This window comes from Giraffa tippelskirchi, chromosome 4 (genome assembly GCF_054371585.1).
Source record: "Giraffa tippelskirchi isolate mGirTip1 chromosome 4, T2T-mGirTip1v1.2.pri, whole genome shotgun sequence".
Lineage (NCBI taxonomy): Eukaryota > Metazoa > Chordata > Mammalia > Artiodactyla > Giraffidae > Giraffa > Giraffa tippelskirchi.
Genome location: NC_137278.1, coordinates 107552602 through 107615853, shown reverse-complemented (window position 1 = coordinate 107615853; position 63252 = coordinate 107552602). Strand labels below are relative to the sequence as shown.

The following is a 63252-nucleotide window of genomic DNA, read 5'->3' as shown; positions in this document are numbered from 1 at the left end:
CTTGCTGAACAATACACGGCGTATTGTGATTACACCCGACCATGGGGATTATATATACTTGCTACTCAACATTCACCCACGGGAGTACTATATCAGGATAAGCCATTAAAATGGATTTATTTGGCAGCTTCTCCTGTGCGGGCCCTTGATTCCTACCATGTTCAGGTTGCTAGGGTAATTGCTAGAGGTCGAAAGGATTCTATTATGTATTTAGGCAGGGATCCCTCCTTTATATGTGTCCCTTTTTCATCTGAACAACAGAACTGGCTTTTCCAGTTCTCTGATGACTGGGTGCTTGCCTTAGCTGACTTCCCTGGACAATTAACTCAACACTACCCAGCTGATAAGCTGTTGCAATTTGCTTTACAACATCCATTTGTTTTCCCTTCTATTGTAAAAGAGCATCCTATTCCTAATGCTGTAACTATTTTTACCGATGGCTCTTCTAATGGAATAGCCAGTCTTGTTGTCGGTCAACAAACATTTTTCACTCAAACTACTTATGAATCAGCACAAGAAGTTGAATTGTATGCGGTGCTGAGAGCTCTTCATACAGTTTCTTCTGCCTTTAATTTATACTCAGATAGTCATTATGTAGTCAGAGCCATGTCTGTCATAGAAACAGTCCCGCTGATTGGCTCGATTAAAACTTCAATATTTGATTTATTTTTTCGTATCCAAAAGGCTGTACAAACTCGTGTCAATCCCTGTTTCTTTGGCTATATACGAGCTCATTCGGCCCTGCCTGGACCCCTTGCTCAGGGTAATAAGATAGCAGATGCCCTGACAAAAAGCATTTATTTTCAAGATGCAGCCTTGGCTGCCAAAGCTTCTCATGCCATACATCATCAAAACAGTCATTCTTTACGCTTGCAGTTTCAGATTCCTAGGGAAACAGCACAACAAATTGTTAAAAGCTGTTCAACATGTCCTCAGTTTTTTGTTGTTCCTTCTTTTGGTGTCAACCCTCGTGGCCTACGTCCTAATGATCCTTGGCAAATGGACGTTACCCATGTAGCTGAGTTTGGAAAGCTAAAATATCTTCATGTTACTATTGATACCTATTCTGGCTTCCTTATGGCCACAGCACTTTCTGGAGAGGCTAGTAAAAATTGTATTCAACGTTGCCTCCGCTGTTTTGCTGCCATGGGAATACCCCATGTGTTAAAAACTGATAATGGTCCTGGCTACACTGGACAAAAATTCCGTTCCTTTTGTACCACCTTTTCTATACTGCATAAAACTGGTATCCCTTATAATCCTCAAGGGCAAGGAATTGTTGAACGAGCTCACTTAACCCTAAAACATCAACTGAAAAAATTAAAAAGGGGGAATTGGGTGCAGGGCAGTATCCCTTCTCTATTGAGCCATGCTTTATATGTTTTGAATTTTTTGACCTTCGATAATAAAGGCAATACTGCTGCCCAGCGCTTCTGGATGCAGGATCCACCACGGAAGTACCCACTTGTACGATGGAAGGATCCTATGAACGGATCTTGGAATGGTCCTGATCCTGTGTTAATATGGGGGAGAGGCCATGTTTGTGTGTTTCCACAGAATGCCGAAGCGCCGCGCTGGCTCCCGGAGAGGCTGGTACGCACGTCAGAGGCAGCCCTTGACAGCCCAGATGAGGCGATTAATGGTCAACGATGATTCGTCTCTTCCATCACTACAGCAAGTACAAGCCCTTTTGAGGCTGGCCCAACAAGGGTCTGATCAACACACCTCTCCTTTAAGAGTGATGATTCAACTATTACTGCTTTTGCAAAATCTTTCTGATGCTCAGGGAAAGGTATATTGGGCCTATGTCCCTGACCCTCTCTTGTTACAGCCAGTCACCTGGGAGATGGCATTTATTCCTGTATATGTTAATGACACTATAACACTGGGAGGATCCTCGGATAAACATATTATTCCACAGAATGCTTCTCTAAATTATACAGGGTTCTCTGCAAAACTTCCCATATGTATGTATAAAAACTATAATGCTTCTAGCTGTCTTTTGCTTACAGAAACTTTCTACAGAACCAAGAATACTCAGAATACATGGATTCTATGTTTTCCATCAATAACAAAAGAGGCTGGACAGACCCAACAGCGGAATGGAGTAGGGCCTAAAGATATTCCTTTTTGTGGGCTTGGACTAAGGGAACAGCAGATTTATGTGCCTTGGACATCATGTAGGAACGAAACTGCTACCACGTATACCATCTATAATGAGACACAACGGCTTTGGGACTGGGGTCCTGATTTGATGACTGCACAAGGGTACTATCATCGAGACCTTCATCCTCCCATTTGGAATCTCGGCGGTGATAAGATCTTCCAGACAGACCTGTGGAAGCTTGCTGCCGCTACAAGCAAGGAAGTGATGTTGTCGTGGACAGGCGCAGAGAATCCTAAAAATATTATAATGAATGAGACTTGGAGATATCCTCGTGCTTGTGTACCTTTTCCCTTCATGATAATAATGGGGTCTGTTGCTATTCGTAAACAATCTGGTATGTACAATATTACCTGTTTAAACTGTACACTGACAAATTGTATTCGAGGAATTGCTGACAAGTCAGGCTTGCTTATAGTAAAGCAACCTCCTTTTGTTGTTATCCCTGTAAATGTGTCTGAATCCTGGTATGAAGATACAGGAATAGAATTGTGGAAACGCCTGAATGATGCACTCTCCAGGCCTCGGAGAGGAATAGGTTTAGTTATACTAGGGATAATTTCTCTGATAACGTTAATAGCATCCACTATTTCTGCTTCCATTGCTCTTAGTCAGTCTGTTCATACTGCTGCCTTTGTAGATGGGCTTGCCAAAAATGCATCCAATGCTTTAGGAATACAAGAAGATATTGATAAACGTTTAGAAGATCGCTTAAATGCTCTGTATGATTCTGTAGTATATTTAGGAGAACAAATGCAAGAGCTGAAGCTTAGGAGTAAATTGAGATGTCATGCTAATTATTATTGGATATGCGTCACTCAAAAAGAGTATAATGAATCAGACACACCGTGGCAACATATTAAAGCTCATCTTGCTGGAATATGGAGTCACGATAACCTTTCTATAGATTTGGTAAAGTTACATCAAGAAATTCTAAACATTGAAAATTCGCTCTCTCCAAACACTGATATTGGCTCCACTGTTAATGGATTTCTAGAAGGGCTATTTTCCCATTTTCCTACCCTGAGTACATTTTGGCATTATATTCTCGGTCTTATGGTTGTACTGGCCGTTTTACTGCTGTTGATGTGTCTCATTCCATGCTGCATCAAGCGTTTAGCTTCAGAGCTGCTTAACATTAAAGCAGCTATTCATACTGATCATTTAAAGCACAAAATCAGTGCTTTAGTAAATAAATAAGGGGGAGACTGTGGGGGGCAACCTGACAAGCAGGACGTGCTTTGGGAAATTGCCTTGTTAACTCAAGGGTTAAGTCCAGGGCAACCTGCAAGCAGGATTGCTTTGGGAGCTGCCTTGTTAACTCAAGGGTCAAATCCAGACATAGCTCTCTGTCCCGCCACCTCTTATTGTTTACTGGGGAAACTCCTTGCAGCCTTCTGGAGCACATCTGACGCAGGACAAATGGCTTTTATGACCTGAATCCTGAGATACAGAATCATGGGAAAGTCATGGGAGCTTGATTAATAGACTTATATTATTTAGGTGATTTCTGATGCATGTTATTTAGGTGATTTTTGATGATAGTATTGTATAAGAATTTCCTGGTATAAGGGTATAAAATTCTGTGTGTAAAAATAAACAGGCATCACTGGCATTACAGGTTGCAGTGATCCTCTCAACCCCCGCTGTGTCTGTGTCTGTGTCTCTCTGTGTCCGTGTCTGTTTCTTTTCTCAGCCGAGGAATCCCGCGTCCGTGCCTACGTTGACTCATCGGCTGGTCCCGACACCAGACCACCTGACCTGCCTCTTGAGAAACCTGTATGCAGGTCAGGAACAACAGTAGAACTGGACATGGAACAACAGACTCGTTCCAAATAGGAAAATAAGTATGTCAAGGCTGTATATTGTCACCTTGCTTATTTAACTTATATGCAGAGTACATCATGAGAAATGCTGGGCTGGAGGAAGCACAAACTGGAATCAAGATTGCCGGGAGAAATGTCAATAACCTCAGATATGCAGCTGACACCACCCTAATGGCAGAAAGTGAAGAAGAACTAAAGAGCCTCTTGATGAAAGTGAAAGAGGAGAGTGAAAAAGTTGGCTTATAGCTCAACATTCAGAAAACTAAGATCATGGCATCCCGTCCCATCACTTCATGGCAGATAGATGGGAAAACAGTGGAAACAGTAGCTGACTTATTTTTCTGGGCTCCAAAATCACTGCAGATGGTGATTGCAGCCATGAAATTAAAAGACGTTTACTCCTTGGAAGGAAATTTATGACCAACCTAGATAGCATATTAAAAAGCAGAGACATTACTTTGTCCACAAAGATCTGTCTAGTCAAGGCTATGGTTTTTCCAGTGGTCATGTATGGATGTGAGAGTTGGACTATAAAGAAAACTGAGCGCCGAAGAATTGACGGTGTTGGAGAAGACTCTTGAGAGTCCCTTGGACTGCAAGGAGATCCAACCAGTCCGTCCTAAAGCAGATCAGTCCTGCGTGTTCCTTGGAAGGATTGATGTTGAAGCTGAAATTCCAATACTTTGGCCACCTCATGCGAAGAGCTGACTCATTTGAACAGACCCTGATGCTGGGCAAGATTGAAGGAAGGAGAAGGGGATGACAGAGGGTCAGATGGCTGGATGGCATCACCGACTCAATGGACATGTGTTTGGGTGGACTCCTGGAGTTGGTGATGGGCAGCGAGACCTGGCATGCTGTGGTTCATGGGGTCGCAAAGAGTTGGACATGACCGAGTGACTGAACTGAACTAAACTGAATCATAAATAGGTGCTGCATTTTGTGAAAGGCTTTTTCTGCATCTATTGAGATTATCATATAGTTTTTATCTTTCAATTTGTTAATATGGTATATCACATTGATTGATTTGTGTAACGACCATATAGTATCTTAAACATCACACCTATGTGTTATAGGTACCTGTTTGTGCATATTGTCAAAGAGAACCAGAGCCAGACACTCGTTAAGGCAGTAAGGATAGATTTAATTCAGAAACTATTGCAATAGGGGAAGAAAAACTACTTTTTTCTGTTGTTTTAATTTACTCTTTCTTATTGGAGATTGAATTATTTTTTACATATTCATGTATCTATCATTTTCTTGTCTTCTTTTCCCATTTAGGTTGCTGCTTAACATTGAGCAGAGTTTCCTGTGCTTGACAGTAGGTCCTTGTTGGTTATTCATTTTAAATATAGCAGTGTGTACATGTCAATTCCAAACTCTCTAACTATCCCTTCTTCCCACCTTTCTACCCTGGTAACCATAAATCCATTCTCTAAGTCTGTGAATCTGTTTCTTTTTGTAAATAAGTTCATTTGTATCATTTTTTAAAGGTTCCCCATATAAGCAATATAATATAATACTTGTCTTTCTCTTACTTCACTCAGTATGACAATATCTAGTTCCACCCACTTTGCTGCAAAGTCGTTATTTCATTCTTTTTAATGGCTCAGTAATTTTCCATTGTGTATATGTACCACATCTCTTTATACATTCCTCTGTTGATGGACATTTAGTTTGCATTCATGAAGAGACTTCAGTTTAGCAGTGGGTTCAGTTCAGAACAAGACAGCCAAAATTTATAGCTAAAGAACAGAGTTGGCGCGGTGGGGAGAGATTTGGAGGATGGAAAATTACTAGTAGCAGGCCAGAGTGATCAAGTATCAGGGGTGGGAGAGGAGATATTTTATGAGCTATTAAGAGCAATCAGATCTAAAGAGTGGCAGAAATTTTCTCTAAACTGATTTGGTAGGATTTTTCCTGAAATTGGGCTAAGCACATCTGACAAAGATGGAGAAAAGTGCGCAAAGTCAAGGCCCGCCATCAGGAACAGGGTTTAGAGAAGTCTGACTCAGAGTTTGGTCAGGAAGAGTGTCTTATCAATATGCATATTTGACTACTTCCTGTTTTGTCTTCCTCTCTACACTAGATTTTAGCTTATCATCTCAACTTTAGCTGACTTTGATGCATATTTTGCTCAAAAAGAAGGCCAGAGTGGAATTTCTAAATTTCGCCTTTGATTGTATTATATGACAAGAGAGACAGAACACCAACAGTTATTAGCACTGGGATCAATTCTGCTCATACTTAAACAGAGTGGCCACGTTTAAAAGTATGAATTCAAAGATGATGTTACGATAAGAACTGAGTAAGCTGGGTAACATACATTTTTAAACTCTCATAGCTGAGGGGCGTCTCAGGTGGTGCTAGTGGTAAAGAACTCGCCTCCTAATGCAGGAGATGTAAGCGACGTGGGTTTGATTCCTGGGTTGGGAAGATCCCTGGGAATAGGGCATGACAACCCACTCCAGTATTTTTGCCTGGAGAATTCTATGGACAGAGGAGCCTGGCAGTCTACAACCCATAACGTCACAAAGAGTCGTTCTCGATTGAGGTGACTTACAGCACAAACAAAGCTGCACTTGTCTATCTATAAATATTTCTAAACACTTTCCTTAGCATACATGTTTCAGAGAAGAAACACTTATGGAAGGTTCACGTCCGCTTGTGCTTCTTAATTTGGTAAATAGTCCAAATATGAGTTAACTCAGTTTCAGCATAAAAAGCTGCCTGGCACTTCCTTTTCTGTTTCTCTATGGAGTAATGCTGTCCTGATTTCATAAGGCAAGAGAGAAGTTCTTAACTGTGTACTCCAGTAAGTTCCTTCAGGGCCTCTCTGCTGGGGTGACCTCAGAGAATGACTCATATGCCTCAGTGGTTATACTACTAGTTTCTTACTAGTTGAGCAAAGATCTCTGTACACACTGCAGATTGTGTGCAGGAAAATCAGATGTTATGTGGAGAGGCTGAGAGAGCTGGTGTGCAGTTATTATGGCAGTGTCTTTATTTTCTGCCTTTAGCCTCTGTACCACCCAAGACTGGGAAAGCCTAATAATTGCATGCTGGACTATTCCTCTTAGTCTAAGAGGGATCTATCTTCTGTCAGTTCACTCTGGTCCATTGACAAGACAGAGATCCATGACCCTTCACCTTATACTTTTTGCAGTATGGCGTAGTGTGACCTGGCATGTTTTCAGTTAATGTTTAGTTCATTGTGGTCGTGGAAACTATGGATTGTTAGCTACATTTGGGGGCCAGCATTAAGTAAGTTGCTCAAGTTCACACAGTTAGTAAATGAAAGAAGTGAATTAAACTCAGATTTATCTCTCTTCTTTACACGGATGACTCACACACCTTGGTATGCATTAGAATGTCCACATCATAACAACTCATCACTGCTTTTAATCAACTCTTCCCAGTGTTTTAATCAACAGAATTTTATTTCTCACAGTTTTGGAGACTGAGATGTCCCACCATCTGGGTGCCAGCTGATTCAGCTCCTGGTGAGGCCCTCTTCCTGGCTTGAAGAGGGTCACCTTCTCAAAGTGTCCTCACATACTGGAGAGGGAGAAAAAGAGAGAGAGAGGACACTGATCCCATCCTGGGGGCCCTATCTTCATGACCTCATCTAAACCGAATTACTTCCCCAAAGTAATTACCTCCTAATACCATCAAATTGGGGATTAGGGCTTCAGCATGTGAATTTGGAGGGTTCACATTCAGTCAATACACCCTCTAATTCAAAATCTCCACTTCAAATTATACTAAGTAAACAGAAGCCTACTTGGCTATTGGAAAAGATGAGCTCTGGAGCTATAGCACTTGTAAGAGCTGAGTCTTTAAATCTGTGCTGTATAGAGTTAGAACCACTAGCCAAATGGGGCTAATGAGCACTTGAAATGTGGCTAATCTAAACTGAATTGTATTTGAAGTGTAAAACACACATCCAGTTTTAAAGACTTGGTATGAAACGAAAGATGAAAAACATCTCCTTAATACTTTTAATACTGATTATGTGTTGAAACGACAATATTTTGAATATGTTGAATTAAATATGGTTTATTATTAAAATTAATCTCACCTGTTTCTTTTTACTTTTTTTTTTATGTAGCTATAAGAAAATTCAAAATAACATGTGTGGCTTGCTTTTTATTTCTTTAGACAGTGATGTTTTAAGTAAATAATCTCATTAAGTAAGTAATGTAACATTAAGTAAGTAACATCATTAAGTAAGTAATGATGTTCAGTATGAATATACTAACACAGAAGTATGCACTGATAGAGTTAAGGAATATTATTACCTAGGAACTCTGTGTATAAAACTGTAATTACAAAAATATTTTATTTTTTATAATTCTCCAAATATATAATAAATTCTGTTTTTTTTATCAACATGAGATTAAAATTAGAACTTCGTGACAATGCTAGTTCTCTTCAAGTCAGAAGGGTTCATAGATTCTGTCCTAACATATTCTTGCATAACAGTTAAAATATAGCATCCTTATTATTCAAGTGTTCATAGTCAAGTCACTGCAGTTACCGGGTGACATAGGCCTGCAGCAGTCATAACACACACAAATTTGTTAATAAACTTATATATATTACTTCCAATTCGAACATTCCTATTTCCTTATCGCTAACACCTAATCCTTACACTTTCATTTTTCAAAAGAAAATTCCATTTAAATAATCTCCCACATTATATTTTGAATTCTTGGTCCTCATTTAACATGTTTTCCTTCAACACTCTTTTCTGATACAGTACCAGTTATCCTAAAATAATTGACATGGCTACATTTTCAAAATCACTATAAATTCTAACAGGATATAAATGTAATTTCTAAATCAATAAACATCCAGAAATGAATAAATATTAATAGATTAGTGCTTGTGTTTATGAAGTGCTTACATTATACTGAGTAATGCTGCTAGATTTAGTCATTCATGAGGGCTTCCCCGGTGGCTTAGAGGGTAAAGCATCTGCCTGCAATGCCAGAGACCCAGGTTCAATCCCTGAGTTGGGAAGATCCCCTGGAGAAGGAAATGGCAACCCACTCCAGTACTCTTGCTTGGAAAACCCCATAGACAGAGGAGCCTGGGAGGCTGCAGTCCATGGGTTTGGAAAGAGTCAGACACGACTGAGCGACTTCACTCAGTCATTCATGAGTTAAATTTGTTAGGCATCTAAATATGACCTGAGTGTTTTCATGTAGGAATACAAGGTATAAATGGTCAAAGAGATAATGGAGCCAACATAATCTTATAGCATTGAGACTTATCCAAAGTTTGCACTATTCACATAGCTACACATTTCAGCCTAGGTAATTTCTCACTTCTGAGAAGGAAATTATCTTGAACTTGCTGTACCCTAAGGAAATGGTGGTTTCAACAGCAATTTAGCTTCTTCCTTTGAATTTTTTTTTCCTGGCTTTTTTTTTTTGTGGCAATTTCATTGCTAAAGCATCTTCTAAAACACTTTTTGTTAGGTGTGGTTTTGGGTAACTATGTTATGCTTTTATTACAGGCATTATAGGATGATTTGATTTCTTAAAGTATGCATATGTATATCTTTCATATAAATAAAATTTAAGAAACAAAGTTGTTTTTAAATGCTTTATTATCATTGTTGTGAGTAAAGTACTGTCCTTTGTCTCTGACCCACAACAACACAAGTATTACATTTTCTCTAAGTATCCTTGACTAAGTTGTTAACTTGATAGCAGGATACAGTCTCAGACCTTTCATAATTTTTGACAGGAGTCCATTTCAAATTTTTTTCTTTATTCTTTTGTTGGTTTTGGAAGTGGATTCATTCAAGAATTTGATCATTTCATCTAAATTGTTGAATCTAGTGACCAAAAGTTACTCACGTTCATGTATCATTCTTTTAATTTCTCTAAATCACTAGCAGTGTCCCTTGTTTATTCCTGATATTGGTGATTTTAGTTTTCTCTCTCTTTTTTTTGATCAGCCTTGCTCAGTGCAGGCAAGCTCAGCCAGGATGTCACAGGGTTAAAAGCCTCGGCCAACGTCTGGTTTGGAAAGCTGAACCAGGCATAAGGAAAGGATGGAGAAATTTAACCTGTCAAATCAGAAACCAAACAGGGAATTTGTCAGTGGGCAGTGTCTGAGGTCATTTGACATCTAGAATCAAAGTCAGCAAAGCTGAAGTCAGACACGTGAATAAGTGAGTTGCTACTGAAGAGTTCTTCTGTGAGGAGGATATGGTCACCGCAAGATTGTCACTGTCAACTTCAAGAATAGGTATGGATATGGGAGGGGGGTTCAGGATGGGGAGCACATGTAAACCCATGGCTGATTCATGTCAATGTATGGCAAAAACTATTACAATATTGTAAAGTAATTAGCCCCCAACTAAAATAAATAAATTTATTAAAAAAAAAAAAGAATAGGTATGGAAATAGAGGAGGTCACATTTTGATTTAAAATAGAAAGAAAACAAAAAAACAGAACTAAAACACATACTATTTGTTATTTAAATTAAGATGCCAGCTGCTTGTGTTGAGTTGCAAAAATGTGCCAATACTAAATCACTGATAAACATGATTTACTTCATTAAGCTTGCATGAGCAGTTAGCCCGGGGGAAGCAGTCCCCACTAACACAGCTGTTTTGTTTTGAGGTTGTTTTTGAAAAGAGGGAGGGTTGCACAAAAACTCATCTACAGTGACTTAACTACAATGGGCTATACTTTTTCTAACATAATAATAAGCCCAAAGGTGGGGAGACCAGAGCTGGTGCAGTAGCAACAGAATTCCAGCTCTTCTGTTTTTCTGCTCAATCATCTTTAGCATGTGGCCTTTCTACTCATGCTTCTTATGTCATGGTCACAAGATAGCTGCTCCATCTATAGTTTCACATTCACATTCCAAGTATGAAGAAAAAGACGGCAGGGAGGGATGGTGCCTCTATCAGACTGGGGATGCGAGGAAACTAGTTAGTTTCTGCTTTGTGTAGGAGGCTGAAAGATAAAAGCTACTTTAACAGCAGTTATTCAGAGAGATTTCAGCAGCACCAGTCAAGGCACTTGTTATGGATTGCGCTGAGCTCCTTCAAAAGATATGTGGGAGCCCTAACCCCATGAGCCTCAGAATGACATTTGGGAATGGGGTGCTTGCAGATCATCAAGTTAAGATGAGGTTGTTCAGAGGGACCCTAATCCAATATGACTAGTGTCCTTATTAGAAATGGGGAAGAGATACAGTCAGGGGGATGCCATGTGAAGACACAGAGGCAAAGAGAGACAAGGCCACGTGAAGACTGAGGCGGAGACTGGAATCATGCTGCCCCAAGGCAAGGAGTGACGCCGCTACTAGACCCTTGGAGAGAAGGGGGAAGCTTACTCTCCTTGAGGCTTCAATGGGACGAGGCCCAACCTGTACTTTGACTTTGAACTTCTAGTCTCCAAAAATGTGAGAGAATAAACTCTTGTTTTAAGACACCCACTTTGTGGTATTTTGTTACAGTAGCCCAAGGGAAACTAATACAGTATCCAACTTGGATTTGAGGGATGTTAATTCTTGAGTTCCAGAACTTGAGAGGACAATAATAAAATAGAACCTGCTTAGAGTCTATGCGGTCGCACAGAGTCGGACACGACTAAAGCGACTTAGCAGCAGCAGGAGCAGCAGCAGGAGCAGCAGCAGCAGAGGAAAGTTTTCCTGGGTATCATGATGGTAGGGTGGCAACGTAAACATTATTATACCCCTGTAGAGGCATCAGAAGTACAAATAGGAAAGACATAATTAAACTTAAAGTACTGAGATTTTAGAATAGGACATAGTTTTTAAGTTATTATATTTACAAAAATACTGTTTTTTCTTGCTTTTAAGTTATATAAATAGTTCAACAGAACACCTAAGGCCGCAATTATAATCTATTGTTTAAGGAGATGTAAATATTTAATACATGTTTATTAAAACTGAGGTTCATAATTTTATTAGAGTATAAATAATAAATTTAGCATTAAAATAGGTACAGAATAACTTTTACTCAAAAGTCCCTTTGATATTAAATAAGCTATTAGTTGAGAACATTAACTTTTATTGACGTCCTAATTATGCAAAAATTATAAGACTATTAAGCTGGAATCAAATGTATACATATGCTTATATTACCTGGTTATAATACAGGAATGTATAATATCAAGACAGCAGGCATATAGAGGAAAACGCAAGAAATGTGGGGAAGATGGCCTCAAGGAAGAAATAGAAAACATAGAGGAATAGAAGCTGAGAGGTAGAACAAAAATAGTGTCACCTAGAGGAAAGCAACTAAGATGCAAAGAACTAAGAAAGCAAACTAAGAAAGCAACATAAGTTCATTGGATAAACACAGAAATAAATCTTAGAGTTGGAAAACTGCATTGAGAAGTGTCAATTTTTCCTAATTTTAATATAAATTGAATACAATCACGGACACGACTGATCGGCTGAACAACAATCATAATAATGATAATCCCAATGAAAAATACCAGTGAGGTTTGTTTGTAACTTGACAATATAATCCCAATTCAGAAGATTGGAAATAGCAAAAAAACAATTTTGAAAAAAGAAAGGATAAGGAAAGAGTCCTCTGACAGAGCTGAGAAAATGTACTAGATTACTATAGTAAGAATAAGAATCTTACCAGTTTAAGAATGAATCAATTGACCTCAAACTCCTCATATTCATTCTAGTCCTCTTATTCTACCCTGAGCAGGAATATTAAACTTCATTAATCACATGTCATTGCACTGTTATTTGGAACAGAGCATTCAAAGGAAAAAAAAAAGTCATAATGCACATGGGTGTGATTTCTTTTCTATTTTTCTTCCGTGCTTGGGGACATCTCCTTCTGGAGTTTGTAGCACTTCCATCTTTGCTCATATAGGATAGGCCTGGGATATACATGTGCTGTTTGTTTGCTTCTGTTTCCTCTGGTAACTAGCAGATGTGGATTTCAGTCTATCTTGTGGCAAATCCTGAGATCTAGGGATAAGTATTGAGGTGAGAAAGTGCACAGGTCCCAGCTGGACATGGCCTAATCAAGCTCACTCTGCTTCTTTAATGGGAACTTGGGGACAAAGTCTGTGCTAGAGAGTCTCTTTTCCCTCCATAATTCTCACACAGCGAAGGACTGCGTGTTGAGAAAGGGAGGGGAATGAGATGGCTGTGATATCCCTAGGTCTCTTGGTTAACATCATCTTAGTGGTATCAATATTAGGTTTCTCCAGAGAGACACAACCACAGGACATATACAAATACATAGAAAGGAGTCCATTGTGATAGACTTATGTGAATACAGATGTTGAGAAGTCTCCTGACCTGCCATCAGCAAGCTGGAGGTTCAGGAAAGCTGGCAGTGCAGGCTTAGATCAGGCCTGAAGGCCTGAGAACTGGAGAAGCCGAAGGTGTAAGTCCCCATCTGAGTGTGAAGGTCTGCGCACCAGGAGTGCTGATGTCTGAGGGCAGAGAGGAGGGAAGACCCAGCTCGAGAAGAAAGAGAAAATTTACCTTTCTTCCACTTTTTTTTGGTTCTGTTGGAGCCCTCAGCAAATTGGATAATGCTCACCCATGTTGGTGAAGGGATCTTTTCACTCAGTCTACCTATTCAAATTTTCTGGACATACCTTCTCAGCACGAATGCTCAGTCATGTCCTACTCTTTATGACCCCATGGACTATAGTCAGCCAGGCTCCTCTGTCCATGGAATTTTCCAGACAAGAATACTGGAGTGGGTTGCCATTTCCTCCTCCAACCCTCACAGAAACACCCAGAAATAATGTTTCACCTGCTATGTGGGCATCCCTTAGCCCAGAGAAGTTGACACATAAAGTTAACCATCATCTCAGTATAATCCATTTCTTACCAATAACCTAACTAGACAGATCAGGAATAAAATAAAGAGTCCAAAGAATTGCAAGTGTTTATAAGAATTTAATATATGGCAGCATTTTTACCAAACTATGTTTTCTTGAAAACAGAGAAGAAAATGTGTGAGAAAGTACCTGATGGTAAGAAGGGTGGAAAAACTCTTCATATTCTACACACGCTTCAAAGATTCCTAATTCACATTTAGTCTATTAAATTCTCAGAGAATTCCTATGGTATAAAGAAATCTATTTAACTTTTTAAATTCAGCATTTTCAAGTGCATAAATTTCAAATCAAAATGAAACAGAGCTGGAGAAAGGTCCAGAGGAGACCAGTGAGCCAAGCAGAAGGGATTTAGGATCTGCTCTCTTCTCCTATCAACTGGTCACTTGTAGAAATCTTACACTTGACAGTACTAGACTTTGTTATCCCTTCTTAATGGGACTTATGTGGAGGTGGGGCAAAAAGGAAGAGCTTTCTCTCATGTCCCCATCAAGTTAGAACTGAACTCAAGTAGTAGGGAAACTCTTTGAGCAGGGACACCAATAGCCACTGTTATCCATGTAATGTGTCAGAAAGAACACAAACATCCAATAAAAGGAGGCAGGTAATGTAGAGAGCATTCACACAGTGGACATTTTTGCAGCCATTAAAAAGTATTTAGATACACTTTATTAATATGAGACAAGAACCCATAGTACATTGAGACTTCTTTCCCAAGAAGGGTATTATCAGGCAGTAAGACTAGTCTCTCCATTGGGAAAACAGGATGGGCCTGAGAACCATTCTCTTGGAGTATACTGTGTTTCACAAGGTCCACTAATGGTCTGCCGTGCCACTGTTGATCCAAAGTGAGTCAGGATTTTTTCTCCCTTGAGTTGCGATAACAGAATTCCCAGCTATTTTCTGAAAATATAAGTTTAGATTGTCCATGTTCAAAAAGCTTCAGCAATTCTCACTCTTGACCAAGATTTAGAAACAGAACCTCTTCATGGGCTCCCGTTTTACTGTTTTTTTCTTCATTACGTCTCTATTTTCATAAAAAATCAGCTTTGTTTTTAATCTGATTCATGGCTTCTAAACCAATCATCATAGCACCCTGTTATGCCAAGACTATACTTTTTATATAGGACTTAGAAACCATTACAAAAGTAATGCTATCTTGTTTTATGTGAAAAATGTAGTTATTTACATAATGTAAGCCACTTTCAGATCTTCACCATTGTATTCAGGAACTTGGCATACATTTCAATTATTGTTGTTTAGTTGCTAAGTCGTGTCTGACTCTTTTGCGACCTCGTGGGCTGTAGCCTCTGGCTCAGGGATTTCCAGGGTCCTCTGTCGATGGGATTTCTCAGGCAAGAATACTGGAGTTCTTCTCCCCTTCTTCAGGGGAGCTTCCCGACCCAGGGATTGAACCCATATCTCCTGCATTGCAGGCAGATTCTTTACCCCTGAGCCATCAGGGAAACCCAAGTATTTAATAGGTTTCGATAATGTAAATACTAGTATAGATGAACTACTGAATTCAATTTTATGAGAGCAAGTTTACTGCATGGAATTATGTTTTCAACAGCCAACAGTAAACTCACTGATATCACTTACCTTCAAGTTCATGTGACCTCCTACTGCCATTTAAGTGGAGGACTCAAGATAGCATTGGATCACTAACATTTTGTCAATATTTATTGACTAAGTGTACTGATTCTTTCACACTCTTTTTCAAGCCCTTAGTCAAATCAAGGGCAAATAGAAAACTAACTTGGTATCACAATATCATCTCTGTCCCCTTTATTATCTGAAAGTTTTCCCTACAGAAATATATCCATATGGATATGAAGTCTTTGTGTCATTTCCATTGGCTGCCACTCTGCACAACTGCTATAATAACAATGTAAATGGACTGACAGATAAACAAGGCACAAGCACTTGAGAACATCAAACAGTTTTTACTCACGTAAAGGACACAAAAGAATTTTCAGATATATGGCAGAGAACAGCAACATTCTCCAGGACCAAAGAGTGCAATCTTCTTAGTGCTAAGCCTCACCAGCAGATGTGTGATTACAGAGGTTAAAATATAAACAACAGAAGGACTAGAAGTCTATCTGCTTCTGGCCTCATCATATACTGGGGTGTACCTGCGTGTAATGCAGTATAGACACTTGCTGGAGACGACCTTACCAGGGTCAGGAGCATTTCTGTATTTTTAGTTTTATAGTGCTGAATGGAATACACAGTGCTTTAATAAGGAATCAAATGCTCATCCATCACCCCAGCCTATTTATGCTAGAATATCTGGTTAAAGTACATTCCTAACCTCAGTGTCATGGAAACAGAACAAGGGTAATTTCCCCACACATCTCTGGGAGTCATACTAATAATCCCTTGAGCTAGCTGAAGTTCACCTGTGGCTTGCATATTAAAAATAAAAACAAGCATCCTAAGTACATAGGCTGTGTGGTTCTAAGAGGGCAAAAAACAAAGATATGGGAAATACTACTTAAGATGAACCTATTCCTTTGACCACATGAAGATATGAAGACCATCTATGGATTGAGTTTTTGTTCATGCTATTTCAAATAAAGATAATCTTAATTAAAATAACTTTGTAGTAAGAATGTCCTTCAGTTGAATCGGTTAGAGAAATTGAATTAGAAATAACCTAATAAAATAGAAAAATCTACAGAATGGAATTAGGATATATTCTGAAAAGATGAAACAAATGGTTCACGTGAAACAGTGGGATGAAACTAGGAACCAGAGACAACAGTCTTTCCCTGCTTCTCTCTGTTTGGACTTCATCTTTCTTTCCATGTGGTATGCTATATAGCCTCAGAGCCTCCTATACTAAAATTTTAGCCAGCAATGAGGACCTGCCTCAAATGTCTGCCTGGACCCAGCTGTGGTCAGTGGACCATCACTCAAACTAGGGAGACAGAATCACAATAACAAAATGACACTGTTCACATTTTGGACCAGATAATTCTTTGTTGTGAGGGCTGCCTGTGCACTTTCTGATATTCAGCAGCATTTCTGACCTCTAACCATAGATACCAGCAGCACCTTCCTGGTTGTACCAATCAAAAATGTTTCTAGACATTGTCAAATGTCATGGATGGCGAGGTGGCAAAATTGCCCCCAGTTAAGAACCCCTGACCTACAGCAATCATACTCCATGAAATCACCAGAGAATATATTGAAGAGTAGATGTAGAAGAGTGGAAGTTACATATACAGATACATATCAGGTTTGTCACAGTGGGCATAGAACATGGTATCTATTGAAAAATGTTTACTTATGAATGCATCAGAATGTTCAGAAATCAATTTGTTCTCAGTCCTAGAATGAACCACTTCGCAAATGCAGTTTTCTCAGTTTAAAAGTAGAAGCAGCACCAACTATAGAGAGTGGCTTTGAGTATTAAATAATTATGTAAGGCACTTTGGTAACTATGAAATGGCCCATAAATATAAGATAATAATAATAAATAAAATCACTGTGGTCCACTGGAGAAGGGAATGGCAAACTGCTTCAGTATTCTTACCTTGAGAACCCCATGAATAGTATGAAAAGGCAAAAAGATATGACACTGAAAGATGAACTCTCCAGATTGGTAGGTGCCCAATATGCTACTGGAGAAGAATGGAGAAATAATTCCAGAAAGAATTGAGAGAGTCAATTCCTAGGCAGATTGATACGAAGCCGAGGGTCCCCAAGGAGGAGAGAGGGGGGTCTGGGGCTCTTGAAGAGGAGATAGGGGTCTGGAGTTCTCAAAGAGGAGAAAAGGACATCTTTTTTTTTTGTCTCTAAATTCCTTAGTCTTAGTCACACAAAACGTCTTTTTCTTTAAGCCTGGAACTGATACAACAAACAACTCAGTTTAAACTCTGCACTAGGGATTATATAACAACAATGTATCCTGCTAAAGGACAGTTTCTCCTTCCTGAAAACCTTCTGACTAATCCTGATATTTTAGAATGTATATTATGGGAGTGGTCTGGTAAGATCTTTCTATTGTTAAGTTTTAATCCTGTTTCCTTAAAATGTAAATTGTGGGAGTGATATGAAGCGAAGTGATGGTCACTCAGTCATGTCCCACTTTTTGTGACCCCATGGACTATACAGTCCATGGAATTCTCCAGGCCAGAATACTGGAGTGGGTAACCTTTCCCTTCCCCAGGGGATCTTACCAACCCAGAACTCGAACTCAAGTCTCCCTCATTGCAGGCAGATTCTTTACCAGCTGAGCCACCAGGGAAGCCCAAAAAGTGGTCTCGAAGTGAAGTGAAGAAATTGTGGGAGTGGGTTTGGTAAAATTTTTACAACCTTGAGATTTTTGATTTGTTGTAATAACCAATTTAAAAAGTATATAACTCCCTTGCTTAGACTAAGAAGGGGGGCACTCCCTGTGCCCCTTCTGATGTCTGTGTCAGAAGCGTTCTCTGTCCCTTTCATACTTTAATAAAACTCTGCTACACAAAAGCTCCTCAGTGACCAAGACTGGTCCCTGGTCCCTGGTCCCAAAGCTAAATCTTCTTCTTCGGAGATCATGAATCCAACGCCATTCACCATAAGCCATCAGAATGAAGAGACAAACTGAAAACAATGCCCAGTTGTGGATGTGACTGGTGATGTAAGTAAAATCTGATGCTGTAAAGAACAATATTGCACAGGAACCTGGAATGTTAGGTCCATGAATAAAGGTAAATTGGAAGTGGTCAAACAGGAGATGGCAAGAATGAACGATATTTTAGAAATAAGTGAACTAAAATGGACTGGAATGGGCAAATTTAATTCAGACGACCATTATATCTACTGTGGGCAAGTGCAGCACTCAGTATGCCAGCAAATTTAGAAAACTCCACAGTGACCACAGGACTGGGAAAGATCAGTTTTCACTCAAATCCTAAAAAAATTGCAATGCCAAAGAATGTTCAAACTACTGCACAATTGCACTTGTCTCACACACCAGAGAAGTAATGCTCAAAATTCTCCAAGCTATGCTTCAACAGTACACGAACTGCGAACTTCCAGATGTTCAAGCTGGATTTAGAAAAGGCATAGGAGCTAGAGATCAAATTGCTAACATCTGTTGGATCATTGAAAAAGAAAGTTCCAGAAAAACGTCTACTTTTGCTTTATTGACTATGCCAAAGCCTTTGACTGCGTGGATCACAACAAACTGTGGAAAATTCTTCAAGAGATAGGAATACCAGACCACCTTACCTGCCTCCTGACAAATCTGTATACAGGTCAAGAAACAACAGCTAGAACTGGACATAGAACAACAGACTGGTTCCAAATTGGGAAAGGAGTTCGTCAAGGCTGTATATTGCCACCTTGCTTATTTAACTTATATACAGAGGACATCATGTGAAATGCTGGGCTGGATGAAGCACCAGCTGGAATAAAGATTGCCGGAAGAAATATCAAAAATCTCAGATACACAGATGACAACATCCTTGTGACAGAAAGTGAAGAGGAACTAAAGAGCCTCTTGATGAAAGTGAGAGAGAAAAGTGAAAAAGTTGGCTTAAAACTCAACATTCAGAAAATTAAGATCATGGCATCTGGTCCCATTACTTCATGGCAAATAGATGGGGAAATAGTGGAAACAGGGACAGACTTTATTTTTTTGGGCTCCAAAATCACTGCAGATGGTGACTGCACCCATGAAATTAAAAGATGCTTGCTCCTTGGAAGAAAAGCTATGACCAACCTAGACGGCATATTAAAAAGCAGAGGCATTACTTTGCCAACAAAGGCCCATCTAGTCAAAGCTATGGTTTTTCTAGTAGTCATGTATGAATGTCAGATTTGGACTATGAAGAAAGCTGGGCGCCAAAGAATTGATGCTTTTGAACTGTGGTGTTGGTGAAGACTTTTGAGAGTCCCTTGGACTGCAAGGAGATCCAACCAGTCAGTCCCAAAGGAAGTCATTCCTGAATATTCATTGGAAGGACTGATGCTGAAGCTCCAATACTTTGGCCACCTGATGGGAAGAGCTGACTCATTGGAAAAGACCCTGATGCTGGGAAAGATTGACGGTGGGAGGAGAAGGGAACGACAGAGGATGAGATAGTTGGATGGCATCACTGACTCGATGGACATGAGTTTAAGTAATCTCTGGGAGTTGGTGGTGGACAGGGAGGCCTGGCATGCTACAGTCCATGGTGTCGCAAAGAGTTGGACACGACTGAGCGACTGAACTGAACTGAACTGAAAATCACTGTGGAGAACCAGTTCTTTTTTCTACCTCAGGCTTTTTCTCAGGAGGCTGGGTAGAAAAGATGCTGACTTTATGGAAATTATACATATATATAAAATTATATATAAACATATAAATATACATAATTGTATATAACTTATTATATATTATAATATATATAAATTATGTATATAAAATGCTGAATTCTTATATAACAAAACAAAGCAAGTGAAAAGAAGTAAGCGAAAAAGCAGAAACTATCAAATACAAGAGGATAATTCACTGCTCTTTTGTATAATTCTCAAGTCTCATCTAAGAACAGGCTTTTAATATAATGGGCTTCCCTTGTGGCTCAGCTGGTAAAGAATCTGCCTGCAGTGTGGTATACCTGGGTTTGATCCCTGGGTTGGGAAGATCCCCTGGAGAAGGGAAAGGCTACCCACTCCAGTATCCTGGCCTGGAGAATTTCATGGACTGTATAGTCTGTGGGGTCACAAAGAGTCAGACACGACTGAGAGACTTTCACTTTCACTTTTAATATAGTAGTTAATAAATAAAAAGTTTACACCATTTGATATATTTTGCTTATGTTAGGTATTTTTATTCAGTTCATTTATTAGTACTACAAGTGGTAAGTAATTTATATTACTAACTTGTGAACTTTTACTATATATAATAAGTAGATAACTATTATAAAAATTTATTTTATATTATAACATAAATTTGGAGGCAGCCAGATTGCTCTGTTACAACTAATTAAATTTTTGACATTTATTAGCCCTTGGTGTCAACAAATTATATAGTCTAGTAAAGAATTACAGTAAAGCTTTTGAAATACTGAGCATGAAGTAGAAATAGTAAATTTGTCTGCTAACAGCATGTACAAATACCACTTAAACCATTCTAATCACATATGATACAAAGATAAATAATGGTATTAGAAGTCTTGATAACACATGGAAAGTATCACCACCATCATCACTACCATGAGTAACAATTATGATAGGAATGATAGAAACAACAAAATCGAAAGTTATCAAACAGTTGTCCTTAACTTGGAATGGTCCTAAGCACATTACATGTATAATTTAATACTTGAGAAAATTTTTAACCCATTTAAAAAATATTTAAAATACAGAGATAAACATATTTATAAAGTAGAAATTTCATCCTTTATCAGAATAATACAGTGAAAGTTTAAGATTAATTAGACTGATCAAATCTTTTTTTAGTATTTCTGTCATCACGTCTTTATTTGTTCTTAGTGTGGAAGAACTTGGTTTATAGTGCTTATTACAAAATACATGTTTTCTTGTTTGTTTTTCAAATTTAAATTTTTTCAATAAATATGGGAAAGAGAAGGGAATAAAAGGTATTACAGTAGTGGTTTGTACATATCATTTTTTGTTAAAGCTCAGTGGGTTTTTTCCCAGTGTTTTTTATTTTTTGTCTTTTTTTATATTACAGTTTTATCCTATGACAGTGGTAAATCTTATCCCTCCCCTTCCTCCTCCTCCTCTTCCTTTTCTTCCCTGTCCTCTTCCCCCTCCTCTTCCCCCTCCTCTTCCCCCTCCTCTCCCCCCTCCTCTTCCCCCTCCTCTCCCTCCTCCTCTTCCTCCTCTTCTTCCTCCTCCTCCTCCTCCTCCACTCTCTTCTCTTTCTCCTTCTTTATCTTTCCCCCCTCTTTTGTTGACTCAGTTTCCACAGGGGTGAAAACCATCTCTTCTTCCACTAAGATATTTGGAAAATGAGACTGTATTATCAAGACAATTGTGGCACTCAGTGAAAAACACAGCATTCTCAGAAATAAAACCAATAAACACACTGGATCACACACAATTGGCCGGGGTACTTCCCATCTTGGATACCAATATCGGTAATCTGTAAATAAAGAAGTAATTGAAAACTGGATTTCACATGAAGTAGTTAAATCGTTCAAGAAACAAAGGACAACAATACATACATATGGCTTGGTCACGATCTGCATTGCCTAGAAAGAAAAAGAAAGTTCACAAAGAATTACATAAAATTTCTTCTTTTTTAGAATATAAGATACTTTTCCCAACAATAATAATGTTATTCTTCTAGTTTTCAGGTACGATACCCTCACTTTTGATGTCCCCCCTTCAACCAGTAGCCAATTGTAAGGTACAATTTCTTTCAGGAGATTCTCCTGGTCTGCTAGAGAAAGTATGGAGGTATAGGAAGAAGAGGTATGGATTCCAGTACTTATTCTGTTTCTTAATCATCCTGTCAACTTATATAAACCACTTCACTTCTGCTTTCCAAAGATTGTTCCAGCTTCAACATTCTAGAATTCCATAACATCCTTTTTAAAAAATGAAGTACAGTTAATTTAATATTGTGTTAGAAAGCTTATTTTTAATCTCTCTTCTCCCCACACCCCCCAAGATTATTCAAAATTAGTCCTCTGAATCTATTCATTTTCCTCATTTAATTCTTATTTTCAGAAGCTTTCGGTTGCTCTTCATCTCATAGATGGCAAGGTTAACTATGGAGCCTGGAACTCCTTGTTTTTGCTATCTATCCCAATGCTATCACAATGAGTTTCAGGAAATAAATTTCCTTTCCTTTGCTCATTTGGGCAGAGAATTTCAAACAATCACTCCCAGATTCCACTAGGAAGAAGACTGGAAGGATAAATGCAGTTTCACCCATAGATACCTCAATGTCAACTAGGGCTTTTTCTTGTAATGATGCAAATCTTAGAGGAAAATTTAGAAATCACTCCTCAGGCACCTTGGAGATGAACTGAAGTTATCTGTTGGATTTCTGAAGCTATTTTAGCCTTCTGTGTTTGGTATTATTTATTACTTCGTATTTTATGAAATAATTTCTATTTTAGAAAATCTTTTCCTGGGACTTCCCTCGCAGTCCAGTGGTTAAGACTCTGCGCTTTACACTGCGGGGGCTGAAGGTTCAATCCCTGGCAGGGTAGCATGTAAGATCTCACAGGCTACACAGTGTGGCCAAAATACAAAAAAATCTTTTACAGTACAGTCTGTATGTATTTTCTCTACTTCCTTTTGTGTGAAAGTGAAAGCCAAAGCCGCTCAGTCGTGTTCGACTCTTTGCGACCCCGTAGACTATACAGTCCATGGAATTCTCCAGGCCAGAATATGGGAATGGGTAGCCTTTCCCTTTTCCAGAGGATCTTCCCAACCCAGGGATTGAACCCAGGCATCCCGCATTGCGGGCAGATTCTTTACCAGCTGAGCCACAAGAGAAGCCCAAGAATACTGGAGTGGGTAGCCTATCCCTTCTCCATGGGATCTTTCTGACCCAGGAATCGAACCAGGGTCTCCTGCATTGCAGGCGGATTCTTTACTAACTGAGCTATGAGGGAAGCCCTTTGGTGTATGTGTATTTATTTATTGCTTACTTTGAGCAATGATGCAATCAGTACATTTCTTTGTATCTTTAGTTCTCATCACTAATTTTCATTGATTACATTCTTCTTTTACTTTTGTACTTGATTTAAATACATTTACTAACATCGCTATTGTTTGAGTTATCAGCTGTAAACAATATGTTTTGACCCCTGGCTATAAAAGATGATGAAATTAAGCACATTTTTTTCTACCTCCCTCTTCTTTTCCCAAGTTTTATGAATTATATTATTTGTATATCACCAGATTTTTATTACCCATACAGTTTGTTTTATAATTACAACCTTCTGGTTTGTTTTAATCTTTGTCTATCAATTAAGATTCAGTGCTTGAGGATAGTTCTATCAGTGCAGTGTTTTGCTTTACCATTTATCTTTTTTGGTGAAAGTCATTCTCTAGTAGTTTATTGAAGAAGTGCTTATGAGAACTATATACCACAAGTTACCGCATGTTCCCACAGTATATGTCTATTTGCTTATACATGAAAGTTTGGGCTCTATACAAGTTCTTGGTTGACACTTGTATTAAGGACAATGTAGGCATCACTCCACTGACCTTAGGTTTTACTGTTATTGTAGAGAAGTTTGAGGCTGCTCTGGATTTTTCTCCTCTCTGCAGGATTGTCAGTTGCCAGTATGGCATTACTAACACACAAGTCTATCAGTTGTGTCTGACTCTTTGCAACCCATGGACTGCAGCCCACCAGGCTTCTCTGTCCATGAGATTTTCCCAGCAGGAATACTGGAGTGGGTTGCCATTTCCTCCTCCATGGGATCTTCCCAACCGCATCTTCTGCACTGCTGGCAGATTCTTTGCTGCTAAGCCACTGGAAAAGCCCAGAAGCTTCAGGTTTGAGTTTGCCAAAGACAGGACTGCTAGAGAAATTTGGACTGTTTGAAAGAAGCAGAGACCATTATTCTTCAGAAGTGGCTGCTGGCCAGAGACCTAAATGGATTTGAGATTCACAGTTAACCTCTTCGGTAGAATGAGAAATTTTTGTTTTGCTGCTGAACACCGAGACAGTTTGTGGGAGCTTTCTCAAAGATTATTGAGAATTGCAGTAATTTTCTGGTAAGCTTTTGAGAAGCACCTATTTTGGTGTCCCAGGCTAAGAGGTCTTCAGTGTCTGCTTCCCTGACATTTTAGCTGTTTTCCTCTGCTTTTTCGTGGCACCTTCTCTGATCTTCACTACCTTAGTTTACAGCATATTTCTCACTCTGAACACTGTATTGTCAGAATACTTAGAGTGGCTATTTTTTCTCTTTTCTTCAAAAAAGAGTTTGACTGTTAAACTCTCTAATAAATGATTTTACATTTTTGCTTAGATGCTTAAAGGATTCTTTTTTCTTCTTACTAGGCAATGTCCAGATGGTGACTACTTTCTGTCACTTTTTCTGGCACGTAGTATATACCTTTTTTCTTTACAAGGTTTTTATTTTATTTAAAATTGAAGTATAAGTGACATAAATTATTATTTTAGTTACAACACACAACATAATAATTTGACATTTGCATATTTTGTGACATGATCACCACAGAAGTCCAGTTTACATTCATCAGTATACATAGTTACAAAATCTTTTTTTCTTGAGAAATTTTAATATATACTCTCTTAGCAACTTTCAAATATGTCATACAGTATTATAAACTTTAGTCACCATGATGTTCATTATTACATCCTTATGACTTATTTATAAGTGGAGGTGGAATTTTGTACTTTTGACCCCCTTCATCCATTTCATTCACTTGCCTCTGGCAATCACTAATCTGTTCATATCTATAAGCTTGGTTTTTTTGTTTGTTTTTAATTCCACATACAGGTGAGTTCATATGGTATTTGTCTTTCTCTGACTTATATCATTTAGCATAATGTCCTCAGAGTTGACTCATATTGTCACATATGGCAAGATTTCCTTCTTTTTCATGGATAAATAATATTGCATTGTGCATATATATCACATTTTCTTTATCCATTTATTCACTAATGGACACTGAGGTTGTTTTCATATCTTGACTAGAATAAATAATGCTGCAGTAAACATGGCAGTGTATTTATCTTTTCGAATTAGTGTTTTAGTTTTCTTTGGATAAATACCTACAAGCGGAATCGCTGGGTCATATGTAGTTGCTTCCTAGGTGGTGCAGTGGTAAAGAATCTGCCTGCCAATACAGGACATGCATGAGATGCGCGTTTGATCCCTGGGTTGGGAAAAGCCTCTGGAGTAGGAAATGTAACCTACTCTACTATTCTTGCCTAGAAAATTCCACGGACAGCGGAGACTGGCAGGCTATAGTCCATGGGGTCACAAAGAGTCAGACATGACTGAGTGTGCATGTGTACACACACACACACACACATTAGTTGTATTTTTAATTTTGGAGGAACTTCCATATTATTTTCCATAGTGGCTATACCAATTTACATTTTATAGTATGCACATTCAAGAATTTCTATTTCTGAAGTTTTTAGTTATTTCTTTAAATATCTATTCTCAGTTTTTAAACAAATCTGGGTTTTGATTTATTTGGTGCTTCCTTGTGGCTGGATTAGGTTATGCATCTTTGGTAGGAACACCACACAAGTGATGACATGCTCTCCTCATTGAATTCTCTTAGGTGGTGCAGGGCTTTGTTTTTGATACTTCCTGTTGCTGGTGATATTCACGTTGATCATTTTGTTAGGTTGTGTCTGCCAGGCTCCTCCACTGTGAAGTTAGTCTTTACCCCTAACGAAGTACTTCTATGAGGAGGTACTTCCGAACTATGCAAATAAACTGTTTCTCATACAACTTTTAATTTATTCACTTATTAATTTATATCAGTATGAATTATAGTATCCTGTTTTATCCAGTGAGTTATAATTGACTACTATTATCATTATTTTGGTGCTCAAATTGTCCCAGGTTTGACCAGTAAAAGCCCTTTAGGATGGCTTCTGTGTCCTTTATGTTACGTGTCTCCACCATTCTTTGAGCACTTCCTTGCTTTCAGGTAGAAAAAGATGTTTTGGGTTTATTTCAAGTTTCTCCTGCCCCAGCTCTGGAATTTGACCTTTCTCCAGAGAGCCGTGGCTCCCTTTAGTGCTGCCTGGAATTTAGAAACCAAGGTCTGAATACTATTGTGCTCATTGCATCGCTCAGTTGTGTCCGACTCTTTGCAACCCCATAGACTGTAGCCCACCAGGCTCTTCTATCCATGGAATTCTTCAGGCAAGAATACTGGAGTGGGTTGCCACGCCCTTCTCCGGTGGATCTTCCCAACCCAGGGATCAAACTCGCATCTCTTGCGTCTCCTGCATTGGCAGGCGGGGTTCCTTACCACTAGCGCCCCCTGGGAAGCCGCCATTGCTTTAGGGCTGAGAGGACGCTGTTCCAAGGCTGTCTCAGAGCTAGGGAATAAATGTATGTTGATACATACATATACAAATATTTACATCTATATTTATTTATATTTATTGAAACTCTTAAGTTCCAGTACCTCTAATTCCAAATCATCACCAAAAGATTTGAGCTTGTTTTGTTCCTTTACATACTCATATGCCATCCTCTGACAGTGAGAAAACCAGCTCCCTTATCCTTAATCTATTTGCTTATTTGATCTATCCTCCAATACACTTCTGGGCTTCCCTGGTAGCTCAGATGGTAAAGAATCCGAGTGCAATGTGGGAGACCTGGGTTTGATTCTGGGGTTGGGAAGATCCCCTGGAGAAGGGAACGGCTACCCACTCCAATATTCTGGCCTGGAGAATTCCATGGACAGAAGAGTCTGACAGGCTACAGTCCATATGGGGTCGCAAAGAGTTAGACACGACTGAGAGACTTTCACCTTCACTTTACAGTATGCTTCTAATCTCTCATCACTGCTTCTACTCCCTCTTCTTGCTTGGACTCTGATACTCAACATCGGGGTGGTAAAGTTGCCAGATTCAGCAAATAAAAATATAGGATGCCTAGTTATATTCAAATTTCAGAAAACAACAGACATATTTTAGTATAATTATAGCCTATGTAATATCTGGGATATATTTATACTAAAAATACTTTTTGTTTTTCTGAAATTCAAATTTAACTGGATGCCTAGCATTTCAAATTTTTTTAATTGACGTGCAGTTGATTTTAAACGTTGCGCCAATCTCTGTGGTACAGCAAAGTGTCTCAGTTAAACACATATATAAATTATTTTTTATATTCTTTTCCATTATGGTTTATCACAGGATATTCAATATAGTTTCCTGTGCTATACATTGGGACCTTGTTGTTAATCCATTTTAAATGTATAGCTTCCATCTACCAACTTCAAACACCCAGTCCATCTCTCTCCCTCCTCCTCTGGATGCCCAGCATTTAATCTGGCAACCGACAGGCTGATCCTCTACTTGGATCCCTCTCCCACCCTGCTCAGACTCTGAAAGTTAGCTTTGGGCTTCTCCAACATATGGATTCCTTTCTTATCCCACTAGGGCTCTGACCCCTCCCATGCCAAGCCACCTCCCCCAACATTAAAAGCTTCCTCACCTAGTTTGGACTCTGATACCTAGTGTGAGGAGATTGCCCTCAAATATGGAGGCCCCCTTAGCTGCTTCCTTTTTAATACCTGTCTTCAGGTCAGCCCTAGACGTGAATCTTCTCCCCATTCTGCCTGGGCTCCCACACAGTTCCAGACCAGACCTCTAGGGATGAATTCCTTGTCTTCTTGCTTAGGTGCTAACGTGTCTCCCTCTGTGTGGATGCCTGTCTCTTTCTGACCTACCCAGCGGTTTCAGGTCTGGATGTTTCCAGGAAGAGAAACAAAAAGGGAAGAGGAAGAGCAATGCGGTTTTGCATCTTGATTCAGATGAAGCAAGGGAAGAAATGTTACAGTGGATCACCCCAGCAGAGGCATTATAATGAAATTGTTCACTAGTTTCTTTAACACAAAAGCATAATATGCCCCTGTCTGAATTTACTCCCTAGCATATTCCTATAAGCATATTGGGTTATATGCTCTCATATTTAGAAAAATGAAAAGAAAAATTTATTAATAAAACATTTTCTAGTTTTATCTTCTGAATATTTTGGGGGAAAAACAAAAATAAAAGGCTATTATATTAACCATTTGCTATTTTACTTCTTTTCTCTTTTTTATAAATGTTTTAGAATACCCTATTCTTTAGAGCAGTCATTCTCAAACAGGCTGCGATTTCAGGAATTAAAGGCAAAGATTTTCTTCAGAGTACAACTGTTAGTTCTCATTCCTTCTTTCAGATATTCTAGTATGTCCTTAGGGGCAGGAATAAGAGTTAGAGAGGGCAGAAAAGGCTGTGCAGTTTAAAAAAACCTAAAGAAAATACTGTTTGATACCACCTTTGATAATACAACAATACCTTTCTGATCTAAGGAACAATATTAACATGACAATGAAAGACTAGTGTTGACCACTTCATTTTCTTGTCATCCAATGCATTATGGGATTTTTTTCATGTTTCAGTTATTTTCTTTATCTTACTGCATAAAAAATCTGTGCATCTGTCATAGCCGTCACACCGAGAACACATTAATCCTCGTTGATAAGGCCTTCTTGACAGACCTCCTCTACAAAAAAGCAGAAACATCTTATTAGAAAAAGTCTCAAGTTTCATGCTATCTAAATAATATGGTTACTGGATGTTTAGTTAATTTATAAAGGTGATTTCATTTAAAAAACGGACTCAAGAAAGTACTTAAATTGGATATGTAATCTTCCCTCTTTTTCTCCCTAGAAATAGTCTCTTCTGAAACTAATTCCAGTGACTCTTAAACAAAGTGTTGTAATTTAAATTTTTTTAAAAAATAAATTTATTTATGTTAGTTGGGGGCTAATTACTTTACAATATTGTAGTGGTTTTTGCCATACATTGACATGAATCAGCCATGGGTTTACATGTGTTCCCCTTCCTGGACCCCCCTCCCACCTCCCTCCCCATCCCATCCCTCTGGGTCATCCCATTGCCCCAGCCCTGAGCATTTGTCTCATGCATCGAACATGGAATGGCGTTCTGTTTCACATATGATAATATACATGTTTCAATGCTATTGTCCCAGAACGTCCCACCCTCACCTTCTCCCTCAGAGTCCATAAGACTGTTCTATGCATCTGTGTCTCTTATTCTGTCTCGCTTATAGGGTTATCGTTACCATCTTTCAAATTCCATATATATGCATTAGTACACTGTATTGGTGTTTTTCTTTCTGGCTTACTTCACTCTGTATAATGGGCTCCAGTTTCATCCATCTCAATAGAACTGGTTCAAATGTATTTTTTTAATGGCTGAGTAATATTCCATTGTGTATATGTACCACAGCTTCCTTATCCATTCGTCTGCTGATGGACATCTAGGTTGCTTCCATGTCCTGGCTATTGTAAACAGTGCTGTGATGAACATTGGGGTACACTTGTCTCTTTCAATTCTGGTTTCCTCTGTGTGTATGCCCAGCAGTGGGATTGCTGGGTCATATGGCAGTTCTATTTCCAGTTTTTTAAGGACTCTCCACACTGTTCTCCATAGTGGCTGTACTAGTTTGCATTCCCACCAACAGTGTAAGAGGGTTCCCTTTTCTCCACACCCTCTCCAGCATTTATTGCTTGTAGACTTTTGGATAGCAGCCATTCTGACTGGTGTGAAATGGTACCTCATTGTGGTTTCGATTTGCATTTCTCTAATAATGAGTGACGTTGAGCATCTTTTCATGTGTTTGTTAGCCATCTGTATGTCTTCTTTGGAGAAATGTCTGTTTAGTTCTTTGGCCCATTTTTTGATTGGGTCGTTTATTTTTCTGAAATTGAGCTGCAGGAGTTGCTTGTATATTTTTGAGATTAATTGTTTGTCTGTTGCTTCGTTTGCTATTATTTTCTCCCGTTCTGAAGGCTGTCTTTTCACCTTGCTTATAGTTTCCTTTGTTGTGCAAAAGCTTTTAATTTTAATTAGGACCCATTTGTTTATTTTTGCTTTTATTTCCAATATTCTGGGAGGTGGGTCATGGAGGATCCTGCTGTGATTTATGTCAGAGAGTGTTTTGCCTATGTTTTCCTCTAGGAGTTTTATAGTTTCTGGTCTTACGTTTATATCTTTAATCCATTTTGAGTTTATTTTTGTGTATGGTGTTAGGAAGTGTTCTAGTTTCATTCTTTTACAAGTGGTTGACCAGTTTTCCCAGCACCACTTGTTAAAGAGATTGTCTTTTCTCCATTGTATATTCTTGCCTCCTTTGTCAAAGATAAGGTGTCCATAGGTGCGTGTGTTTATCTCTGGGCTTTCTATTTTGTTCCATTCATCTATATTTCTATCTTTGTGCCAGTACCATACTGTCTTGATGACTGTGGCTTTGTAGTAGAGCCTGAAGTCAGGCAGGTTGATTCCTCCAGTTCCATTCTTCTTTGTCAAGATTGCTTTGGCTATTTGAGGTTTCTTGTATTTCCGTACAAATTGCGAAATGATTTGTTCTAGTTCTGTGAAAAATACCATTGGTAGCTTGATAGAGATTGCATTGAATCTATAGATTGCTTTGGGTAGTATACTCATTTTCACTATATTAATTCTTCCAATCCATGAACACGGTATACTTCTCCATCTGTTTGTGTCCTCTTTGATTTCTTTCATCAGTGTGTTATAGTTTTCTATATATAAATCTTTTGTTTTTTTAGGTAGATATATTCCTAAGTATTTTATTCTTTTTGTTGCAATGGTGAATGGTATTGTTTCCTTAATTTCTCTTTCTGTTTTCTCATTATTGGAGTATAGGAATGCAAGGGATTTCTGTGTGTTAATTTTATATCCTGCAACTTTACTATATTCATTGATTAGCTCTAGTAATTTTCTGGTAGAATCTTTAGGGTTTTCTATGTAGAGGATCATGTCATCTGCAAACAGTGAGAGTTTTACTTCTTCTTTTCCTATCTGTATTCCTTTTATTTCTTTTTCCACTCTGATTGCTGTGGCCCAAACTTCCAAAACTATGTTGAATAGTAATGGTGAAAGTGGGCATCCTTGCCTTGTTCCTGACTTTAGGGGAAATGCCTTCAATTTTTCACCATTGAGGATAATGTTTGCTGTGGGTTTGTCATATATAGCTTTTATTATGTTGAGGTATGTTCCTTCTATTCCTGCTTTCTGGAGGGTTTTTATCATAAATGAATGTTGAATTTTGTCAAATGCTTTTTCTGCGTCTATTGAGATAATCATATGGTTTTTATCTTTCAATTTGTTAATGTGGTGTATTACATTGATTGATTTGCGGATGTTAAAGAAACCTTGCATTCCTGGGATAAAGCCCACTTGGTCATGATGTATGATCTTTTTAATATGATGTTGGATTCTGTTTGCTAGAATTTTATTAAGGATTTTTGCATCTATGTTCATCAGTGATATTGGCCTGTAGTTTTCTTTTTTTTTTGTGGCATCTTTGTCTGGTTTTGGAATTAGGGTGATGGTGGCCTCATAGAATGAGTTTGGAAGTTTACCATCTTCTGCAATTTTCTGGAAGAGTTTGAGTAGGATAGGTGTTAGCTCTTCTCTAAATTTTTGGTAGAATTCCGCTGTGAAGCCGTCTGGTCCTGGGCTTTTGTTTGTTGGAAGATTTCTGATTACAGTTTCGATTTCCGTGCTTGTGATGGGTCTGTTAAGATCTTCTATTTCTTCCTGGTTCAGTTTTGGAAAGTTATACTTTTCTAAGAATTTGTCCATCTCTTCCAGGTTGTCCATTTTATTGGCGTATAGCTGTTGGTAGTAATCTCTTACGCTCCTTTGTATTTCTGTGGAGTCTGTTGTGATCTCTCCATTTTCATTTCTAATTTTGTTGATCTGATTCTTCTCCTGTAATTTAAATTTGAGGGAGTTTTAAAGCTTCTTTCATTTTAGTTTGTAGCAAAATTTTCCTTTAAAAAGTGGATGTTATTGAATGCTTCATAACTAATTGCTTTCTTGTTGGCATAAATATACAAAAAGCTATGTATGAATGATATATTAATTTTTTGGAGCATTTGCAAAATCCTGAAATGCCTATTATTCCAAAATCCAGCTGCATGGATTATTTTGAGGTAAACATGAAAAATATATGTGTATAAACAAGCAAATAAAGGAAAATGGTTTAATCCATTGTACAGAGCACAGGGGAGAAGTTAAAAAAATATTACATCAATTGCCCAGAGCTAAGTTAGGAAACTGCTAAGTCGTTTTAGTCATGTCTGACTCTGCCACCCTATGCACCATAGCCTGCCAAGCTCCTCTGACCATGAGATTCTCCAGGCAAGAATATTGGAGTGGGTTGCCATTTCCTCTTCTAGGGGATCTTCCTTACCCAAGGATTGAACCCAGGTCTTTTTGCAATGCAGGCAGATTCTTTACCATCTGAGCCACCAGGGAAGCTCAAGTTAGGATGGGGCCCTAAAATAGGTATGAATTGGAAAGCTTAGTTCTTATTTAGAACAAGAAGTAGAAGATAAATGGGGAAAAGATGTTTTTGAGTGAGGAGAGAATCATTATTTGTGGCTGTTTAAAAAAAGCTATTTACTTAGTGTATAGTTGCAAGCCATAAAAACAAACATTAGGCATTTAAGTCCTTGGCCATTCTGGGCCATCTATAAGAATGGCAAACCTTGGAAATAGACATTCAAAAACTATCTGATATCCTCGATGGCAAACTTTCAAGTCCCTTAAGGATATACAAAGATCTGCTGTTATTTGCAGATCATGTATCATTCTCTAGGGCTTCTCTGATAGCTCAGACAGTAAAGAATCTCCCTGCAGTGCAGGTGACCTGGGTTCAATCCCTGGTTCAGGAAGATCCCTTGGAGAACGGCATGGCAACCCCCTCCAGTATTCTTGCCTGGAGAATTCAGACAGAGGAGCCTGGCGGGCTCCAGTCCATGGGGTTGCAAAAGACTGTTCCACAATCACACCATTTCAAGGAGGAGATGGATTTTGTCTGGATCCCAGCTGGAATACTAGCCTTCAAGAAATCCAAGAATTGATCTAATCACCTTTACCTAATATCCTACACTACTTTTATTGTGTTAACCCTTTTTCACTGAAACAGATGCCTCCAACACAAGAGAGCTTATCCTGTTGTAAAACCACTGGGATGGGGGAACCTTTTTTCCTGTACCAATGCAGAGCTACTCACTATAAAGATGGCCTTTAAACACTTGGAGCATAGGCCAATGACCCCGTGACCATAATGTCTGATAACTCTGGCCTGGAATAACTCTGCAAAGGCAAATAAATATATAAATACATATATTAATTAATTAAAATAAATAAATTCACACTGTGCTAGAATACATTGGGCCTTCTTTTTCAAAGATAAGATTATAAAAATATTTATATTAGGTAGTCAGAAATGCCAAGCTTTCATGTTAATCTTTCCCTTGTTCTGAGTTTCTAAAAAGTTTAACCTAAAGCAGTCTGAGTCTGAATCTACAGACCATCTCAATAAACTAGAGAAAAATACAATGCAATAAGTAGCAAAGATTATCTTTTAGAGATTCTATCTGGCACTCCTTCCATACAAGTCCACAACTTCAATTGGAATTACTAGACTGGATTAGAAGAAAACAACAGATAAGTATAATTAGCAAAGTACATTGAAATTTCATAGCTTTCCTGGCAATGCCTGAAGAAATAGATGATAGTAGAGACTTGAGACACCTGCCTTTGCTGAGAAGCAGCCCAGGGGTTCTCTGAGACCAGGACCTTTTCTTAGACTCACATCTGGTCATATCTTTAGTTTATTGCTACCGACAGGATATGTGTCCATTCTTGCCTGGAAAGTCCCATGGACAGAGGAACCTGGTAGGCTACAGTCCATGGGGTCGCAAAGAGTCGGACATGACTGAGTGACTCCATTTTCACTTTCTAGATAAGGACACGTTGCCTGGGTGGTCCAATGGGCAAACTATTCCCATGCCCAACTTGAAGTCCATTAGAAGACCATTATTCAAATTTTATAAGAGATCTACACTGTTCCAGTGTGATGTAAACTTTCAATGCCTGCCACTTTGGTCATAAAGGAGGTAATCCAGCTCCATGGACTGACAATCAAGCAATTACAGCTTGTCGGTAAATTCTTTTCTTCAAAGTTCTCCATATGCAGACTCATATAATCTGTATATTGTCCATGGAACAATGGCCAAAGTACATCAAATGGATGTTGATTTTTCTATATTATACAACCAGAATAACTAGGACACTTGTTATAACTCCTTTCACTTTTACTCCATCCTTATAACATTGAGAAATGTCATAGTTCTGGCTTCTGATTCATATCCAGACATCTACACGTTTCCAAGTAGACTTAAATAGTCTATCCCAATAAGCTAGAGAAAAATACAATGCAATAAGCAGCAAAGAAGATTATCTTTTATAGATTCTATCTAGCACTCCTTCTGATTCACCTATTTGTCTTTGTCAAAAACTTCATGACTACTTCTTGGACGTATTCAAGGTCGAGGTCAAGGACTCTGTCGTTCCCTGCCTCAAATTATCCCTGTATGTACAAAGCTATCTCGATTTATATCTCTTCCTGTGAAAATCAGTTGGTCTCCTCCCTTCACTTTCACATCTTGCACTTAAAGGACTAGCAACCACAAACACCATTAACCCTTTTTTGAGGCTGATATTGTGTAGCTGTACCAATCCTCTCATCTTCCCCAAGATACCATCTTCCTTCTGATCAGGCCTCCTTACTCACGTTGGTATCTGACTCACAGTTTGCTTTGCAGTCAAAATTTTGCCATCATCTACAAATTTGGGACCTAGATGGTTACAGTATTCAATAATTTGGTCTCTATGTTACTGGATATCTTCACCATCATAAAACTTCCTAATGCTCCAAAACTGTCACTTTTGTAGCCACATTCTAGATCTTGTAATCTCCTAAAACTTCTTTACTTCTGAACTCAGAAAAATCACATATTCCACTCATTGACTGCAATCTCCTATCATACTTCCAGGTTGTTAATTCATTTACTCCTGTCACACTTGTCCATTAATTTCACTGGTTCCACAAGTCTACTTTCTCTCCTATTTTTCTCCTTATCATCATGTTGTCTCTTCTTGATCCAGTTTAGATTCATCACTTTGCATACTCTTGAGCTAAAAACTTGACACTCTCTTGCACTATTTTCCTTTACAGCCAACTGGCAAAACCCTAGTGTTGGGAAAAGTGAAGGAATCTTACTGTCTGCATGCTCCATGCCTGCTTCAGGGCTGCTGGGTGCTGCTGGAGGAAAATCATTAAATTAGGTAGAGAATATTTCTATCATTCTCTATTCAGCTTCCTCTCTCATTTTCCATAACAACTATTTCAAATCTTCCCAGTCCTCAAAATTCTCGTTTCACTGTCTTTCCCTTTATTCTTAGGACATGATGTATTCTACTTCACAAAGAAACATAACAGCCCCTAGATTGGAACTTGAGAAGTTTTCTGTCACTAAATTTGAGAAATATACCTACCCCTTCTTTCGTTCCTTTCTGGTACAACTGAAGAATTGCTCCTCATTCTTTCTAAGGCTAATCTCTTTTAAACTCTTTTCTCAGGGACTTGTATCTTTACATATACACTGCTTTTATTCTTCATAAAGAATTACTTTTATTCTGTATTAGATCCTTCATGTCAATATTTAAGTATGTTCACATCTTCTCCATTTTAAAAATGAAACAAAATAAAAACAACAAACAGTTCTACGTTCATTTCATCCTAGTACCAATCTCCTCTGCTCCACAGAAACAGCTTTTCCTATGTTTACCAAAGAACTTCTCTTCAGATCTGATATTTTTAAGTCCTGACTTTGCTTGACCTCTTAGAATTCAAAATTATGGATAAATTTGTCCTTTTAAAAATATTCTTTCCCCACACCTTAGCTGATCCCATACTCTTCTGCCTTTTCTCCTACCTGTCTGGCTACTCTTCTTTGGTTACCTCGCCCACTTATGTTTCACTAACCACCCTTAAACATTGGCATGACATTCCCCAGGGCCTCTTCTCTTCTCAGTCTGTGCTCTCTTGCTAAGCAATCTCATCTATTCCCATGATTTAAATTACCCTATGTATTCTAGCACTCCAAATATTTGTTCTATGCCATTCCTCACTCATGAGTTTCTGACCTAAACAACCACCTGCTCACTAAACATCTCAAGATGAGTATTTCACAGCCAAGCCAAAGTCATTATGTATAAAATGGAACTCATCATCTTTCCTCCCAAAAGGTTCCTTGTTCCCCTTTGTAGTTAATGCCAATACTATTCGTGACTGAGTCATAAATTTGAGAATATTCCTTGACTATTTCCCCTCTTGGATTATTTAAAACAATGAACTACAAATCTTATTATTTACATTTTCTAGCAATTTCTTGAATACTTCTCCAATCTCAACCAAGACATCTTTTGTTAACGTCTTTTTTCCAAGCCCATGATTTCATACCTGCTTTTACAGCAACTCTTTTCTATTTAAAATACAGATATTGGGTGTATTTGGTTAATGTTGTGTATTTTTTTTTTAAATTTCTTTCCCAACAGTCTACAAGTGTTTTCAGGATGGACACAATGTAAATAATGTGGAATTCTATTGCTTAGTTATTGTTTAAATGCACCTACTATAAACGTATTTAAATAAATAAAAGATCCTGCAGACAGACGCAACATGTCTAATAACAACCAATTTCTTTTCCTCCACCCTACATCTCTCCCTAGCTCTGTTAATAAAATTATCACTTTAGTTTAAATTCTAATGCTCATCTTTGACTGTACCCCCTTCAATATCTAAATTCAAAGCTAACCTAATTAATGCTGTTTTATTTTACTTTGCTGTGTTTTGCTTAGAAATGTATAATTTTTAAATTTTATTATTTTTTTGATCATACCACAAGGCTTGTGGGATTTCATTTCCCTAAACAGGGACAGAACCTGTGCTCTTAGCAATGAAAGTGTGGAATCTTAACTGGAGCACCAGGGAATTCCCAGAAATGTATACATTTTTACCCTTGAAATTGAAAATAATCACTAGGAAATGACATATGTAAATACTGCTTCAAATTCACTTTTTCTGATACATTATAAGCTATCCTAAGCTTTATATATCCTCTATAGATTCTCTATAGATTTTATCCTCTAGATTCTTTTCTTTTGTTTATTATTTTCTTTTCTCTGATTATTATTTCTGTTCCATTTATTTTCTGTTCTTTAGGTGCACTAATTTATAGATTTATCACCCTATATGATTCCTTTCTTTTTCCGTATATATTTTTACTTCTATTCTCCATCTTTGTGTTATGAAGATTTTCAAGATTGTCATTGACTCATATTTTCCTTATCGCCAAATCTATTTTATTCTTCCATTCTGTACTAGCTTGCTGTGGCTACTTTAACAAATTGCCACAAACTGGGTGGTTTAAAACAGTAGAAATTTGTTTTCTCAGTTCTAGAGGAATGAAGTCCAAAATCAAGGTGCTGTCAGGACTTTGCTCCCTTTAAAGTCTCACACAGAAAATTCCTTGACTCTTCCACCTTCTGGTGGCTCCAGGAGCTCCTTGATTTCTGAATATATCACTTCAACCTCTCCCTCCACAGTACATTGCCTTTTTCTCTTTTGTGTGTCTAGTGTTGAATCTCCTTCTCCTTCTCCCTTATGAGGATACAAGTAATTGCATTTAGGTCCCACCTGAATAACATAAGTGCCTCCTCTCATGATCCTTATCTTAAACATATCTTTTGCCATATAAGGCAGTGTTCACTCTTGCCATGTATTAATAAGTTAATATTCACAAGTTCTGTGAATTAGGACCTGTATACATCCTTTAGTGGAGGGTCACCATTCAGTCCACTACACATTCTAATTTTCAATTTGGCTTTCTTATTTTCACTCCTACTAAGTATTTTATAAGACTGTGATGAACTGATTTTTCTACCAACTATTCTTAAGAGAGATAGCTATGACTGCCTATTTTGAGTGCATATCAAATAAACCTTGGGCTGAGGTGCCTAATATTTGAGCCAACTTAGATCCTTCATAAGTAGACTTTCCAATGTCTGTGTCAAAGAAAAAAATAGTTGTAAAAATTTCAAGACAAAGAAACCTATGGGATAAATGGGTGGAAAGAAGGGTAATCCTAACATCTAGTAGGTTCATCTTATCACTATAGTCATGGCACTAGCTATCTCTTTTACACATAGTAATATATATATATATGTCAATGCTTCTCTCTCAGTTCATCCTACTATTCTTCTTCCCCTACTGTGTCTACAGGTCACTGCTATTACTAAGGTTAACAAATACCTTCATCTTATCAAATGGAAATATCATCTTTCCTTCCTCATTTTTCTTTCTCATTCTTTGAGGAGTATCTCAAACAGTTAACCACTTTGGGCATCATGACTCATGCTCTTCACGTGGATTCCAAGTATCCTTACCCTTAGCATTGTTTGGGCTTCCCTCTTATCTTATGAGCCTCTTCACTCTCCTTTGTCAGCTCTTTTGCCTTAAGTTGAAATACTGTATTGCTCTAGATTTTAGTACTTAAATTAACTCACCAAACTTCCTCTTCCATAAGGTGATCTCATTCATGACTGCAATTCATTTCTATGTCAGGGCCTTTATAGCAGCAGTTTACTTCAAACCATTCCCAGAGCAAATTGCACTTATCTCACATGCCAGCAAAGTAATCCTCAAAATTCTCCAAGCTAGGCTTCAACAGCATGTGAACTGAGAACTTCTAGATGTTTAAGCTGGATTTAGAAAAGGCAGAGGAACCAGAGATCAAATTGCCAACAGCTATTGGATCATAGAAAAAGCAGGAGAGTTCCAGAAAAACATCTACTTCTGCTTTATTGACTACACCAAAGCCTTTGACTGTGTGCATCACAACAAACTGTGGAAAATTCTTCAAGAGATAGAAATACCAGACCACCTTACCTGCCTCCTGAGAAATCTGTACGCAGGTCAAGGAGCAATAGTTATAACCGGCCATGGAACAATAGACTGGTTCCAAATTGGGAAAGAAGTTCGTCAAGGCTGTATATTGCCACCTTGCTGATTTAACTTATATGCAGAGGACATCACGTGAAATGTCAGGCTGGATGAAGCACCAGCTAGAATAAAGATTGCCAGGAGAAATATCAATAACCTCAGATATGCAGATGACACCACCCTTATGGCAGAAAGTGAAGAGGAACTAAAGAGCCTCTTGATGAAAGTAAAATAGGAGAGTGAAAAAGTTGGCTTAAAACTCAACATTCAAAAAACTAAGATTATGGCATCCAGTCCCATCATCTCATGGCAAATAGATGGGGAAACAATGGAAACAGTGACAGACTTTGTTTTTTTGGGCTCCAAAATCACTGCAGATAGTGACTGCAGCCATGAAATCAAAAGACTCTTGCTCCTTGGAAGAAAAGCTATGACCAACCTAGACTGCATATTAACTTTGCTGACAAAGGTCTGTATCATCAAAACTATGGTTTTTCCAGTAGTCATGTATGGATGTGAGAGTTGGACCATAAAGAAAGCTGAGTGCTGAAGAATTGATGCTTTTGAACTGTGGTATTGGAGAAGACTCTTGAGAGTCCCTTGGACAGCAAGGAGATCAAACCAGTCAATCCTAAAGGAAATCAGTCCTGAATATTCACTGGAAGAACTGATGCTGAAGCTGAAGTTCCAATACTATGGCCACCTGATTTGAAGAACTGACTCATTGGAAAAGACCCTGATGCTGGGAAAGATTGAAGGCAGGAGGAGAAGGTGATGACAGAGGATGAGATGGTTGGATGGCATCATCGACTCGATAGATATGAGTTTGAGCAAATTCCAGGAGTTGGTGAAGGACAGGGAAGTCTGCCGTGCTGCAGTCCATGAGGTTGCAAAGAGTCAGACATGACTGAGCAGCTGAACTTAATTGAATAGAAAACCAATCCATATACTAAAAGCCTAACCCAAGATACAAGTCTATAGCCTGTACTACAGAAACAGTCTCTAACTGTGCTTATTTCTCTTTGTACCCTTGTTTTCCTATACTGCATTTTCACCATAATAGCAAGAGCAATCTTTTATTGTTAAGTTTTCTTTTCAAAGGACTTCTCTTGTGGCTTAGCTGGTAAAGAATCCGCCTGCAATGTGGGAGACCTGCACTGGATCCCTGGGTTGGGAAGATCCCGTGGAGAAGGGAAAGGCTATCTACTCCAGTATTCTGGCCTGGAGAATTTGATGGACTGCATAGTCCATGGAGTCACAAAGAGTTGGACACAACTGAGCAACTTCCACTTTTACTTTTCGTTTCAAATCATAGTTTGAGATCATGCCAATTACTTGCTTAAAACTTTCCCATGGTTTTGCCATTGTGTAGAATAAACCCCCAAATCCTAACCTGGCCAATGATATTCTATTTGGTTTAGTTGTCACCTAACTTTCTACCTCTAACCACAATTATTTTAGCTCTACCACAACCCACTCCAGTATTCTTGCCTGGAGAATTCCATGGACAGAGGAGACTGGTGGGCTTCAGCCTGAAGGGTTGCAAAGAGTCAGACATGACTGAGAGACTAACACTACTCTCTATATCCTATAGTAGTTATTCCCTATTTGTTTATTGTGCTGTTTTTATGGCATATTTCATTATTTAATTAAATATCACTTGTTTATATGCTCACTTGTAAGGCTCTTCCACGACTGCAAACCAAGTATGAACAGTCTTTATTGTTCTTGTTAGTGGACAGATCAGAGCCTTGTACATAACTGCTGAGTGCACACATGAAGACTATTCCCTCAGAGGAACTTCTTCCCTCCCTGCTACCCTTGCTCAGTTTTCTGTTTGAATTTTCAATACCAATCGGTAGTTAACTTTTAAGAGCTATTCCATGTAGTTGATATCATCCCAATGCTTCCACTTTGTAGGACTGAAAGAGGCCTAAAAAGTTCTGTCATTATTCGACATTCCAAATTTGTTTTTCATGGCTATATTCAAAGTCAGCAAATCTTCCATTTAGGAAGTGGCTTTCTGAATCTAATTTGACCTACACTCACAGCTCTGTTGTTTTTCCTTTCTATGGGAATACAATCATCAATTAACAATCATTGTTCTGTTTTCCTTTCTTTTTCTGGCTTAGTCTCAGAAGCGTTTTATTTATTTATTAAGAAGTTCCTTCTCAATCCTAGCATGTAGTTAATTTTTCTTGGCATGTTGATTAGGATATTTTCTCACTTCAATTATTCATTTTAACAACATTATTTATAGGATCCTATTGACCTGTAGGAAAACTTGAGGCTTTCCAATAAAGTTCTCTAGAAATAGAGGCTATTTTGGAAGGTAGTTATTTCCCATCATTGGAAAGTTTTTGGGTATAGGTAAATAATTACATGGTAAATGTTAAGAATTCAAGTTTCATATGGATAGCTTGACTAGAAGACTTCTGAAGTACTTTTCCACCTCTGAGTTATTATGATTCCTTATATTTATGAGATTAGCACCAATTAATAATGCAACCTCCAGAGGATAGTCAGTTAAAAGAGTCCTTCATGTTATAAAATTTAGGTGCTCCTGATATAATTCTTACAACATGAATTTCAACATATCTTATTTTCATTTTATAAAAATATGGAAATAAACAATTTTAGAAAATAATTTAAATCCTAATTAGCCTAGGTACTGTGAAATAATACCAAACTTAAAACTCCCTTTGGAAGTAATATTTGGCTATCTACAGGTAAAATTAGTATGCCTAAATTATGACTCATTTTATTATAGAATTAAAAGTATTTCAATATAACTCTTTAATTGCTATCTTATAATTAATTCTTTTATAGTTCACAAAGACATTTAGAAGAATATGTTGAAAACTCAGTCATATGGTGCAACCAAACTTCTAGGGAGGCTGGAATCCTTTAAAAATTCCCAATTTATTTTTATATTCTTCAAAAAATGTAAAGCAACTTACCCTGGTGCATAGTTGCATATGAAAAGTGCTGCTTGTTTAATACGCCCAATTCTTGAACATGGAGTAACAGCACAACCAACTTTGTAAGACCTGTCCCAAACAAGCTAAAATAAAATTTTCAAACAAAACATACAATTTAATTCTAAACATTTACTCTGCCATAGTATAATCAATAGTATATTCAATACACATAGAACTTTAACCAAGCCAATTCAAGGAATATGAACTATTCTTTATTTGGATGCAGGCAGAAAATTATCATGAATTTAGTTAAGCATTTACAAAACTGTAATTAGAGAAACATGTTAATAGGTTCTACCAATACTGTATTCTTAGGATAAAAATTCTGAGAAAAACTGATCCAGAATAAGGAAGAAGAATCAGTTTTCAACATTTTGTTAAATCTGAGAGTTCCAGGTTATTGGCAGAGAGGAAAAGGGAAATGAGAAGAGAAAAAGCCTTGGAAGAATGGAAGTCGTGAATAGAAAGAAGAAAAAGAGAAAACAGTAAGATTATAGAAGAGAAGGAAAAGAAATACAAGAGTAGAAAGTAATTGAATGTTGCAGAATTTTTCTTTTCTTTTATTGAGGAAATTCTATTATAAAGTAAAATGAAGTCTGGGCTTTTCATTAAAAAAATGAGTAAAAGAGCTGGTTCCTATAAAACAATTTCTTGCAAGACAGGTCTTGGAATGAAAATAGGAAAACAATTAAAGATATTCCAGAAATAATTCCTGAGTGTCTTTAATTGTCCCGATACTTTTAAGTGAAGAAAGAAAAAAATTGTTTTGTTAACCTCTGTGAGACAGGAAGAAACCATTTGTTTTCCTTTTCTCTATAACTCTTAGCAATTTTAAAAGTGTGTGACTCCAAAAGAAATAGAGCAATGCATTAAAAGAGTAGAGATTAGAATGTCTGCAGCATTTGAAGTTAAGTCAAATGCAGGAGATGAAAGTGTCTAGGAAACTAGATTTAAGGAGGAAAAAATACAGAGGAGTAGGTCAGGGAGGAGACTTGGTTATTTTACTCAAAGTACTGAAGTCATATAAGGGAGTTTAGCTTTGACATGAGTAAGATAATAGAGAGCCTCTCATTTTCTAGAAGAAAGAATTGATCAAAAATTTTTTTGAAACATGATTCATTTGATGGAACAGAAAGACAAGTGTTCAACATGAAAAAATTCTAAAATTTTAAGTTTTACATCAGAATCAACTGATTGAAAAATAATCATCTTTTAAATGAGCTTGGAAGTTAATTCAATAGCTTCTTGATTCCTGATAACAAATATTTATTGAAGACCTAAAAAATGTCTTGCTGATGTGTTGAGAATACATGGATGAGAAGACAAGGTCCCTTCCCTTTGCATAGTATTAGATTCATATATTAGTGATTATGAAAAATGTAATATGTAAAATAATAAATGTATGCACAGGAAATAAAAAGTGGTTCAGTATTCCTGGAGTACAAAGTATAAGGGTGAATTGTTAGATATGAGGCAGGAAAATAATACTATGTATTTGCAATTAAAATGTTTTCATACATACATATGCCATAGTATGTGTACTGATTCATGCAAAAAAAAATCAAGTCTCTTATTTGTGTTTAAATAGTCAATAAACTAGAACAAATTTTTATTTGCTGTTTACTTCCTTTTCCAGCATGCGTTATTTTAGAAAGGTACCTTTCATCTTTGGGTATGGAGATTAGATTTACTATATTTAAAGGAATGTTTTAATTGCATAGTTCAAGCAAATAGAAGAAATTATGAATATTCAGAAGATTAGGACTGATCAGAATTTTGATTCTACTAGAGGTAGCAATTTTACCATTTGAATTTATTTATAAAATTGAAACAATCAATAAAAACTTAGTAGTAAAGCAATTAAGGAGTCTACTGAATTAATAATATAAAATTAGATACCTGTAGATAGTTAGAACAGTTATCAGAGCAACTGTTCACTTCAAAATTGTACTTTTTCCTCTGCTCAAACCAACTTCTGATAGCAATACTTGCAGTAAATTCATTTTCAGGGCCGACCCATATATTTTCACCAATACCATTAAATTTAGGATGGGCCATATATAGTTCTTCTAAATGAGTATTACGCTCAAAAACACATTTCTTCCCCCATGCTCTAGCAGTCCGTGACAAAGCTACATCCCAAGTCTGAAAAAAAATGCAAAAGGCAAAGAAAACAAAATAATAGTAACGAAGGCTTTTTTTGTGCTCTAAATTATTTTCCTTGAATTCTCATAGTTAGATTTAAGGAAAACAATTCTTATTTTGTGCCTATGAGTCTCATTTGTGGAGTTTATTAAGGAGGAAAAGTGTTTTGAGATAATTATAAATGAAACAACTATTTCCTGAGATGAAGGCCTATGCATATTTTGTAATTAGAAAGTCAGATTGTTAGATGGTGCAAATGATTATAATACTCTTACCTGTAGTCTATTCAGAAAATGCATATTTTTAACCTCATGCCTTTTATACATAATAATACAATAATTTAACATATTTAAGAACTATTTGTTGAGCACTGATTATATGCAAACTGTTGTACTTTGACGAATAAAATGAAGTCAACATAAATTTTGTCCTCTAGTTGCTTATTGTTATTAGAACAACCTGGTATAATACATACATATATATATATACACATATATATATATACATATACATATATATAATTTTAACATATAGAGATAGTTTATAAATATTATATAAGAGGTACATGTAAAGCTTTATGGATGTTTCCAGAAATGTGAGAAAATATCACAAGATGCTGCTACCTTCCATTTATGGAAACATCCAAAAATGTGTATTTCTGTCATATTTAGAGGCTTATTATAATGTTCATTGCTTAGTTAAGGACAAGAACAAAAAAAACAGATAGAAAAATGAATAGCTCTAAAACCAACATGCTAAAATTGTATGTTACAGTATATTTGAAAATAAATATTTCTGAAAATATTACTAAGATTTCCTTAGAGTTTTCTTCATTAGTTTCATAGTTTAAACAGAAAATATATTATAGAAAATAAATCAGGCTTAAGGCAATGGCACCCCACTCCAGTACTCTTGCCTGGAAAATCCCATGGACGGAGGAGCCTGGTGGGCTGCAGTCCATGGGGTCGCGAAGAGTCAGACACGACTGAACAACTTAACTTTCACTTTTCACTTTCAAGCATTGGAGAAGGAAATGGCAACCCACTCCAGCGTTCTTGCCTGGAGAATCCCAGTGATGGAGGAGCCTGGTAGGCTGCCATCTATGGGGTCGCACAGAGTCGGACACGACTGAAGCAACTTAGCAGCAGCTCCCTTCCCACACTATTTTCTTTCCTAAAGGTAATCATTGTTAAAAATATGACTTATGTACACATTTCTCTATCTCCATGTACATACTATCCAAAATAAGATATGTTAGGGTATTTTAGATGAATATTTTATGATTTTTGTCCTTGCACTGTTTTAATCATACCACACACAATATTGTTGGCCTGCCATGTGCAGTTTTCACTCAGAGAGATTATTCCTTATTAGCACAAATATATCTACCTAACTTTTTAAAACTCTTCATAGTATTACATAGTGTGGCTGCTGCTGCTGCTAAGTCGCTTCAGTCGTGTCCGACTCTGTGCGACCCCATAGACGGCAGCCCACCAGGCTCCTCCGTCCCTGGGATTCTCCAGGCAAGAATACTGGAGTGGGTTGCCATTTGCTTCTCCAATGCACGAAAATGAAAAGTGAAAGTGAAGTCGCTCAGTCGTGTCCGACTCTTCGTGACCCCATGGACTGCAGCCTACCTGGCTCCTCTGTCCGTGGGATTTTCCAGGCAAGAGTACTAGAGTGGGGTGCTATTGCCTTCTCTGACATAGTGTGGCTAGGAGCATGTAATAAAGGTTATCATTCCACTATTGATGGCCCTTCTGATTCTTTCCCATTTACAAACAAAGCTCCATGGACCATCTTTCTACTACCTAATTTTGCATATTGCTTACACAACACACCATATGCTTATAGTGCACTAATCACTATTCTAAGTGGGTTTTTTACTTCCATTCACATTGAGATATAATTGGCACACAGCCCTGTATAAATTTAAGGTGTATAGCATAATACATGGGCTTCCCTGGTGGTTCATCTGGTAAAGAATCTGCCTGCAATGTGGGAGACCTGGGTTGAATCCCTGGGTTGGGACGATCTCTTGAACAAGGGAACGGTTACCCACACCAGGATTCTGGCCTGGAGAATTCCATGGACTGTATAGTCCATGGGGTCACAAAGAGTCGCATAATACATCATGAAATGATTACCACAAAAAGTTTAGTGAACATCCATTACCTCATATAGATATAAAATAAAGAGAAAAAAATATTTTTCCCTTGTGATAAGAACCCAGGATTTTTTCTTTTAACACTTTCTGATAACATCAGCAGTAGTAATTATAGTAATCACTAGGACATTACATTCCTAAGATTTATTTACCTTATAACTGGAAGTTTGTACTTTTTTACCACTTTCATCCAATCCCTCCCCTCCCCTCAATAACCACAAATCTGATTTCTTTTCCTATCAGTTTTTTTTTTTTTGAAGTATAATTGACATACAACATATATCAGTTACTGGTGAACAACATAGTGGTTTGACATTTTCATACATTACAAAATGATCAGCACAACAAGTCTAGGTACATTCTGTCTCTATACAAAGATATTATATTACTATTGACTATATTTTCCATGTTGTACATTTAATTTCCCTGACTCATATATTTTGTCACTGTAAGTTTCTTAATTTTCCTCACCTATTTCACTCATTCCTTGCCCTCCCCTCTGGCAATCAATCACCTGTTTTTCTTTTTATCTGTGCCTTTGTTTCTGTTTGATTGTTTGTTTGTTTCATTTTTCAGATTCCACATATAAGTGAAATTGTATGATATTTGTCTTTTTCTGTTTGACTTATTTCACTTAGCATAATACCTTCTAGGTCCATCCATGCTGTCGTAAATAGCAAGAATTCACTCTTTTTTATGGCTGAGTAATATTCCATTGTATATACCACATCTTCTCTATCCATTCATCTATCCATGGCCACTTAGGTTCCTTCCATTTCTTGGCTATTGTGAATAATGCTGCAATGAACATGGGAGTGCAGATACTTTTCTGAATTAGTGGGGTTTTTTTTTTCCCTACCCTTTGGAAAAATACCTAGAAGTGGAATTGCTGCCACTGGAATACTTACTGTCATGTTTCTATGAGTTTGACTTCTTTTTTTTTTTTTCAGATTCCGCATATAAATGATACCATGAAATATTTGGGGCTTCCCTGGTGGCTCAGTGGTAAAGAATCTGCTTGCCAATGCAGGAGATGCAAGTTCAATCCCTGGGTTGGGAAGATATCCTGCAGAAGGACATGTTAACCACTTTAGTATTCTTGCTGGGAAATCCTATGGACAGTGGAGCCTGGCAGGCTACAGTCCATGGGGGTCACAAAATGATTAAGACACGACTGAGCAACTCAGTCAGTTCAGTTCAGTTCCTCAGTCGGGTTTGACTCTTTGTGACCCCATGGACTACAGCACGCCAGGCCTCCCTGTCCATCACCAACTCCCAGAGTTTACTCAAACTCATGTCCATTGAGTCGGTGATGCCATCCAACCATCATCTCATTCTCTGTCATCCCCTTCTCCTCCTGCCTTCAATCTTTCCCAGCATCAGGGTCTTTTCCAATGAGTCAGCTCTTCGCATCAGCTGGCCAAAGTATTGGAGTTTCAGCTTCAACATCAGTCCTTCCAATGAACATTCAGGACTGATTTCCTTTAGGATGGACTGGTTGGATCTCCTTGCAGTCCAAGGGACTCTCAAGAGTCTTCTCCAACACCACTGTTCAAAAGCAGCAATTCTTTGGCACTCAGCTTTCTTTATAGTCCATCTCTCACATCCATACATGACTACTGGAAAAACCATAGCCTCGACTAGACAGACCTTTGTTGGCAAAGTAATGTCTCTGCTTTTTAATATGCTATCTAGGTTGGTCATAACTTTTCTTCCAAGGATCAAGCGTCTTTTTATTTCAGGGCTGCAGTCACTATCTGCAGTGATTTTGGAGCGCCCAAAAATAGTCAGCCACTGTTTCCGCTGTTTCCCCATCTATTTCCCATGAAGTGATGGGACCGGATGCCATGATCTTTGTTTTTTGAATGTTGAGCTTTAAGCCAACTTTTTCACTCTCCTCTTTCACTTTCATCAAGAGGTTCTTTAGTTCTTCTTCACTTTCTGCCATAAGGGTGGTGTCATCTGCATATCTAAGGTTACTGATATTTCTCCCAGCAATCTTGATTCCAGCTTGTGCTTCATCTAGCCCAGTGTTTCTCATGATGTACTCTGCATGTAAGTTAAATAAGCAGGGTGACAATATACAGCCTTGACATACTCCTTTTCCTATTTGGAACCAATCTGTTGTTCCATATCGAGTTCTAATTGTTGCTTCCTGACCTGCATACAGGTTTCTCAAGAGGCAGGTCAGGTGGTCTGGTATTCCCATCTCTTTAAGAATTTTCCACAGTTTATTGTGATCCACACAGTCAAAGGATTTGGCATAGTCAATAAAGCAGAAATAGATGTTTTTCTGGAACTCTCTTGCTTTTTCAATGATCCAGCAAATGTTGGCAATTTCATCTCTGTTTCCTCTGCCTTTCCTAAATCCATCTTGAACATATGGAAGTTCACGGTTCAACTAAACATCAACAAAATGTAATATCTGTCTTTATCTGGCTTATTTCACTTAGGAGAATGCCTTCAAGTTCCCTCCAAGTTGCTGTAAATGGCAGGATTTCCTTCTTTCTCATGGCTGAACCATGAGATTTCCATTGTATGTATACATACTACTTCTTCTTTGTTCATTCACTCATTGATGGACACGTAGGTTCTTTCCATATCTTCGCTATTGTGAATAATGCTCCAATGAACATAAGAGTGCATACATCTATGTGATATTCTGTTGTCCTTTACTTTGGATGCAGATACCTAAGAGTGGTATTGCTGGATCACACAGAACTTTTAAAAAATTTTTTTTGAGGAACGTCCATACTGTTTTCCAAAATTGTAGCATGAATATACATTTCTACTAACAATGCACAAAGGTTCCCTTTTCTCCACATTCTCACAAACATTTGTTTTCTCCTGTCCTTTTATTTATTTATTTTATTGAAAGATAATGGCTTTACAGAGTTTTGTTGTTTTCTGTCCAACCTCAACTCAGCCATAGGTATACATATACCCCCTCCCTTTTAAATCTCCCTCCCCATCCCACCCCTCTAGGTTGATACAGAGTCCCTGTTTGAGTTTCCTTAGCCATACAACAAATTTCCATTGGCTATCTATTTTACATATTGTAATGTAAGTTTCCATGTTACTCTTTCCCTACATCTCACCCTCTCCTCCCCTCTCCCCATGTCCATAAGTCTATTCTCTATGTCTGCTTCTCCATTGCTTCCCTGTAAATAAATTCTTCAGTACTGTTTTTCTAGATTCCATATATACGTGTTAGAATATGTTATTTATCTTTCTCTTTCTGACTCACTTCACTCTGTATAATAGGTTCTAGGTTCATCCACCTCATTAGAACTGACTCAAAGGCATTCGTTTTTATGGCTGAGTAATATTCCATTGCATGTATGTACCACAACTTCTTTATCCATTCATCTGTCGATGGACATCTAGGTTGCTTCCATGTTCTAGCTATTGTAAATAGTACTGCAGTGAACAATGGGATACATGTATCTTTTTCAATTTTAGTTTCCTCAAGGTATATGCCTACGAGTGGAATTGCTGGGTCATATGGTGGTTTTATTCCTATTTTTTTAAGGAATCTCCATACTGTCTTCCATAGTGGCTGTATCAATTTACATTCCCACCAACAGTGCAAGAGAGTTCCCTTTTCTCCACACCCTCTCCAGAATTTATTGTTTGTAGACTTTTTGATGATGGCCGTTCTGACAGATGTGAGGTGATATCTCATTGTAATTTTGATTTGCATTTCTCTAATAATGAGCGACATTGAACATCTTTTCATGTGTTTGTTAGCCATCTGTATATCTTCTTTGGAGAAATGTCTGTTTAGGTCTTTTCCCCACTTTTTGATTGGGTTGTTTATTTTTCTGGCATTGAGTTGTATGAGGCTGCTGGTATATTTTGGAAATTAATGCTTTGTCAGTTGTTTCATTTGCTATTGAAGTGAAGTGAAGTCGCTCAGTCGTGTCCGACTCTTCACGACCCCACGGACTGTAACCTATCTGGCTCCTCCGTCCATGGGATTTTCCAGGCAAGAGTACTGGAGTGGGTTGCCATTTCCTTCTCCAGGGATCTTCCCCATTCAGGGATGGAACCTGGTCTCCCGCATTGTAGGCAGATGCTTTTACCGCCTGAGCCACCAGGGAAGCTGTTTCATTTGCTATGATTTTCTCCCATTCTGAGGGTTGTCTTTTCAACTTGGTTATGGTTTTCTTTGCTGTACAAAAGCTTTGAAGTTTAACCAGGTCCCACTTGTTGACTTTTGTTTTTATTTCCGTTACTCTAGGAGGTGGGTCATAGAGGATCTTGCTTTGATTTATGGCATCAAGTGTTCTGCCTATGTTTTCCTCTAAAAACTTTATAGTTTCTGGTCTTACATTTAGCTGTTTAATCCATTTAAAATTTTTCCTTGTGTATGCTGTTAGGAAGTGTTCTAATTTCATTCTTTCACATGTAGCTGTCCAGTTTTCCAAGCATCATTTATTGAAGAGGCTGTCTTTGCCCCATTGTAAGTTCTTGCCTCCTTTGTCAAAAAATAAGGTACCCATAGGTGCATGGGTTTATTTCTGGGCTTTCTATCTTGTTCTATTGGACTATATTTCTGTATTTGTGCCAGTACCATAGTGTCTTGATGACTGTATCTTTGTAGTATAATCTGAAGTCAGGAAGGTTGATTCCTCCATCTCCATTCTTCTTTCACAAGACTGCATTGTCTATTCGGGGTCTTTTCTGTTTCCATATGAATTGTGAAATTTTTTGTCCTATTTCTGTGAAAAATGCCATTGGCAATTTGATAGGGATCTCATTAAATCTGTAGATTGTGTTTGGTAGTATAGTCATTTTCACAATATTGATTCTTCCTACCCAGGAACATGGGATATCTCTCCATCTGTTTATGTTTTCTTTGATTTCTTTCATTAGTGTCATAATTTTCTGTGTACAGTTCTTTTGTCTCCTTAGATAAGTTTATTTCTAGATATTTAATTCTTTTTGTTGTAATGGTGAATGGGATTGATTCCTTAATTTCTGTTTCTGATTTTTCATTATTATTATATAGAAATGCAAGTGATTTTTGTGTATTGATTTTGTATCCTGCAACTTTGCTAAATTCACTCATTAGCTCTAGTAATTTTCTGATACTATCTTTAGGGTTTTCTATATGCAGTATCATGTCATCTGCAAACAGTGACAGCTTTACTTCTTTTCTGATCTGGATTCCTTTTATTTCTTTTTCTTCTCTGATTGATGTAGCTAAGACTTCCACAACTATGTTGAATAACAGTGGTGAAAGTGGACACCCTTGTCTTGTTCCTGATCTTAGGGGGAATGCTTTCAGTTTTTCAACATTGAGGATAATGTTTGCTGTAGGCTTATCATATATGCCCCTTACTTGTAGAGGTAGGTTCATTCTATGGCCAGTTTTTGAAGAGTTTTAATCATAAATGTGTGCTAAATTTTGTCAAAGGCTTTTTTTGCATCTATTGAGATGATCATGTGGTTTTTATCTTTCAGTTTGTTAATATGATGTATCATATTGATTGATTTGCATATATTGAAGAATCCTTGCATTCCTGGAATAAACCCAACTTGATCATGGTGTATGAGCTTTTTGATGCGTGGCTGAATTCTGTTTGCTAAAATTTTGTTGAGGATTTTTGCATCTATGTTCATCAGTGATATTGGCCTGTAGTTTTCCTTTTTTGTGTTGTCTTTGTCTGGTTTTGGTATCAGGGTGATGGTGGCCTCGTAAAGTGAGTCTGGAAGTGTTCCTTCCTCCGCAATTTTTTGAGAGTTTTAGAAGGCTAGGCATTAGCTCTTCTCTAAATGTTTGATAGAATTCTCCAGTGAAGCCATCTGGTCCTGGGCTTATGTTTTTTAGGAGATTTTTGATCACAGCTTCAATTTCAATGCCTGTAATTAGGTTGTTCATAATTTCTATTTCTTACTGGTTCAGTCTCGGAAGATTGAACTTTTCTAAGAATCTGTGCTGCATTTCTTCCAGGTTATCCATTTTATTGCCATATAGTCATTCATAATAATCTCTTATAATTCTTTGTATTTCTGCATTGTCTGTTGTAACCTCTCCTTTTTCATTTCTAATTTTGTTGATTTGATTCTTCTTTTTTTCTTGATGCCTCTGGGTAAAGTCTTGTCAATTTTGTATACCTTCTCAAAGAACCAGCTTTTAGTTTTATTAATCTTTAATATTGTTTCTTTCATTTCTTTTTTCATTTATTTCTACTCAGATCTTTATGATAGCTTTCCTTCTACTAATTTTGTTGTTGTTGTTGTTGCTGTTGTTCTACTTTTTCCAGTTGTTTTAAGTCTAAAGTTAGGTTTTCTGGTCAATGTTTTCCTCGTTTCTTGAGGTAGCGTTGTATTGCTATAAACTTCCCTCTTTGAAGTGCTTTTGCTGCATCCCATAGGTTTTTAGTTGTCATGTTTTCATTGTCATTTGTTTCTAGAAATTCTTTGATTTTCCTTTTGATTTCTTCAGTAACCTGTTGGTTATTTAGAAATGTGTTGTTTAATCTCCATGTGTTTCTGTTTCTTACAGTTTTTTTCTTGGAATGGATATCTAGTCTCATAGCGTTGTGGTCAGAGAAGATGCTTGATACAATTTCAATTTTCTTAAATGTACTGAGGTTTGATTTGTGACCCATGATGTTGTCTACCCTGGAGAATGTTCCATGTGCACTTTAGAAGAAGGTGTATTCTTGTGCTATGGGATGGAATGTCCTGAAGATATCAATGAGATCCATCTCATTTAATGTCTCATTTAAGACTTGTGTTTCCCTATTAATTTTCTGTTTTGATGATCTGTCCATTGGTGTGAGTGGACTGTTAAAGTCTCTTACTATTATTGTGTTACTATCAATTTCTCCTTTTATGCCTGTTAGTGTTTGTCTTACGTATTGAGGTGCTCCTATATTGGGTGCCTAGATATTTACAATTGTTATGTCTTCCTCTTGGGTTGATCCCTTGATCATTATGTAGTATCCTTCCTTATTTCTTGTAAACTTCTTTATTTTAAGGTCTATTTTGTATGATATGAGGATTGCTACTACAGCTTTCTTTTGCTTCCCATTTGCATGGAATATATTTTTCCATCCTCTCACTTTCACTCTATAGTTGTCTTGAGGTCTGAGGTGTGTTTCTTGTAGACAGCATATATATGGGGTCTTGTTTTTGTATCCATTCAGCCAGTCTGTGTCTTTTGGTTGGAGCATTTAATCTGTTTACATTTAAAGTAATTATTGATATATATGATCCTATTGCCATTTTCTTAATTGTTTGGGGTTGATTTTGTAGATCTTTTTTCTTCTCTTGTGTTTCTTGACTATATAAGTCCCTTTAACATTTGTTGTACAGCTGGTTTGGTGGTACTGAATTCTCTTCACTTTTGCTTGTCTGAAAAGCTTTTGATTTCTCCATCAATTTTGAATGAGATCCTTGCTGGGTACAGAAATCTTGGTTGTAGATTTTTCCCTTTCAGTACTTTAAATATATCCTGCCATTCCTTTCTGGCCTGCAGAGTTTCTGCTGAACGATCAGCTGTTAAGCATGTGGGGTTTCCCTTGTATGTTACTTGTTGCTTCTCCCTTGCTGCTTTTACTATTCTTTCTTTGTGTTTAGTCTTTGTTAGTTTGATTAGTATGTGTCTTGGCATGTTTCTCCTTGGGTTTATCTTGTATGGGACCCTGTGCCTCTTGGGCTTGATTATTTCCTTTTCCATGTTGGGGAAATTTTCAATTATAATCTCTTCAAAAATTTTCTCATAACTTTTCTTTTTCTCTTCTTCTCTTGAGACTCCTATAATTGGAATGTTGGTGACTTTGATATTGTCCCAGAGGTCTCTGAGATTATCCTCAGTTCTTTTCTTTTTCTTTTACTTTATTTGATTTGTTCTCCTGCTTCAGATATCTGCTATTGATTCTTTCTAGAGTATTTTTCATTTCAGTAATTGTGTTGTTTGTCTACCTGTTATCTTTTTTGATGACAGACATTCTAACAGATATGAAGTGATATTTTATTGTAGTTTTAATTTGCATTTCCTAGATGATTAGTCATGTTGAGGATCTTTTTATGTACCTGTTTGTTAAAGGTATAAAATTCTTAGAAGAAACAAAGGGGAAAAGTTTCATGACATTGGATTTGGCAATGATTTCTTAGATATGTCACCAAAAGTACAGGTAACATGATAAAAAATAGATGAATTAGTCTTCATTACAATTAAAAACTTTTGTGTATCAAAAGATACTATTAACAGAATGAAAAGACAACCTATGGAAAGGGAGAAAACAGTTGAAAATCATGTATCTTCTAAGATATTTTATCTAGAATATATCAAGAATCCCCTCTCTCTCTATGTATATATATGTATATATTATATAAAGAACTCTACATATGTAAAGAATAAAGATGTTCAACCTAACATTATTAGGGAAATGCAGATCAAAACCATAATGACATGACTTCATACCCCTTATGAACTAAAAAAACCCAGAAAACAAGTGTTGGCAAAGATTTGGAGGAATTGAAACCCTGTGTATTGCTAGTAGGAATGGGAAATGTGTAGCCACTATGAGAAGGAGAATGTCAGTTCTTCAAGAATTAAACAGAATTTCTACCTGTTTTGGCAATTCCATTTCTGGGTATATAACCAATAGAAGTGAAAGCAGGATATTGAAGAGATATTTATTCACATACCTATGTCCACAGTAGCATTATCCACAATAGCCAAAAGGTGGAAGAAATTCAAGTGTCCATCCACAGATGAATGGGTAAACCAAATATCATATATCCATAAAGTGAAGCATTATTCAGCCTTTAAAAGGATGGAAATTCTGACACATGCTACAGCATGAACCCTGAAGACATGCTAAGTGAAACAAGACAATCTCAAAGAGAAACACTTCAGATTCTTATGTGACATACCTAGAGTAGTCAATGTTTCAAGACAGAAAAGCTCAATGGTAGTTGCCAGCAAGAAGGGAATGGGGAGTTAGTGTTTAATTGGTGCAGTTTCAGTTGGGGAGGATGAAAATGTTTTGGAGATGAATAGTAGTAGTGATTGCACAACACTGTAAATGTATATAGAAACGTACATTTAAAAATGGTTAAAACCATGCATTTTGTATTATGTACATTTTATAATTTAAAAAAACCAATAAATTTTTTGAGATTAAAAACAAGGTAGACCAAAACTACTAGGTTACAACAGCATGGACATGGGTAGGAGACAGTCAGAATTTGTGTGTTGTAGTATCTTTTTAATATTGGGAAGGAGGTTATAGATGTTGCTTAACTTTGGTCTTTATAAAGTATATACACTAAAATGTTGAGCATAACCAATGAAAATAAAATGTATGATTTCCAAATTTGTCAAGAAAAAGTTCTAAGTAGAACATACTATTATGATAGACTATACTATTTACTGGTTATTATTTACATGTTAGTAAATCCATGCGAAAAATATGCATCAACTTTTAGAAAGTACAGAAGGATAAAATTTAGACTGGGGCTTTAAACTGTACCCAAAACACTCTTCCTTCAAAAATGTTCACATATTAAGATATATACTGCAGGGACACAAACTATTCTCTATGCTTTATGTTTGAAATAAAATTTTTAGAGATTAAGAATACAAAACCTATTAAAAGTTGTATTAAAATATTTTGTGTTTACTCATTATCAGGAGGAAGGCCAATCTTCAAACTTGAAAGAAAGAAAATTAATCACAAAGTGTGAAAGGGTGAAAAATACATATCTATCACTCTCAAATATTCTCAAATTCTAACTAAATTCAAAAGATAAAAACTTTACCTTCAGCAAATACAAAGCTAGCATATTTCTATAAGAAAATATATAAAGAGAAGAAGAAACTTAATGCAAAAGGTATAGAAAATGAACAAGAAAGAACAAAATATGTCCAACCAAAATAAGGCTTTAAAATTAACATTAAAGGAAAGTTCCCTTTTTATAATTTATTAGTTTATCAAGGGATTGAAAATGCCCAGTCAGTCAGATGTGGTAAAAACAGAATAATTCTACACTTCTAATGTTGGTTTACTTTGGCACAGTACTTCAATAGAGTACTTGCTATGTATCCTATACATAGAAAAAAATCATTCTTTTTCACATTCCTGGAATTTTTCCTAAACAATCAATCCAGAAGGAAGAAAAGACTTACATCTAGGAAGACAGTCCTTGCAATATTTACAATGTAAATTGGAAGCTCCTAATTGCCCTATAGTTATTCAATTAATTGTGCATTCCTTTTTAATGACAATCATGAAGACGCCACAGCACCAAAGGAAAAGCTAATGAGATATTACAAAGAAATAGGGGGAAAATGCGACAGAGAAGCAAGAACAATAACGTAAGACAATGAAATCAGGTCTGGTCTAGGAAGAGGTGAATGAAACACCCTCTAAAAAGCAAAATTTAGGCTGGATATCAAAAAAACTCAATAGCCATGATAAAAAATATTTTAAAAAGGCAAAATTAGTGTGAAAACATCCATGATAAACCTTCAAAATTTTAAGCAAACACTGAATCTGTCCTCTCACTTGCACTATCCTGAGCGTGGCACACGTGCCTCTCCCCAGTTCAAGCTTAAAGATACTGGCTTTGTTTAAATTGATACGATTTTCATCAAGAGTATTTTCGCATTGATTTTTAAATTGAAAAATAATACTGCATTAAACTATCACTTTCTCGAATGGAAAGCTCCCTTAAATCTTGCACTCCAGGCAAGGAGCTCCTCTCACCCTAGCCCCAGCCCTGTGCAAACCATTGGTGACAACTATGCGTTAGAGTGATCGTGGTTCTCATTTCTTGAATGTGTAAACTTTACGTGTATTTTTAAATCCAAATCCTTAAGTGCGGTTTCCCACAACCTTCATCAGAGCAGTGGCCCAAACTCTGCGGCTGAGGGGGCGCGTCCTGACAGGGGTTGTCGGAGGTTAGGCAACCGCCTTAGGGCCTCACCATGAAGCGCAAGTTAGCCCCTCGGGGCAAGACGTTTCCCCGGAGCTCATTGTGGAGGTTCACGTACTCATTGATAAACGTTACGTCCTCCTCATCAGGCAAAAGATGCGCGTTCAAACTGGAACCCAGCAGTAGCAGCCATAACTCACAGAGCCACACTTTCCAAATGCCTGTCTGCCTCGAAGGAAACCATTGGGCGTACCACTCCATGGAGAAGGGCCACAGGGCCTCCATAGCCCACCTGCCGCGGACGGCCAGTGTGCACGCGCAGGCTCGCCGGCGACCTACCAATCACCGGCGAGGGGCGGTGCAGGCAAGCTGGGCCCCGCCTCTATGGGAGCCGAGGGAAAAGGATCAGCAAGAGGTGAAACAGGGAAAAGTTGTGAGAACCATCTGCAGAACCAGCCGAAACAGAGGGATGAGTTAGTGAGTGCAGGTGTTTAAAGTAATGTTGTCAAATATCCAGAGTCGGCTTTTGACAGCAGATGTTGTGTCGTCCTTTATTAATGAGTCGACCGCAGAGTAAATGTCAGCTGCTGAGTAAGTAACCTGTCTGAGGAATTTTCTAATTCTTCTGTGGTACTGATGAAAATTCAGTCGAAAAAAAGAAATCCTTGCTAGTTCTGTTGGGGTTTTAGTGCAAGACGCTCCTTTTATTTTCATCCTGGACAAAAGAATATCCTCTTATAGACCAACTTCCTCATTGAGATTTTCACAATGTTTTAATGATCCTGTGTGGGAAACTGCAGGATAAATGAGAAGAGCAGAAAGCTCAGCAGGTAGGGGCTAGATTAGGGATCATCGAATTCTCATAAAGTTAAAATATTTTCATTTGTTTCTTTCACCAGCATGTATAGACAGTATGAAATATCAGCATCATCTCTGATAAATTGTCATGATTACAGTAGCTAACACTTGTTTGGTTTTTTTTTTGGCTGCTACTAGACAAAAATGGCTAGTGTCCCAGCAATTTTTTTTAGCTTCAAATATTTTGCTGAAGAAAACTTGCTTTGAAGAATGTAACCTGTAGGCATAAAAAAAATTATGTGGGGGTACGTATTTACATATCATATATTGTCCTGGACAGTGTTAAGAAGATATTCAAAATCATTGACATAGGGACAGAATTTTGCCACAAAAAAGCATTGCAACTGCTTGACAAAAAATATCTAAAAATGCATGTGCTTTAAAAAATTATCTGTGGTAGGACTTCCCTGATGGTCCAGCGGTTAAGAATCCACCTTCCAATGCAGGGGGCACAGGTTCAATCCCTGGCCAGGGAAGTAAAATCCCACATGCCACCAGGCACTTAACACCTGTGCTCTGCAACAAGAGAAAGTCCAAGCACAACAACCAAGACCCAACACAGCCAAAAAAGAAAGTGTACACAACTGAAAGCAGTAGGCCTCACAGGATGGTTTCATTCATGCCTGTTTTCATTAAATACATATTACCAGGTAGTGGGTTAGGTGGATGAGAAAGGCCAATGAACAAGACACAAATCCTGCTTCCAAGTAGCTTACAGTCTAGAGAACTAGCAAATTGGGGCCTTTTATGCCATGGAATAAACACAAAGCCAAAGTGCTATGGCATTATGTATGGGGCAGCTAACCCCCTTTTTGAGGACTAGGTAAGCCTGTGTGGGGAATGGGACATCAAGAAAGTGAAGCACACAAGATAAAAGAGTGCCTTCTAAACAAAGGGAAAAACATATAATATCCCAGGAGATTAAAAAGGCTAAAAGTGTTTTAGTGTGACCGGAGCGTATTGTGGGGGTGAAGGTGGCAAGTGTTGAAAGATGGAATTCCTTTATTATATTGGTACTGTTGTTAGACTACGAAAAATGCTATATTAAAGCACAAGATTAATAGAATAATGCAGTCTTAGATTAGGAAGAAGTTTTAGACTTTAGTCCCAATGTATTAGACATACTTTTGACACATCATCGATAGGGAAGTCACTATCTCTTAGGTAGCTCATTCCATTGCTGGACATCTTACTCGTTGATTTAATAAGTATTTCTTTAGGATGTCTATGTGTCAGACCTACGCTAGGTGTTAGAGCTATAAATTCTCAACAAATGAGATTCGTAGTCTATCCACATGAAGTTCTTAGTTAAAGGTTCTTGTTCAGTTGCCAAGTTGTGTCTGACTCTTTGCAATCCCATGGACTGCAGCACACCAAGCTTCCCTGTCCTTCACTGTTTCCCAGAGTTTGCTCAAACTTAGTTAAAGGTGATACAGACAAATCATCAAATAACTGTAATACGGAGTAATGAACTCTATTTTAAAATTTATTTTAGAAATTATTTCAGCAGCTGTTTCATTTGTTTTCTATTGGTATAAAAAGTACATAACATAAAATTTAGCATTTTAACCAATTTTAGTGTAAAATTCATGGCAAATATGTTTACAGTGTTGTTCCCAGAATTATCAGGTGCAATTTTAAATGCTCAGAAAGTATCAACTCATTTAAATCATAAAAACCTTAAGAAACACATATTATTATGTTTAAAAATTTTATTGACATATAGTTGATCTGTAGTGTGTTTAAGTTCTGCTATACCACAAAGTGATTCAGTCATAAATATTCTTTTTCATATTCTATTCCATTATGGTTTATCACAGGATATTGAATATAGTTCCCTGTGCTATGCAGTAGGAACTTGTTTATCCACCCTGTATATGCTTGCCTCTGCTTATCCCAGACTCCCAGTCCTTTGCTCCTATACCTCCCTCACCCTTGGCAACCACGAATCTGTTATCGTATCAGGGAGTTTGTTTTTGTTTTGTAGATATGTTTGTTTCTGTAGTATTTTAGATTCCACATATAAGTGATATCATCTGATATTTGTCTCTCTGAAGTACTTCACTTATAGTTTGGTAATCTCTAGGTCCATTCATGTGCTGTAAATGGCATTATTTCTTTCTTTTAATGGTTGAGTAATATTCCACTCCTATATATATTGCATATACATACATACAAATATATACACACCACATCTTCTTTCTCCATTCATCTGTTGATGGACAGTTCGATTGTTTGCATATCTTGGCTCTTATAGATAGTGCCGCTGTGAACATAGGGGTGCTTGTGTCTTCAAATTAAAGTTTTGTCTGGATATATGCCCAAGAGTGGGATTGTTGATCATATTGCAACAATTTTTAGTTTTTTGAGGAACCTACATACTGTTTTCCATTGTAGCTGCACAATACACATTCCCAACAGCAGTATAAGAGGGTTCCGTTTTCTCCACACCCTCTCCACCATTTATTAGTTATAGACTTAGTAATGATGGCCATTCCAACTGGTGTGAGGTGATACCTCATTGCTAAGAAACAGATACTATTCTTACCTCCATTTTACAGATGGAAAAGCTGAGAGAAAGAGAAGTCAAGTAATTTGTCTAAAGTCATCCAGCCAGTAAGTGTTGCAGCCAGTTTTCAAACTCAGGTGACTAACATGGGACTACAGAAAAAGGGCATATGAAGACATCTAGACTGGTTTGTGTAGAAAGAGGTCAGGTTTGCTGAAGATGTTTTGCAAATATTCAGCTTTTCAGATCTGTCAATGAATTGGCTGGCATCATGTATGTACTTCATACAAAAAGTATTTTAAATGTGTTACATTTTAAAATTAAAAAGAAACTTTAAATATGCACATAACACTTGAGGATTATTTAGTCACTATTTAACATATCATGTATTAAATTATAGATTATACATCAGTACCAAAAGATATGTTAGCTTTCTCATAAGTTTTAAGGCTTGTGACTTTTTAAACATTGACATTTTTGGTTATTCATTAACCCTCAAAGAAGTTTTCACTTTCTTAATTTTTAAAGTGATTTACACATTAAGTTTCTTGAAGGCATAAGAATCATTGGAGGATAGAGACAGAATCATCTGTTTTTTAAAAGCATTGTGGAAATTCAATTTCACTATGTCCTCTCATTAGAGTTCTGCTGCTGATGTACTTTTAGAATGCTCATTTACTTTTCTGTTGTGTCTAACAGAGATACTGCTTTACTTAAAATGTTAGGGCAATTTTAGTAAATAGGTTTTAAGCACCTTGTTTATCTCAGTTGATTTTGGACTTCCTTAAATTTTCAGTTTCTTTACACTGTTTTTGAAATTTTGAGGAAATAATACTCTAATTCTGTATCATTTCTGATTTTGATAAAAGCTAGCAAGTTCAAAAACATATTATTTTAATGTATACGTAAGGAGAATGATCATGAAATAAGGTTAAAGATACTAATGAGTCTGATTTTGTTCTCTGTATGAATGTTATTGGGAAGATATATGGTTTTTACCTTTGACTCTTTTTCTTAATTTTTTCACTTTTCTCTCAGTCCTCATTTGATGGATCTTTCCTAGAATTCAGAAATTCAAATGATGCTAATGGTGCATGAGAAGCATTACAAGAGAAAACTGAAATGATGCTACAAATAAAATCCAATATTCAAAAGTGGAAAGATAGACTTTATTAAAATGTAAATAAAGGACAACTGAAAAAGATACTTGCTACATAAATATCAAGGGATTAAAATCACTGATATGCCATTAAGACACGTTATCATTTGGGTTTCCCTGATAGCTCAGCCGGTAAAGAATCTGCCTGTAGCTCAGGGAACCCAGGTTCGAATACTGGGTCAGGAAGATCCCCTGGAGAAGGAAATGGCAACCCACTCCAATATTCTTGCCTGGGAAAACCCATGGACAGAGGAGCATGGTGGGCTGCATTCCATGGGGTTGCAAAGAGTTGGGCATGACTGAGAGACTAACATTTTGGAAGAATCAATTAAAATTTCTAAGAAAATGAACAACACCATTAGCAAAATGAATGAAGGAGATGAACAGGCAATTGACCACCAAAAACACAAAAGAGCCAAAACTGTGTAGTGTAAATATTCGTACTGCCATCTATTCCTGTCACATATTTGATAAGGTGATCTGTATGCAACCAGATTCTAGCATGAATTGAGTCTCAGGAAATATAATTTGCCTCTATCTAAAGGTCAAAGTCATAAAATTGAGTATGAACCTGGGAATATTGATATAAAATTTTGACTTCTAAATTGACATTAACTCTTGTAGTTTATTTGGCATGGTTGCAGTGTGCTACAACTCCTAGGAACCCTGCCACTGAAGGACAGCATTCCCCATGACGGTCTCAATAACTGTCAAAATACATACTTGTCAATGTGAACATTGTTGTGAGAATGTTTAAATCTACTAGCAGTTCAAGAAATGAAAATGAATAGCATCTACCTCACAGAATTACTGAGAGGATTATATAAGCTATTACATGTGAATTGCTAAGTGCCTGGTACATTGTAAACATTACTTAGTTATTACTATTATTAAATTAATACTGTTAATAAATACTATCTCATTTTCATTTTCACTTGTTATATGGACAAGGACTAAATTATATTTTTAACAGTGTTTTACAAGACATAGTATGCATTCTTAATACATATTTCTGGAATTATTCTTATGATAGTGGTGTGATAGCTATTCTTATGATAGCTAGTGTGGTTTTGTTG

The 63252-nt window shown here is 37.4% G+C and overlaps 1 protein-coding gene across 8 annotated transcripts; it reads right to left on the bottom strand.

The window, feature by feature from the left end:
- Positions 1–14512: 14512 nt before the first annotated feature.
- On the bottom strand, positions 14513–60919 carry GLIPR1L2 (GLIPR1 like 2). Of its 8 annotated transcripts, none has more exons than XM_081596454.1 (7): positions 57769–57957; positions 44339–44584; positions 42419–42522; positions 28969–29054; positions 22038–22064; positions 21807–21955; positions 21508–21704 (listed from the first exon to the last, which is right to left on the bottom strand). In XM_081596454.1, the coding sequence occupies exons 2-7, from the start codon at positions 44495–44497 to the stop codon at positions 21567–21569; spliced, it is 663 nt and encodes a 220-aa protein (XP_081452580.1). In that variant the 5' UTR covers positions 44498–44584; positions 57769–57957; the 3' UTR covers positions 21508–21566. The 8 variants fall into 8 exon arrangements, 7 of the variants coding, with proteins under 7 accessions (XP_081452583.1, XP_081452580.1, XP_081452576.1 ...); XM_081596450.1 differs by having other exon boundaries at positions 21510–21704; positions 57702–60919; XM_081596453.1 differs by having other exon boundaries at positions 21510–21692; positions 21792–21955.
- Between the last annotated feature and the right edge of the window lie 2333 nt (positions 60920–63252).

Excerpts from the sequence above, each read along its gene's own strand:
- GLIPR1L2 (XM_081596450.1), bottom strand. The coding sequence starts at position 57,935 with ATGGAGGCCCTGTGGCCCTTCTCCATGGAGTGGTACGCCCAATGGTTT. Across the intron at positions 42,523-44,338 it reads ACTGTTCTAACTATCTACAG|CTTGTTTGGGACAGGTCTTA; the intron begins GTATCTAATTTT and ends ATTTTATTTTAG. Across the intron at positions 21,956-22,037 it reads AGATCGTGACCAAGCCATAT|ATTACCGATATTGGTATCCA; the intron begins GTATGTATTGTT and ends CTTTATTTACAG.